This window comes from Aulostomus chinensis, chromosome 2, assembly GCF_037954235.1.
Source record: "Aulostomus chinensis isolate RoL2024-O1b breed Wild chromosome 2, RoL_Achi_v1.0, whole genome shotgun sequence".
Classification (NCBI taxonomy): Eukaryota; Metazoa; Chordata; class Actinopteri; order Syngnathiformes; family Aulostomidae; genus Aulostomus; species Aulostomus chinensis.
Window position 1 is genome coordinate 29773068 of NC_141321.1, and position 63163 is coordinate 29836230.

The 63163-nt window shown below is 43.1% G+C and overlaps 1 protein-coding gene and 1 long non-coding RNA gene across 2 annotated transcripts; both read right to left on the reverse strand.

Moving 5' to 3' along the window:
* Nucleotides 1-2380: 2380 nt before the first annotated feature.
* On the reverse strand, nt 2381-37026 carry nkd1 (NKD inhibitor of WNT signaling pathway 1). Its single transcript, XM_086195595.1, has 10 exons — nt 36858-37026; nt 36694-36726; nt 36319-36458; nt 13995-14052; nt 7731-7834; nt 7498-7593; nt 4984-5131; nt 4050-4131; nt 3537-3664; nt 2381-2972 (listed from the first exon to the last, which is right to left on the reverse strand). The coding sequence occupies exons 1-10, from the start codon at nt 36880-36882 to the stop codon at nt 2440-2442; spliced, it is 1347 nt and encodes a 448-aa protein (XP_086051721.1). The 5' UTR covers nt 36883-37026; the 3' UTR covers nt 2381-2439.
* Nucleotides 37027-53453: 16427 nt separating this feature from the next.
* Nucleotides 53454-62354, reverse strand: LOC147269688 (uncharacterized). Its single transcript, XR_015111548.1, has 3 exons — nt 62260-62354; nt 54820-54940; nt 53454-54378 (listed from the first exon to the last, which is right to left on the reverse strand). It is a non-coding gene; the product is annotated as an uncharacterized LOC147269688 (long non-coding RNA).
* Nucleotides 62355-63163: the final 809 nt, after the last annotated feature.

Consider the following 63163-nt stretch of genomic DNA (forward strand, 5'->3'; position numbering starts at 1 on the left):
TTTCCACACTATTTATATTTAGAGACATATGCTGGTATCGACGCAGTTTTGGTGGGTGGGTGGGGGCGGGCATTGACAAAGAAGTTACAGTGTCAGGACGGCTCCATTGGCAAAGACTTGACAGGGAAAGGCAGTGTGAGGTGGGGAGGCTGAGATATGGAGCGCAGCTGCGATCCCGGGAGATGGCCCGTCCGACTGGTGCCTCTGCTAAAGGACAGCCTGCAGCTGTGAGATGACACCACAGGGCTGAAGGCATACACAGCATACTTGCTCATCCGAAAAAAGAAAAAAGAAAAAAAACAACACAACTTAACGGGAGACGAACGCTACAAAAAAACAAAAACAGTCTCAACACAACTGAGCCCTGATTTACACAATCATTTCCTCTATGTGGGAGGTTGTCCATGAGCAAGGCACATAAGCACAAAAGGCAGGTCATGAATAGAGTAAATCTGATGTTTTCTTTCCAAGAATACCAGAGAGAAAACCTGTTTACAGTCCTGGAGAGGCTTGAGAGTTCCCTGCCTTTCTACTTAGACCAGATCTAACACTTTAAAACCTGCTGTTGCATCAACATGTTTATGTCACTTCCTCCTGAGCATCACAGGACAGGATGAATAAACAAGTGCGTGCTAGCAGGTGAGCAGCACTGGTGACTTATGAGTCCAGTGGAGACTACCGGCCGGGCCCAGTGTTATCCAGCACCAGAGGAATGAGACAGCTGAAAGAGCCCTCACCCTGCCAAACCACAAACAAACCCTTGTTGGCTGAGCGCTGAGGCCACATGGCGGCACGGTGAAAGACCTGCTGACAGCTGGGGAACAGGAAGATGCCATGGAAACAGAGGGAGCAGCCTTGTGACCCTGACCAGGGTGAGAGCTGGACGAAAGAGCCGCTAAGAGCCTGAGAGTCTCAGCCATTGTCTAAAAAGAAAGACCAGGGTGGGAATATGTGATACTCAGCAATACATTTCCCAGCATAACTATCTGGACGTAAAGGCCACACTTGACACTGATTAATGAGAGCAACCACCTCTGTGCCTTCAGCTCTGGAGTTAAATGAGCAAGGACTGGAGCACGCCTCCTCTGATGTCAAGGTCACACCATCTCATCTTTTTTGTCTGCTTATCATGGGACTGAGACATGTGATTCAAATGCTGACATCAGAGCGAGGGCTTGACAAGCTTTTTATCTATCAATCTCAAAAAGGTCACCGATGAAGCACAAGATAAAACGGGCCAGTGGTGTGAGCTTGTTTCTCCTGTTGTACGCTTGTTTTCTATTGATATTTATGTGCTACTGTAGGTATGTGAGGAGGAGCGACTGAACAGCACTGTTGAGAGTTGGGACTTCAGTCAGCCAGCCATGATGACAAGATCACAATGACACTTGGTGACACGTGAAAATCATGCTAATACAGTTGTAGTCAAAACGAGACTCCACGTGTTCATATAAAATGCAGTTGTGAAGGAAAACAAACATACAAGCTTTAGATAGTGAATACAAAGATATCACATTATCAATAAAGCTTATAAAATTGAGAACAGTATATACCTTATTTACAGGAAAAGTTAGTAAAAGTAAGGACATTTTTTTACACTTCACTACTGCAGATTGTGACATGATTTTTTTTCCAAAAAGGTTTCGAAGTAAGTTGAAAATAACCTCTGAATGTTTAGTCACCATAACAACAACAATTAGGATAAAATTAGAGGTAGCAGCGGATTTGGGATCTCTGTTCTTTTTTAATGTTTTCCTTCCTACATTTGCTTTTCATGTGCTTGGATCAGAATCTTCATTTTCATCTTCAAAAACCTGCCTGACAGCCTACTTTTAAGTACTCATGCACCCATGAGTGCACTTCAAGTGGTTTTCAAAAGACACCAGTGTCGTGACACTCACACACTCACACACACACACTCTTGCTAAATCTCCACATTTACACACACATGCTCACATACACACTATGCTCTCCTATTCCCTATATTCGTCCTTCATATATTTCCATCTTTACATCACAGTCTTAATTCCTCCTGTCCCTCATTCTCTTTAAGAACCTTTTGGCTTAGTGGTCTGGAAAGGTTGTTGTGCTGGTTTACAGTCATTCAGTTCATCAGGTAGAGGTCTACAGGGCCGAGGGGGGAGAGGAACCCCTGGGATGTGTATCAAATATGTCCCTCTGTGACCCCCCATAGCCACAGTCATGATCCTCAGTGCTGGACGTAGTGTGGTCCTGAATCGCTGCCCTGCTGCATACATGCACATCTGTATGTCTGACCAACATTTTTTATAATACTGATTAATAACAATCTCTCGGCACTCAGCTGCACCTCCCTGATCCCCCCACCCCCACCCCCACCCCCACCCCCCCAGGTGAGGAGGAAGCTCACTGCAGTCAGTGTCTGCTGGCCCAGAGTACTGAGCTGTCCCAGGTGATTATTCAGGATTGGTAAAAGTGATGGTAGTGGTGATGGTGTTCATGGTGGTGATGATGCTCATGCCGCTGCACCACCTGTGCTAGCCCCCCCTCATAGAGCAGCACACTGGGCAGGTCCCTCACCTGCTCCTTCTCCAACACAGGTCCTGGAGCTGACAGAGAGCCTAAGGCCCGGTAGCCCTGGCTCTCCTTGGACCGCTGCTTGTGTTTGCGGTAGGGGGCTGTGGACTGGTGAGGGGGGGTCTGGCTTGATAGTGCCGGGGGAGGAGGGACACCTCGGCTCCTCATCACCCTACCACTGATCTGTGCAGGAGGTGTGCGGCTGTGGGTCTTTGGAGAACGGAGCGCATGTTTCCCCAAGTCTTGGCCTCGCAGCCGAGCAGGAGGAAGGCTGTCTGGAGTAACAGGGTCTATAACAGTCTGCAAGCGGCGGTGGTGGGAATGGGAGTGGCCATTTTCTGGTTCGTGGGAGCGAGAACGAGTCTGGTTGGATGACCTGGTCTGAGGCTCTGCCTTTGTCGGCTCTGTAGTGGGAGCTGTGAGGCACACAAAGTCATTTATAATGAGTGACAGCTGCATCAATGGGGAATTTCAAAGTTGCAGAAAAAACAGCAGCATGAGCTGGTGTCCAGTGACACAATTTATCATGTCAGCAGTAAAAATAACCTATTACGTGCTGCGACAACAGCTCAGCAATAAAGATTCACGGGGACTCACCATGAGAAGACTCTGTCAGCATCTCTGTGCCATAACCTTGACATAGTGTGACACTGAACAGATCTGTTTGTGCATTCCTGACAGGACAAACATCCAAATGATCCCATGTCATCACTGACCATCACATCAATGCTGCTGCTTCTTAAAACTAATATTTCACTTCACAGCAGCCATGCATAGGATGGGTTTTAGCCTTGAACACTTGATGTATTGTGTTTGCCTGAGCCCAGATGTTTGTACTGGCGAGGAGCACAGTGGGCTGGTAGTTCTACCTAATGCCTCCAAGCAGGTGCCACAGTAACGAGGGCCCCTGGATTCAGCTTCAAAGGGCCACAGTCTGTATTGCTCACTCCCCTCTCCACCCCTGGCCCAGGTCCACTCACCGGCCCCAAAGCGGGATGTGTAGTTTTCAATTCCTGCCAGGTCCAAGTAGTGGTTCCTGCGTTCCAGGTTCTCATCCACACAGTGGCGCTGGCAGCCCAGTTGGGTGTGGTGGTCACTGTGGTGGCGCCTGTGGACACAAGCGGCACCTCTCATTAGGTAGCAGTTTGGGCCAGTGAGGTTGAGTATAGCAGTGCTTGGAGAAAGTAAAACAAGTGTTCTTTATGATCACGCAGCAGAAGGGTAATTGTTACAGAAGTGAGATTGTGACTGGAAAATGACAGATTTAAAAATCTGAACAGCACAGTAGGATGTCTCACTCTATATATATTTGAGTGTATTTGAGCCCAAATAAAAGCTTGAATCACTCCTCAACGACAACCAAGAAGAATGAAGACATTTGTAGCGTTCTCATTTAAAATGTGAATAATATTAATGATGAACGGGATATTCTTCTTGTGGGCAACTTTCAGTTCGAACAATAGAAACTGACATGAACAGGGAGGTGGGTTTACCTTATGAGCGCTCGAGTCTTCTTGTCTGCACTCTTGGGGTCTTCTATGCACTTGTCATTTTTCTCCCTGGGGTGGGACATGTCTGTGTATGTGTGAAAGACAGGAGGCCATTATCAAAGAGAAGCTGCACAGAGCAACCACACACACACACACGCACAAAAACACACATGCATGACAACAGTCACACAAGCCTTAGAAGAAAGCAACCTTTGTTTTGGGGTTTTACTTTGAAGATCTATAGAAAAGAAAAACAACAATGCTTCATTTATTCTATTTTCAACTCCCAGCCTCTTATAAAGCATGGAATGAAATAAAAAAAAAATGCAGACTTCAGAAATAGTTTAATAAGGATGTGAGATCTGATGCAGTTTGAAATTAGCATGAAGGCAGCCAGCAATATTTTCAAAGCTGTTTGAATCTCTTGGCGGATATTTATAGCTACAACAACAGGATGCAAAAATGCAGGAATATATATTTTTTGAGATACTTTTCCCTGACTACTTGTTTACCAAGTCGTCAGTGAGAAAAGTTAAGTTGAACGTAGCTATATTTTCCCAGCAGCTCTGAGAAGAGGAGGAAAAGATAAGTAGAAGAAGGGAAATGGGAACTTTGGAGAAAAGAAAAATGGCTGTGGTTATCAAAAGAACTCGGCACATCTCTTAAGGTTTCTTTCAGAGAATTTGAAGGCGCTTGGGGGAGGGGGCTCTCTTGGCTCTGTCACTCCCCCCATCATTAAAAATGAACCCCATTGAGTGGGAGAGATGGAGCGACGCCGAGACTGCAAGGAACAAAGCTCTGACAGGCCTGAAGCAGCCGCCTTTCTGCATGACAACAAGCACGTATCTGGGTGAGTTGACAGCAGGCAACACAGGGAGACCCCAAAACGCCCTCTCTTCTCCTCCAACCCCACCCACTGTGTTCATACTAACTTTACCTGCGCCACCCTGCGTGCAACTCCTCCACCGCTGGCTGGAGTCAGGAGCCACCGACAGCTTGACGCGTAATGTCTTGCTACTGCCTGGAGAATGGTTGACGGAGGCATCGACGACCTCGTAGATGGTATGGAGAAGGCTGGTGATGTCCTGCAGGAGAGAGGAGGGTGCGGTTTGAATGTCTGCCTTTAGAATCTGTTTTAAACTACACATTTTAACACGATCAGGAAGGGCATAAAGTTACATTATATATAAAAATATATATATAACTATAAAAATATATATATAACTATAAAAAAATATATATATATTAAAAAAAAATATATATATATACAGTTCCTATTACAGATGTCGACACTACAGTTCTACCTATTAATTTGATCTGGACAGGCATTTTTCTATCCATGTTCACATGAACCACATGTATAGGTGCACCATCAAATACAAAGCACCACCTCTTCATACAGTACATGTGGGAGCACTACCATGCAGACAGATGCTCAACCATGTGTGGACTGAGTGGATGAGCATCTGTCACGATGAAGACCTGCCTCAGGCCAGTAAAGGAGGGCAGAAACGTACAGAAACAAAGAGATACAGGAACAAAGACAATGAAATTAATAAATTAACAACTCGGTGATGAAAGTCTATAGGTCTAATTACACATGTGCACTTCTGATTCATGTATGGATTCCTGTACACTTACAAATCTCAGTATGCAGTTGGAGAATTATTTCACACATTTACCGTAAATTCTGGACTATAAGCCGCGACTTTTTTTCGACGCTCCATGCCCTGCGGCTTACACTCCGGTGCGTCTTATACGAGGATTTTACCTTCACCCTGGGGTGTGGCGGGCAGCGGCAGCGGGCAGTAATTCCCTATTGTTCCTGAAGGCAGCTCCAAGTACCGTACTTAGGGAAATTCCTGGCCAAATGTTATGGTAATTTCTCTAAGTACTGTACTTGGAGCGTCCAGTCCATGCCGCGGTGCAGTGTAAAAAGAGCATCACACGATATTTTCAGTCATTTGTACTCACCCTCAAGATGGAGAGCAGAAGAAGGAATTTTTATGATGCAGCTTTCAAGTTAAAGGCAATCAATCTGGCGGTTAAAGATGGAAATAGAGCTGCAGCACGTAAGTTTGGCATGAACGAATCGATGGTGAGACGCTGGAGGCGGCAACATGACGAACTGACCCAATGCAAAAAGACGACAAAAGCTTTCAGAGGTCATAATAGCAGATGGCCCGAACTTGAAAACGCTCTGGAAGACTGGGTCTACACGCAGAGAACGGGCGGCCGAGGTGTTTCCACCGTGCACCGCGGCTTATTTACCGGTGCGGCTTATACGTGTTCAAAGTTGATTTTTTTGCTAAAATAAGCATCTGCGGCTTACATAACAGTGCGCTCTATCGTCCGGAATTTACGGTACACATCAAATTATACACATACAGATGAAGATTAATAAACTCAACCTTCTACAGATATTTGCAAGTAATACTGCTAAAATAATAGCCTCATTAATAAATGTTTAGCCTGCTAATTTGGACAGAAATTATGTTCAGAGCACCATAATGACTTGCTCTTGGGTGTAAGCTATTGTGCTGGATCTTTTTACCTAAAACCAAATTCTAATTGCCTGTGAAAATCATTAAAAAAAGGAAAACTTCACCTGGTTAAGACATGAAATGAATGAGTCATGCAGTAACTCAAATCTCATTTTACATCAGAGGGTAACACAGATTCCACATTCGAGCTGCTTTTAAAAAACTTCTGAGCATTTAGCCCCCACAAAGACTCCAATAGTCTGATGTTCACGATTCTGACTCATAATAAAAAGGACTATTATGAATTCTTCTGGGAGCAGTTCCACATACTACTTTCAGACACTGACGCACCATAAAAAAATTATATGAAATGAAATAAAATAAAAGCTTCCAGTGTCTTTTTTTTTTTTTGGTTTCCTTCTCTTTTTTGTGTGAAGGCATAAAAAACAGTTGGAGAAGAAAGCGTTTCATTCCCGCTCCAAGCCGCCGCCTGCCATCTCATGAGCTGTGGAGCCAGAGGCAATGCCAGAAAAACTGCACAGCCAACCACACAGAGGACAGCTCCAGTCTCTTTGCGCTGTTTCAAGTTTTTCTTAAAAAACACGGCCCTTTCTGGATGTACTCTTAGATATGTACCAGGCAGACGCAAGCCACAAGGTACCTTGCAGGAATGGAAATATACACAAATTACCGGATTTGGTTCTAAGGAGTGAGAAATTCTAGCCTCACTTTCTTTCAGGGTGTGGTGATACCAGTCGGGTAAAATGTTAATCTAATTCAGAAGTTACTGATTAATTTTCAGGGGCAGACAGGATAATGTCCTGTGAATTCAGAGACCGACAAAAAGTAAACTTTGCATTCTTGATGTGACGTTTTCTCTGTGCAACAAAATTACCAACTTAATTAATCCCCACTTCTCTTCTTTGTGGGGCTGGCAGATGAAAAACCCTCTCAGGCCAGATTATTACCTCTCTGGTGACTTTCCCATTGTTATCAAAGTCATAGAGGGTGAAGGTCCATTCCTGCCTGTTGTCTTCCTCCACAGACACAGCACACTCCAACTCCTGAAACAGCAGAGCAATGAAATATCAGGATTCTATCGTGTCTGCATGTCTGTACCTGTGTGTACTTGTGCCCTGCCATTGCCCTAGTTTAATCCAGAGGGGAGGTAATAAACGACCTGTTCGTTGTTGACACTCACTTCAAACTGGAGCTGCTTCTGTGGCCCTGCAGGGGATTGGCTGTCCCTGTCCTGCATCTTCTCCTCCACACAGCAGCTGTCTGTCTTCTCCGGGGGTAAAGCCACTGCAGTGACACACACACACACACACACACACACACACACACACACACACACACACAGATAAAAGAGAGAGCCTGAGGATGGAAACTGTGGGTGCAGTAATAACCCGTGGATATGTTGTCGTCTTCAAGTGTTCCTTGTAAGCTCCTACTTCCGAGTTTGGCACCTGCTTTTTAAGATGTGTCGCCAATTCAGGTGTTCCTGGTTGGAAATAGACCTACACAGCCAAAGTCGGAAGTAGCAGCTTCCAAGGAACACTTTTTATCTCACCGACTGTATCCTGAAATCACATTAAAAAAAAAAATCATATTATCATAAACATTTTAAAAACAGCTGCTCCAAGCACTTGTAGGCTCCATTTACTGTATTTATGATAGCAAAAGCATTTATGGTAGCAAAAAAAAACAAAAACAAAAACAAAAACAAAGCACAGTCTGGCTCTCACAGTCAACGAGTGCTCTTTGAAACATTTAATGTCAAAAACATTAAGGCTAGCCATTGGGAGTAAATGGGGCGGTGTAAGTTTGGAGTTCCAGTTAAAACAGGTTTCAACAAATTCAAGGATCTGATACTTTGGAGGTGAAAAAAGCACACAGATAAGTGAAATTGTACTATATTCAAACTTTCTGGAGGAGAGGGAATTTAAAATAAGATCCATTACCACATATTTTTCTTAGACATAACTGAGCTCAATTAAAACCTCCATATGGGATTTTGAACACTTACTTATACCTTCTTAAAATTCCTGCAAAATAGGCTTCCTCTTGTCTGATCCCAGTGTAAGATTTTTTTTTTTTTAAATGTACTGATCTTTCATGTCTAAAATAACCAGCTTATGATATAACAGTATGTTAGAAAGTAGGTATCAAGATGGCAGGCGAAAACAAGGAGGAGACAAACGTCATGCTGCTTCAGCTCAAGTAGTTAAACGTCCTTAAATACATGCACGGATGTACAGAAACCACTGAGTGGAATCCCCCTTAAATGGTGCTAACTTGTTTGGTATGTCATGGAAAAGGTCAGCCAGAAGAAAGTCTTATTGCAACCAGCTGTAAACGGGTATACCGCCCCCTACTGTTCCGCAGGTGGAGATACTTCTGTCAATGAATTGATTTTTCCCTGGTTCTTCTATTCTGGGATTACAGTTGTCCAATAAAATGGAGTAGCAATCAAAACAGTGCATGGAAATCCCCTGATGAAGAAGCAAGAGAAAAATGATTGGCTTACAAATGAGCATGCATTTATCAGAGATTTATCACAGTGATCATCAAGTCTCAACTCTCGGGCAAAACATTCCAGGTTTTATTCCTATTTTTATACTGTTCTTAATTGCTTTGCTCCTCAATTCTCCTAAAGGCTGAATTGGAAAAAAAACTGTTCATGCCAGCAATGTAAGTAAGAAGTTGATTTACTGAGTGTGAGTAGCAAAACTCTCCTTTGAGAATTGAGAAATACATAATTTTTTTATTTTCTCATTTCAGGTAAGAAGTTAATCATTGCATCATTCCAGGGAAAATGAATATCTGACAGCTAGAACAACAAAACCAAGGCAGGAAATAGAATCTTAAATGACAAATGAGTGCAAAAAATATAAAGTGTTTAAAATGTGACAGCACCAATTCTCAGAAGGCAAAAGCTCTTCGGTCAGCCACTTATGTGGTAATAGTTGTTAAGCTCTGAGCTGCAGTATAGTATATATCCCAGTGGGTTCATACTGAGAGGGGATGTCAAACATGAAACTGAATGCTAAAACATTCATAAAACATGATAAAAAATTAGGTGGCATTCGAATAAAAATGGTGGAACGAGAACAGTATGTGAACATCAAAAGACCTAAAACAGACCCCTGAGTTCCAGGCTCAGTGCAGCAGAGCTCATCAGCTTATGGAATGACATTCAGCCCAACATTACCATGCAGCAGTACAGTCGCGGCAGACAGTCCAGGGGGAGGACTAATCTGTCATTTGCACTTTGCAAGTTAATGTTCGATGCACATACTGAAAGTCAGACTCACCTGCACAAGGCGAGATAAAATTTCACGATACACTGAAGAAGTCCATGATAGTTTCATTCTGCCAAACTCTTAACAGTGAAATTTTCCCAGACAAACTGAAACCGAGAACATCCTGAGGTGAGGTTAGCTGTCAGGATGTAATACTTATTTAACAGAGAAGACCTCTACGTGCCACTGGTGTGAACGCATCAGTGAGCTGAATTCATGACTCTGCTTTAAATGAAATGTGGACAAAAGGAAAACTTAAAAGAACACACCAACTTTTGCTTATTTGTCATCCTTCTCCAGAGCCTGGGAGACAGATAACCACAAGACCCACAGAAAAAGCAGAATGCTAGTTAACTTAGCATAATGAATGGTCATGGATGGGCTTTGTAAGTGAGCTCTGACAAATTTTGTGTAGTCCCCACCAACAGTAGCCATTACCTAGAGTGTTATCAAGGCATTAGGGGATCTGACTAAACTAAACTGAATATGCTTTTCTCCAAAACTCTGTAAAATATTGGATATGACATTAATTATGTGATATTGCACTTTTTTGGAATCAATAAAAGTACAACACTAGAAGTACTTTCCTGAGTTGTCGCAGTGATTTGAACTCAGCAACTCAAAATGTCTGTTGAAAAGTAACTGCTATTCCTAATAATGGCCGACTCCGTAAGAGAGGAGGCACAAACTAAGATCCTGAACTTTCTTCATTTGATCAAGAGCACACAGAGGCGGGAGAGCATGTTTTTGAGGCTGAATGGGCAAGACAGAGGTATGCTAACCTGTCCATCCACGACCATTTATTGCGCTAGGCTAACTAGCCATCAACTGGTGTGTAGATCTCAGCTCACCAACGCAAGCACAGAGGAGAGAATGGTACCCGTCTTCTTGTCTGGCTCTGGAGACGATGGCAAATGGATGTATTTAATATTATAGTACAATCCATTACAATCATGTGATTAATAGATTTGTGTTGCTCCTTTGAGTAAATATTTCTTACATCTGTGTCAGATGGGTGTTTATTCAACACTCCGTCCATGATTTTAAGGCCACGGTACTGAGTGTGCTTTTACACTAGATTACACTGAACAACTGGTTCTATGTTTTGGTTTCAGCGCTGGATGTTAGCCCAGATCTAATGCTGCTGGATATTCCTCTCTGCTTTGAAAACCAGCATTTGTTGGACACCTGAGACTGCACACAACACGTAACAGAGATTTCAGGGGGCTTTCTTGCATGCGTCAATGACAACTGTATGTCGCAGAAACCTCCCCTCTGTATCTCTTGATCCTGTTTTGTCACAGAAGCTTGTTACAGGCTTTTCCCAGCAGCAGCCAATATACGTTTCACCTCTGGTCATATAGCTCACGTACTGCACGCCAAGCATACACAACTGTAAACCCACACAGACCACACCCCTCTCTCTCTCTCACTCACTCACTCACTCGCTCTCTCTCTCTGTCTCCCCCCTACCCTCTTCTCTCCTCCCGCCACACTTTGAAGTTCCATTCTCAAACCTTTTGGAAGAAGATCAGACCGGCTGTAAAACAGAATCACTAATTAATTAAGCCAAGTCAAATCTGAAACACTGTTTGTTTGCTCGCCAATGGAGCAGACACAACAGCCCAATTTCTTTCCTCCTGATCCAAAGTAGATCAAAGCAGACCTGTCTCATCCCTGGGTAGGGGAAAATGCCAGAAATGAAAGGCATCATCCCAGGGAGCTTTTACCAACTTTTTGGAGAGGAGCAGCATTTGAGGCCCTGCTGTTTGATCATCTGAGGTGCTCAAAGGGAACATTGTGTGCGAGGGCAAATCTGTTCCGTAGCAGGCTCAATATGGTGGTGAGATGCTTATCTCAGAGCTAATGAAATGCCGGGAGGAGTAACAGTAATCTGCTATCACCCTCCTCCCCCTCTGATCCCCCTAACACCAACATAAGCCAGCTCTTTATGAGAGATGCTGCCGCCATGGGATTGGCTGCACATCAGATCTGAGGGGCATGACGAGGGCATCCCAGGCTCGCACTGTCCATGCCAAGCTCATTCCAGCAACTACACACACACACGCATGCATGCACTCGTATAAAAACACACAAGCGCATGCAGGTTGGGAAAGTTGCCCCAGACTGGAAGCAATCACAGCCAGCTTAGCTTGACTACTGTATTACACATAAGTGAGTCTGTCCACCATCCAGGCAGCTAAGTGCTGGGGACAGCAGTGATTTTAGGATGAGCAGGATGATTCTGACTTTGTGGGGAACAAAACTTTTTCTATTCCCCTGAAAGCTACTTCTGGAGCTCTTGAGATCAAGGAACTTGGACCTACAGCAGTCTAAAAGAATCTTGGGCGGCCCACTTGTAAACAAACATATAAAGAGTGTAATAATAAAAAAAAAGAAAAAAACAGTCTCAACAGAAAACTCCCCCCCCTCTTTCACGAAAGGTTAATGCAGTCTATACAACTTGCATGCTTGCAGTATCTGGACAACGCTTTCATCATGGAGCCTTTCCCTTTGCATTTTTGCTGGTGAATTCTTTCGAATCCTCAGAAATGTCCTGGAAGAAATCCCACAGGAGACAGCTTTCAACGCACTGGATGTCCCATCACCTCTGCTCTCCCTCACATTTTTACTTAAATCTACTGTTTTCGATTTATGTACAATGGATGTGATCACTGCAGTAAATGCAGTTCAGACAGGGGGCATGGAGGGGAAATCATCCACAGCTGTCTTACTGTGCCTGAGGAGGGCTTGTAACTTAAATATGAGAATGTTGCTTACATATTGTAATGCCCGATTCTATGACTGTAAGAGAAGCCGTGTAAGAGCTGTTGCTATTGAATTCATCCCTCCTGCTTGTGCAGTTCGTCGCATCCTTGTTCTCTGCCCATGCTCCTGCTCTGGTCTGCACCTGCAGCTTCTAATCATTGCGTGACCTGAGCTCTGCTCCTACAACAGCCTTTTCTTCAGTTTATGCCAGTGGAGCAGCAGGCCTGAGTTGGAATAAACACATCCATCCATCCATTGTCTTTACTGCTTATCCTGTTGAGGGATGCAGGGGACTGGAGCTTATTCCAGCGGAATGAATACATAAATAACTAAATATGACAAAATGAATAAATATGAACTAATAATGGAAATGAACATTTACATCTAAAAACTATGCACTCTGTTTCAGATTTTAAAAAATTAGGCATTGTCTCAGGGCGAATGCATTTCCAAAGATCCAACTGACATCAGAATGGCAACAAATTCAAACTGGCAGGGAATGAGTGGCCACTTTGGCGAAGATTTAGCAGTAACGCTCAAACAATGAAGCTGCTGTTGTGATGCTATGCTAGTTGACATGTGACTGACGTAAAGCCGCTGCAGTTGGACAACTTATATTATATTATAAACTCAGCAGTGATATGTTTCGCCAGTCAGCAGTGAAACATTTTGAATCAGCTATTGACTGCCTTGGAATTTTTTTTATTTTTATTGTTCCTGCAGAAAAATATCACAAAATTAGATTAAAAAAAAAAACTTGCTTACTTTTGCGAAAAAGTTTTTTTTTTAACGCTCATTTGAGGTAGTTTTTGCCTTTTATTAAAAAGAGCAAAAGAAAAAAATCTAGGGGAAACACTGCCTCAGGTTCAGCCAATGGCTTAATTTAAAAAAACAAAAAAAACAAAACTTCATCTATCAGTCACATTACCTCATGTCTCTCCGTGTTCTCTATTACCCAGAGAAGCAGAGCAACAACAAAACTATATTCCATCACAAAATTTCGGGCTGGTTTCCTTCAACTCGTTCCAAAATGGCTTACACCTCCAATCTTGTCTTTAAATGGGATGGAAAGACTTTCTCCTCCAAATCCAGGATCATACTACATTGGGGAACTGAGGCGCTCTGCTGAGCTCCACTGGGGGAGGGGCAGCTTCAGGGTGGAGAAGCAGAACGGAAGGTAAAGCGGACCTCATCACCACATTGTTTGGGCTTTGAAAGTTGGTGTAGACCAGAAGGGAAAGGATGAATCACTGCAAAAAGAACCATGCCAGGACCACATGTGGGTTTTCCCTCGTATCACACACTGGACCAGTTTTTTTTTTCAAAGGTTAACCTGAAAATGGAAGAAAATCCTGCAATCGTCTGTTGGCGATGACGAACAGAGCGCCTACCTTCTAAACGGTAATGCTCATCACCCATCCTCTCAGCACAAGCTTCATCTATGGATTCCTGGAGAGAAAGGGGGAGGGAAAAAAAAGACATTACTGGAGGTGTATCTTATTTTTGCCACATAAACACAAACATCTTTAAGGGTGCAAATCCGCAGCACAGCATTCCACTGAAGAGTGGCATGCCCAAGTGAAAATTCCTCCATTTATCTGGTGTATATATGAAAACCCTTTCAAACAATTTGAGACTATGAAAGACTAAATCAACGCTGCCAGCGCGGCGGTGAATTATGAGGAAGAGGGCAGTTAGTAGTGCTATTTCGGTGGTGTGCTATCCTTGCAACGATATGTTCAGAAGCTTGCTTTTATCCTGGGCCATTTTCACCCCGGCCCCCTCTCCTGGCAGCTCTCTCCGTTAGTGCATACCACAGAGACTGGTGGGACATGTGATCCCTTGGTTTCACTATGGAAAGGTCTGGCTCAGGTATCCATGTGGCATTACAGTCATCTGGCCAAAAAGCCATTACTCACTGGCTGACAAATGCATATACATGCATCACATCCTTACACGCATAGTCCAACACGCATACATTCAAAGACCCACCCCTGGCCTCATCTCAAACAAACAACAGCAAAGCATCTCTCTCTCAGTCACCAAATACTAAAGGCACCGCACACAGACTCTCCAGGGGAGAGAGAACATAAAAAGTCGTCAGAAGATAGAGGCACACTTTTCTTGATCCTGATAATAAATAATTAACCCTGTAAAATACCCTACCCGGATACAATGATGGCAGCAAGTGTGTCATTTAGTACAAGGATACGTTCTTGTGTGTGTGATACAGAGGCGAGGCTGTGACAGAGTGAGAGGGGATTTCTGTGTAATCCACAGAGTTAGAAGGTCAGATAGTGTGATCCTACTCTCCTCAACCTACTGCCGACCAGGCTGCAGCTCTGTGGGTGGCCCCAGGAGGAGAATAAAGCAAACTCCAGGACCAACTGACTGTTAAACTCAGAGACTCGTAGCTCAATGCAGGCACTCGGGATAAGCCTGTGTTTTTGCTGGTATGAACAGGTTGACAAATGATTCGACCTGGCCTTGTAAAACTGCTCCTGGGCTGGATTTAACGCTACTGAGCTTCGGCATGGTAAAAGTGTGTGTGTGTGTGTGTGGGGGGGGGGGGGGGGGGGGGGGCATTTTTGTACTCCCATTGTACATTTATAAGTAATTTTATTTTGACAGCCAATTAACTTATTTGTGTCACAATGCCAGTTTGGTGTGTTGTGAAGCCAGTAAGGGCAAAGAGCTCTTTGAAATGCCTCAAAGTCCATGTGCCATGGATCTGGTGAACTTTTTTATTGCTATATTTAAGTTTATGTGTTGCCACATGTGGTCCCATTGAAGGCCCAAAGTCCAGGGCCAAGGTTCACCACGAGGGTTTCTATGGTATCAGCTGGTTTATCTTACCCTGAAATATGAGTGAATGATACTACAATTATCAACATGCTGAAATGTTTTCACAAGGTCGAGAATGAGCTTTGATGCTTCATCATGTGGACTTTGTTGCTAAATGTTGAGAGATTTATCGATGTTTTATTAAATTTTCCCTGGGTTATGCATCTTAAAAGGAAGACAACTACTGCACTACTTCAAAGTTTTGAAGTCAGATTTAATTTGAGGTTTGGCTTTCCTTCGAATATAATTTTTTGTTAAAGATTTATTATCACGCCATGCAACAGACTGGCAACCCGTCCAGGGAGAACCCCGCCTCTCACCCAATATCAGCTGGGATAGGCTCCAGCCCCCCCCCCCCCCCCATGTCCCTTAATGGATAAGCAGTATCGAAAATGGATGGATGAATGGATGGATGGATGGATGATGGATGGATGATGGATGGATGGACGGGTTTATTATCACACATTTTGGTGAGCTACAAAGCAAATTTATGAAAGAACTTCATAAAATTCATTCAACATTATACACATATTTGCACTTAATTTTAAGATATGTTTAGGTACACATGGCCTTGATTACTAGATAGGAAATAAATGACCTTCATCCTTAGATTCATGCTGGTGGACCTGAGGATACTTGTTGCAATGACGGATGGGTCGAAGGGCTGAATGAAGAGGATGTGCAGGTTGTGACAGCAGTCTAGCAGATGAATAAAATAAATGGGGTTTTTTGTCAGTGGGAGAAATAATCTAAAGATAAAGTTATTTGTGAAATTATTGTAACCAAACTGAAGATGCCTGTTCTCAAAAACAGCAGGAATCTGCACTAAAAACATTTCGGAGGGATGGTCGTTCTCGATAACACCTCGTCGCACTGAAGTAGACCCATGTTACGTAGTTGTTGTGAACTCGGTACTCGTCTGAGACTGTGGTAACACTGGCGTCCGTTTCTAAAGAGCCCCACGGAAAAATACAACTACTCCACAGCCAAAATTCCTTTAACACATGCACGTACACACCCAGATACAGCTCTTTGAATGTATTTCTTTCTTCTTCTTTTTTTGATGAATGATCCGAAATTATTGAGGGGTTAGCCAAGAACATGAGAAACGGGGGAGAGGAATGTACTAATTGGTTGTTGTCTATGGTGATGGATGGGAGTCGTATTATTAGTATGCTGGGGTTGCTCTGGGATTTGCTCTGGTCAGTGTTAAAACAATATTGCATGCTTTTGTTTGTCACACATGCACACACACACACACACACAAACGCGCGTGCACGCACACACACACACACAAACACACAGCAATAGGTAAATGAGGAACTGGGGGAAGAAGTAAAGACAGGTATTATGTCTTGGTCTGTTTCATAAAACATACATTTTTCTACAGCAAATGTAAGCTACAGACTGCATCCCTGGATCTGTTCCTAAATGCTTTAAGGCTGAAACACTCCTGCAAAACATAGCGTGTAAAAATAGCCACCTATTTTGTTTTTACAAACTCAAAACGAGCAATGGTTTGTTGATGTACCACAATACTTGACGCAATTGTAACCACCCCTTTCACATTTATTTACACAGAAAAGGCTGTTCTGTACACCCTGGCTCATAAAGCAAGAGAGAAGAGTAGAGAATAGTTTTTGAGCCTTTTATCAATGGTGTAATGTTGGTGGCTACAACAAACAATGAGGAAAGATTAGCTGTGTAAGTAGAGAAATATCCAGAGTTCCATAACTTACTGGGAACACAAAAAAAGTATTGTATGACAATTAGTGAGGCTGCCTTTCTCTTCAGTCGAGGAAACAAGTTGAAGTACAACAGTGGCTACCCACACGTGAGCTCATGTCGGAAATTTGTTAAAAACACTTTTGAGGTTCAGTAACAGCAGCAGTACGCTTCCTATTGGTGCTATGTAAGTGAAATGGCAACCACAAAAGAGCCATCCAAGCCGTTGGGTCCCGTGATGAACAAAAGACACACCTCTCTGGGGACCCTTTCTAATTCCAGGGTCAGAGGCCAGTGAGGTAGAGCATTTCAGGCCACAAAAGACGCCTCCCCACCCTGGCATCCCTTGTGGCTCAACCACTGAATCTATATAATGAAATATCTGAGGAGCAAGTGGGGCTATAAAATCACCAGTATATGATTGGAATGCTCTGCTACTCTACATTGAGAGATGCGCATTGTTCTTGCATTTCTTTATGGTTTGTGGTCCAGACAAAGCTACAGCAAGTTGTCGCTTCCTTGAGACTCTGCAGGATCCAGTCAGGGGTGCAGGCTTGAGGGCATGAACAAGCATCTCTGCACTACACATGGGACCAGCTAAAACAATTTTCCAGACATGATGTTAAATGTTCTGTGGAAACCAAAGCATAAAAGCGTTTGACTTTCAACAGCAGCCAGGTCCTTCAGAGCTTCTTCGGGGCCTCCACAACAAGGGCTTGTATGGCCCTTGTGTGTTTGAAAGGTTTTCAAGCCCCTTGACCAAAAGTGATTTACTGCTGGACTAACACACAGAACACAGTGTGTCTGCCCCATTACAACATCCCATCTCCATGACTTGCAGGTCCGATGGGTTGTTTGGTTTGGCCTTTAGAAATACTTGGCAGACCTCATCAATTGCACTCGTAATGAATATGGATTTGAATGTGCCAAAGACAGACTGACATATGTAATAATTCTAATAATACTTTGTATAGAGCTGACTCTATATTACTTAGTGGTGCTTATTTCCAAAAGTCCTATGACCATGCGCATGTTTCATTGCACCAAAATAATGAGCAGTTGAAAAAGCTGAGAAATTTACAGTGCTTACTATTATTGTGCATCCATTTTTTTTTCATTTGCAATCCATTTATCATTTTTGAATAGTCAGTCCTTGCTCCATTGTCTATAGGTAGTGGCACTGTAGTGTGTTGATTAGCCTGAGATAGATTGTCAGGTCTTGCCTTATACACAGAGAGACGTTCTCCAGTCTTTAGAAGACGTGGATTCCTCATCACAACATTTCAAGCCAAGGATGGAGGCAGCAGGGTTTCCATCAGTGTACAGCATCAACAAGAATACAGCAAAGAGGGCAAGTGTGAGAAGCTGGTGAGTATGTCTGATATTTATGTGCTGAAGTCAGAAATTAGACTACTTGCGATCGATGAGGGATGGCACAGTCATGCATGGATTTATATGTGTTCAGCTGAAGCTATTTGTAGTTGAATACACCCTCAAACTCCTCAAGAATCAAGCTAAGCTCCAGACTTTTGTTTGCCAACTTCGAAAAGTGAAGACGAGAAACTAGTGACAACTTCAGCCCAGACTCACTTAAGGTGCTGCTGTAGAGCAGCCTGCTCAGCTTCACATGATTTATAGCAGCTTTTTCCGTTGCATTTAGCATTTCAATCTGTATTTTACGATGGGGTTTTTGTCTAACTCCCCTGGATAGAGAAGGAGTGAGTTACAGAAAGTGACAGTGAGTGCGTGCTGGCACAGATCCGACTCGGTGAGTTAAGACCAGAAAGTTGCCTCTAGCGTCATCCTTGCTCTGGCACTGCAGACATGGGCCCACTGGGCCAATTTTTTTTCTGCGAGTCTGTTTGAAAGCAAAAGGGAACGTTAAAGTGCAAGTAATATGTACTTGCATGTGATTGTGGGAAAGTCCCACAAGGCCTCTTGGTCTCTATGCTGTCTGCCTCCACGACCCACCACACAGGCTGACAATTTATGCGGCTGACGACAGCTTCCCCTGATCGCACGCCAGAGCTCAGTGGAGGCAGGCCTCTAGAGCAATGGCAGCACTACTGGCACTCCATCAAACCCAGGAAAAATCTCATTAGGACTGCGGCTGGGTGCCTCCTCCTCTGTCCCTCACCAAGCACAAGGGAACACCTTCAGGACTGCGACATTCGGTGCCATCGTGCCAACGCGATGTGGAGAACAGTACACATGAAAGGCCATTTAGCCAAGTGGGTGAGACAGGCAGAGTGACAGAGACAAGAGAGAACATGTGGATGTGGTGGTGCTTCTCTAAGTACATGTGTGTTCCTTCTGGCCCAGCAAACAGGAGACAGCCGAGGACAGTGAGATTCAAATAAAAGCTTCCCTGTGCTGAAAAAACAGAGCAGCACAGGAAACACAACGTTTTTTTTATCTCACATGTTTCTCACACGTACATCGTGTCCAATATCAGGTCACAGGTTGATTTGTGATGCTTCACTGTCCTCGTACCAGCTGTAAAGCTACACTTGCCTTTCCCTCTTGTCTTCTTACTTAATCCAATAAAATTAAGTGCTTTTGAAGAATAAAATGATTTTGACTGATTCTGTATGACCTGGACAGCAGCCATCAGCTAACGTGTATGAATTACCAATGGAGAAAGCATCTGCATAACATGGGAATTTTCAAAAGCCCTAATGCAGATGCAGCCCTGATGTTGAAAAATAAGGAGTAAAACAACAAAAAAGTATTTGTTTTAGAGCTGCAAATTAGCTTATAGGTGTAATGTTACTCACAGAGGACCTCAAGAGAGGAAATACCTATCCCCTCCACCATCCCAGAGAGTAAACTGAGATACACAGGAGGCGGTTTCAAAGGACTGGGCAGCAATACTCCTGGAATCTGAAGCACTGCCCATCCTCCCAACATAAGTTAAGTGTGACGGTGCTGTAAGAGGTAAAAAGCAATTACAAAGGACCACCATCAGTCATCATCGCACACAAGTTTTCAGTTTAAATCTGGCTCCAGTCTTGTATTTGCGATTCTTTACGCTGGAGTGCTCCTAACCTTCCAGCAACATTTAACAGGCTCATTCAGAGCACCCTGTAGCAGTAAAACATGACGCCCTGAGATGGAGCCAAGATAGAGGGTGTTGATGTGAGGAAGTGAGCCGCTCCACTGCCTCTGAGAGTGGCTTCAAAGGGGATCGGTTTTCACACATGAAATAAAGATCTCAGATATTCATATAGCAAAGCAAAGCTGATGCAATCCATCTATGGAGGGAGAGAGGCGAGATGAGGCCAATTTTGATACAACACCGTTGACTGATTGCTGTGGCTAATGAATGTTTTCTTCAAGCCTGCAATAAGATGCCTCTGTTTTGCTCAAAAACACATTATTCATCACATGATGCACTCAGGTTGTTTGCTGAATTCACTGGCAAAATATCAGACCTTTACAACAAATATGGGTTAATGCATAAGACTGATGTCATGAGCAGCCAGAGCAGTGCCAAGAGGAAGTCACAACTGCTGGGTTTTACAATGCAAAGCTCAATGCACTTCAAGAGGTCAGACTACCTACTGGAGGCCTTACCATGCATTTTGTGCCCAAGTTTTTTTCTACACTTCAAGAGCTTTATTACCAGTTTACAATGCAAAGATTCACCAAGTAGGGATTTGATCAGAAAACTTTCAATATACTGTATACTGTCAATATCAAATGATTATTAACACCCGTATTTGAGATCACATCGGGAGTTTGATAGTTAGTTAGACTAAAATTAGTCTTTTAAAATACCAGTAAACACATCAACCTGACTGAAATTAGACTGAATCAGTCTTTTTGAAATCCGACAAACATACCTAGACAGTGCATCTGAGGAAGAGTTTACTTCAGCTGACCTTGACATTCTACATGTCCCCTTAAAAGGTCCCACCAGAAAGTCTAACAGCGCACAATCAAGTACTCTGGGTGCACGGGTGAAAATGTCCTGTTTTAAGATAAAAAGATGAGGAGAAATGTACAACGCTTTAAAACTGTGAATTTTTCTTTAACATTCATTGAATTTGAGGTAGCCATTTGACTGTTGTTGTATACTGGGACAATAAAAGGTGTCCAATTAAAAGACCTAATGGAGCTCTAGCTGGATTGCAACTGTGCACATCTCCTGTGTCTTACCGCCTTGCTTTGTCACCTTGCCGAAAGAAAGAGCACTAGATAGGAAACTGGATAAATTAAAGTAAGCCCTTAAACTCTGCCCACTAAAGAGAACTAATGTGCCATTTGAGGTCTCACAGGGAGCATCAAAGACAGACACCTCCTCTGTAGACTTTTCGGCCCCATGCCCGACACCCTTCAGTCACGGCACACCCACTTCTCTTCCTGCACCCCAGGAAGCAAATTATAGCCACAGAGTTGGGATCCATCACCAGGCAGGTTGGAGGAAGCTGCTCTATGATTAAAGTGTGCATGGTCAGCAACACTGGGGGGGTTTGAAGAGGCTGCACATGCCAAAGGGCTTACCATGTTAACTCTAGCTCATGGCACAGGTCATTGAGAAATTCTCCACAGCTTTCTTACACACACACACACACACACACACACACACACACACACACACACACACAGAAAGGAGACGTTTAAAAAAAGACGGTGCTGGTTTGGCTCAATAGAATTGTGGTTTATGAAATCAAATAATATGCCACGGTCAAGATTATTTAACCCTCTAACACTGCCTGACAAGAGATCTCAAAGATAATGATGTCTGTGGTGAGCGAGAGCATGAGCGTTTCACATTCATGAGGATGTGTGAATATTTGTGCACAGGTTCTTTGTCTTTTCTTTTTTTTTTACCGGAGTCGCATGCACAGTAATTGGATGCCTTCTTTATACAGAGCGATAGTGCACAGCCACCAGTCATTTCTACACGTCAGATTAACATTGCAAACACTGTTGGTCACATTACCTCACCCACATCAAAGGCTGCCTCCTGAAAGGCTCAGTGGAATATTAGCTGAGATTTACAGCCCTCATCGCTGTGCTTCAGAAACATGCTGATCTGAAGTAATCTCCCTCCCCCTCTCTCTTTTTCTGTTTAATGTGTGAAGTTGGCCAACACTTTAATGACCCATTTACAAAACTTTTACACCTGCAAAGATAAGCTTTTACAGCTCAGCCAGCCCCTTGGGCAAAAACCCTACCTGTTACTCAAGGTAAAGGCCTTTATTAGTTTATGAAAAAAAAATATAACCACTGCAATTAACATTTAGCACACTGCTTATCAAAGCTTTATCTCAGCAGAAAGGAGGAAAGGGAGAGAATGTTATACGTCAGGATCATGAGTCTAACTGCATGATCACCCCTGCAGCAATATAAAGAACCATCTCAGTGCTGGGAGTGATCTCATTTACAACAACAACCCCTTTAACACAGCCTGCTCAAGGTGGAAATGTTGTCCCATTATTCTCACTATTGTGCAAAATAATGCACAAAGGCAGAATGGGGAGCATTGTTGTTCCCACTGTCAGCAGAGGTGGTCTCAGAGTCGAATCGATGAGAGCCAGCACAGCAGGAAAGCGTCACACCAGCTCAGGAAATCACACACCAGGGCTGCATTACGCCTGCTTTGTTTGGTTCAGTGTAACTAATACCCCCTCTCCCACTGCACACACCCGCGTACACGTGGGTTGTCAAACCTGAGTAAACCCGCTTTTCAAAAGATGATTGATCCTGTTCCCACTGCGGGGGACGAGAAGCTACCATTCTATTTTGTCTTTGTTTTTTTTTGGTATGTTATGTTCAAAGTCACAGACCCAATCATGGCACCAAAAAGAAGTGGAAGGTGTTGTCAAAACAGCACCAGAGTGTGGTATCGCAGACTAGTACACAATCTTTGTAGCTATACTAAAGCAGCTTGGAGGACAGTGACAGCGTTTCTGTTGTATTTCTACCTCCAGCTGCTGCTGCTTGAACACAGAGGGGATGAATCTGTGCTGTGAGATGACCAAATGTAGCAGAGGCGACCTGCAGAAGGGACAAGCTTTCATTGCCTCTGTGTATATTGTAGATATTGGTTAGGGCAGGGGTGGGCAACCATGTGCCATGGAGAGCCGTGTGTATGCAGGTTTTCCTTCCAACCAAACACTTCAAGAGGTGATTCCACTGATTAACACACCTTCAGCCACAGAAGAGTGTTAATCAGTGGAATCACCTCTTGAAGTGTTTGGTTGGAAGGAAAACCTGCATACACACGGCTCTCCATGGCACATGGTTGCCCACCCCTGGGTTAGGGGGTTTTGGCATGTTTTTTTGAGGCTCATAGGAAAGGGGCTCAAGCAAAGCATACAGCATGCTCATCTTCTCTGGAGAAGTATTGCAGAATCTCTTGATTTAAAAAAAGGGTGATGGTGGGTCCTCACTACGTCTTTTAAATTTTTGACAAGACAATAAAAACAACAACTTTGTGAGTGCCATCAATTCCCAATAATTTGATATTACTGCATGATTCGTCACAACTTTTGCAATACCACCAGTGATACTTCATGTCTCATAGGAAAGGGGCTCAAGCAAAGCATACAGCATGCTCATCTTCTCTGGAGAAGTATTGCAGAATCTCTTGATTTAAAAAAAGGGTGATGGTGGGTCCTCACTACGTCTTTTAAATTTTTGACAAGACAATAAAAACAACAACTTTGTGAGTGCCATCAATTCCCAATAATTTGATATTACTGCATGATTCGTCACAACTTTTGCAATACCACCAGTGATACTTCATGTCTCATAGGAAAGGGGCTCAAGCAAAGCATACAGCATGCTCATCTTCTCTGGAGAAGTATTGCAGAATCTCTTGATTTAAAAAAAGGGTGATGGTGGGTCCTCACTACGTCTTTTAAATTTTTGACAAGACAATAAAAACAACAACTTTGTGAGTGCCATCAATTCCCAATAATTTGATATTACTGCATGATTCGTCACAACTTTTGCAATACCACCAGTGATACTTCATGTCAATTCTTGTGAATTTCACTGTTCTTGTGCTAATTTTGTTGTAGCTAAAGTTTTAGGTAATAACTACTCATGCAAGCAGCTGCTCACACACTGCACGAAGGTAATGTTTGTGCAGACAGCGTGAGCCTTGCCTCTTTTGTATTCATCCAAAAGTTTCCACAGAAGTCAGAAGGTCAACAGGGACTGTAAGTCAGAGGTGGAACCTTAAATCACATTCTCCAGCAGCCTGTTTTGGGACCTTGCCTTCCCAAGAGGAAGTTATATTTTGAAAGGGAGAGGAGACAGCCTGTCCCTTAGCTTTGATTTACAGGTGGTATCCGCCTGCCAGGAGTAACACATGCAGTAACAACATTGTGGGAGTTCCAAACAATAAGAGAAAGAGGAGGGAAAAGTGAAAAATTATACATCTCATCTCTAAAATCTGGTGTGGTTAGAAATGCATTTGGTATCTCGCCGACCCTGAAGGATGTTAGTCATCTCAGGAATTTTACCTTTCTCTGCAAAAAAGGTGGAACAGTTCTGCAGAGGTGATATGGTTTACAAAGTGTGTACACGTGTGTCAATCATTAATGAAAACATAGTATGGATTACGCAGCCCAGACAAATCAGTGGCAGCTTGACTGCCTCCAGGCTTAAGTGTCTGAGTGTTGTGTTTTATCAGTGTGTTAGACAGTTTCTAGAGAGTCTTAACAATTAGTCAAAGCGCTCTTTGTGGAGAGACAGTCCTTCAGTTGTCTGTGCGACTTCAGACGCCAGACTCAAGTGTAGCAAAGTGGGAGAGGAAGTCTACCTTGAGGGCAGCAGGAAAGTGACGGGCACTTCAACCTTTCAGCACAGCCGAATGACAAGGAAAACACACTGACTTGTCAGTGTCAATGTCCATGTATACAGCTTCAAGGTTTTCCTCCAAATTCATGTACATTCATCTGGAGGTAGTTGATTCTATCGGTCTTTAAAAATTCAAAACATTTAGAATGATAATTGTTTGTCGGCTGCATATGCAATTAGACATTAAACTTACACAACAATTCATAGGATTATAAAAAAGAACTTCAAAATCTAGAAACAAAATATGCATCTATGATGTGTTTTTCCATCATCTAATTGAAGGTCATGTTTGATCGACAGACAAAAAGGCACAGAGAACATTATCACAGTTTTATTTTAATAAAAAAAAAGTTTTTATTAGTCTTGTTTCAAACTGTGAAAATGTTCTCTGTGGAGTCAAACCCTGTGCAAACAGTCATTGTGCTTGTAAATGTATCTGCATTATTAGATTAACAAAACATTCTTTTCAATCTATTAGTGCCAGTGAAAGTTCTCCAGCTTTGACACAGGAGTTCTACTTTAGGAGAAAACTAACTTTTCACCCTCTGAGGTTTATAACTTACCAACCAAAGCAGCCCAGCAAGTTGTCATAAGAAATGGATAATATAGTAGATGAGGAGCTATCAAATCGGACCTTTAACCCCTAGTATTGTTAAATTGCCTCCACATGGTTATCAACACCCCTATTACACCACCTGCTCCAGAAAAGAATGAGGGGACAGGACGTTCCTCCACTGAGCCTGCAGTGGAGGTGGTCACAGCGGCAAAGAGACACATGGTAAAGGGACGCTCAGAGCGGCTCCTTCCAGAACCAACACTGTTGTGTTACTCTTGAGTGCTAAATAAAAATCACATGCTGGGATACTATTACACCAGCTTTGTTTAGTTCTGTGTAAACAACCACAGTGTCATAATGGCAGGTCATTTTATAGCATATTGTTGAATTTGTGTGTAAAAGGGGGCTAGCAGCATCTCCAACCAGACCATCTTATTTCACTCAAAGGGATGCTGGATCCCAGACCCACTCTCCACAAACACCAGTAAAGCTGCATGTGGCTTTGTGGAAAACTTGTGATGTGTGCGTGCTGAGCAGAAGGAAGCCATATCATCACCAAGGTGGCCATTCTTCCTCTTTGACAGTGCACACACACACACACACACACACACACACACACACACACACACACACACACACACACAAACACACGCAGACACATGGACACAGCATGTTTGGAGCAGACATCCTGCCAGCCACAAGCCACTACCTCTAAACATCCCTCACATCTGACCTTTTAACTGCGGACCTAAAATTTCTGTAATTACAGAGAGTGTTTCAACTTAGCAAGTAAACACAACAGCAGAAATAGACACTTCAACTACGATATACAAGTGCGCTGGTGCCAGAGGCGCGTTACTATTCATAGCTGACTGGAATTAGTGGCTTGTGTCACTGCTCACCATAATGAACTTGCAGCGCAGTAGGTTACTCCGTTGCAACCTGCTATTAAATTCCATGCACACACTTAACTCACATACAGACATACAAAACTCCAATACACAAAAACACAAGATGCAATGATGAAAAAGTTGTAACAAACCCATGATCTCTCCATGTAAACTCTGAATGCTGTCAACACAGGAGTGCGCTTACTCTGGGTCTTGATCATAAGTGAAAGAATGGCAGCAAGAGTAAAAAGTAGCTGAGATTGTGAGCTTCACAATAAAACACAAGCTCAGGAAAGCTTAAAATGGCTACAATGTCAGGCCAAACTGTGCTACACAGTGATATTTTTCACTAAAAATGCACAACCAAAACACAAGCTGAGTCTAATTGAATCCAAACGTGCTCAGATTTAATGAGGTAACTACATAGAAAGGTTTAGGAGGATTACAGTTACTTTGCATTTTCTTAAAGACTTGAAATCAAAGTCCAACCAGTTTAATACTCTGTGCCCTTTAAAGCTGCTATTTTTGCAGACTTGAGGAAGAGTAAGAGACTGGGTGGGAGAGTGGTGGGTTTGACAGACAGGGCAAATGGCCCTTTTGGGAGCACAGGGTTGGTCCGTCTCATTATCTCTTTTTACACAGCCTGTTTGAGAGTGAAGTAGTAGGCTGCCTTTACACCTCACAGCTCTGTATAAAATGCATGTAATGGGGGAGGATGCAGGGGTAGTCACAGTTCTGAAGACATGCTGGTGTAAAAGTGATAGGCAGACAGACTGAATAGCATCAACACACTGATATGCTGTTGTGTTACACACGCCTACTATAGGATTGCAAACTGGCATCTAAAAACATATGCTAAGGCGACATTAGGACAGATTTGTTTGGCTCTGTGTAAACAAGCAAAGTGGCGCCATTTTTATGGTGTTTTTGCAGAATCTCAGAGTAAAAGTGGCTATTGAGGATTGACGGTGTAGACAGAGTGAGGTCCTCTCTGGGTTGTGGCACCTTTGATGTATAAACACAACAGGGGGAGAAGAGCTTTCCTTTCAGCAGGACCGCTCCTCTGTTTAGCTTTCTTTCCACCAAAAACATCCCTAACAGACAATCCAGAGCTCCTCCAGGCCTGGCGCCACAGGAAGAACTGAAGAGCCCTGAAACCTCTGTCTGTGGGAGGCACAATGCTCTCCCAGCTCTGTTTACCTTAATCCACTTCCTTGATTCCCTCTACCTCAGGTGGCCTGAGGGCCCCGGTCACAAAAGCTCTCAAACACAAGAAGAATAAACACAAAAGCAGGGCTCAGAGAAGCTGCAGAGTCCATCACTGGAGTTTCCCTGCGTCCAGCTTGTAAGAAAAACAAGAGGAAGGGAATCACACTGGGACTGTGTGTCTGTTAGTAATGATAAATGGATTCCCATATTAGGGTAAACAAATGACTTTTGTGTGTGTGTGTATATATTTGTGAGTGCTTGTGTGCTTCATGGCACGAGTATACATGCACGCTCACGTGCGTGTGCACAATCTCATGAGATTCTGATTGCAGTTTTATGCAGATGTTGATCTCGTCCTATTTGAGAGCCATTTTGAGTGCTCAGTCAAATTATTCAGCACTTACTGCACGGGCCAGAGCGCAACCCGCAGGGGAACCTGATAAACAAACAAGAGAGAATTATTCAGGGTTTAAACACTTAAACACCCTCTTCAGCAGAGCCTTTTAAGTGGGTGATTAAAATGTGCACTGAGCTTCCATGGAAAGCTCAGAGGAGCTCAGCGCCACCACAGGAGCCCCAGTCACCTACAGTTTCCCCCATACCCACAACATTCAGAAAACAACAATCGCAACCCTACAACTGGCACAACCATGCTGATCATCGTCATCACCACTATCCTCACTAGTTGAGCACCCATAAATAAACCATGATCACTGCCTTCTTCCCTCCCAGCACCTCTACCAGGGTCTTGATATTTCGCATTCTGGCCCAGTGGAGTTGAGCTATTAGCTGTGTTTTCATCTCTAAACTCCAAAACTATTTGCTCACTTTCAGTCATCGTTGTTTAAAATGAACAAAGAAACAAATACGGTGAAATACAAACCTCAGATGACAACCATCAGCGGTTTAATTACAGTGCAACAAAGCCACAAAAGCGCACAAGTGTGCTCACAACAAACTAGGAGACTTATTAGCCTTCACTCGCATACTCTCAAATAAGTATTTGAGCTCCCACATAATTCTTTCTCACTGCAGAATATGGAAAGAGCTGCTCACATTTATTTAGCTCGAAGCTAATGGCGGCTGAAAGCTAAGAACAGCTACAGCAACATCTTTTTATGAGTACCTGACCGGCAAAGACATTTTTTGAGACTTGCATTAATCAAATTAAATATATGGAAGGTCTGATGTAAAAATGGACAAACATTTTGGAAACTGGTTGCATGACAGTGTCCCCTGTGGATCAATTACTGTATTGATCTGTTACATGTTCTCCTTTAGTAAATCAATTCAGAAAGGACGGAACATTTCCAAAGACATCAGCTTGTCTGACATATACAGGAAGGGCAAAAAAATGAAAATTAGTCATCATTTAATGAATATATAAGATAAGCTGCATACGGTGATACATCATCTATCTCCCACTGTTATAGGATATACAGGTTTATCAATTGCTAGCCATTTCAGTCTGGGAAAACTAAAAAAAAACTGAACATCTGAGAACTCAGACAATTCCTTTGAATTTTTAAATAAATGCCCTCAAGGATGGAACAAAACCCTCCAGCCTAGATGTAAGTGTGGAAGGGGTGGTGAGAGACACTTTGATTAACAGCTATCCGTTGCTCCGATCTAAGAGTATATTTGGGGAAACAAAGCACAATCTCAGCTGCTAATCCCCTGAGATTCAGAGCACATTCCCGCAGAAGCCTTTGATCTCCGGAGTGCATCCGGACAGCTGACTCCAGACACAAGGCACACTTCCATGCACATGCGTGAACAGATTTGCACATACATGAGCAGCATTTCACCCCAACATGCTGCATACTGTTTTATTTCGACAACCGCAAGTAGATGTTACTTTCAGTCATTACAAATACAAACTTTAAATAAATCAGGCTTGAACTGTTCGTGAACAGTCTGGAACTCCTCGACTAGACAGAGCATGTAAATAGACAACTTTCAATTAAAATCAGACAAAGGTTTGCATAGTATTAGTGTGAGAAACGTAGCGAGAACAAGGTCACATCTGCAAGGCTTGGCTAACTTCACATGGTGCTTCTATTATTTCTTGTTAAAAATATAGGTGTAAATCAAAAGTGTGGATCTCCTATACATGTTCTGTCACTGTATGTCCTATCAATGTTAAAATGATTCAACACTCAGCTGTCTTTGCTTTAATATGCATTTGTGGCTGCAGCTGATGTGGAGATAGAGTCTGTGTTTTGGTGACGTTTTCCTCTTCTGCACTTATTTCACTTTTGTAGCTTAGTTCTGCTTTTTGCACTTGCCGCAGCATCCCTGCTCTTACTGTCCGTCATCTGTGTTACAGCAAACGGAGCTTTTCCTCTTGATTCACTGACATTTTTTTCCCACTTTGCTTTGTTTCACAGGAAAAAGTCCTTCAGCTTCTTGTTATCTATGTGACATGCGATGCCGGATGCAACACTAAAGCCACCTGCATGTCCTCGAACCTCCCAGTCCCCCAGCTACGTTGACATCAGCCAAAGTCTTCCACCACATCTTCTCATGGGAACATTTTTTTTTTTTTAACCACAGAGCTCCTCTATGGCCAGGTGCTACCCCTCCTCCCAGAAGGCTAAGGCTTTTCTTCTCTTTAGAGTGTGGCTCAAAACTTTTCTCCCAGCCTCTTCAAAGAGCAACAACAGCCCCTCAGTCCCATGGGATCACAGAGGGGGTAGAGCCCGGTGGGAGAGGGGCATACGTCACACAGCACGCACAAGGGGCCAGCCGGTGGGAAAAGAAAACGCACAGGGAGAAGACAGAAAGAAGGAGAGGAAGACGAGTCTGCATTTGAAAGGTGCTTTCAGCTTCTAGGCAAGGGCCCTTGCTTTGTGAAAATGACAAGGAGAGAAAAACACAACAGCAGAAGCGAAAGACGAAGGGGGTGCAAACCTGCCATGTCTTTTATCAGACTTGGAGGCTGAGGGAATGCGTTTGAAAGCTTTAGGCCTACGTACTCGACTCACTAAAAAAAGATAGAGCTGGCAACCAACTGCGAGACTAGGGGGTTGGGGGTAGAAGTTCCACCGTTATTCACTTTTGAGTTGCATTCTGTCATCAGATGCGCGTTTCGTTTTTCTTTTTTTTTTTTGCTTTGGATCTATACAACTTTCTGGAAGCTCAGTTGAGAGAGAGAAGAATATAAGCTTTGGAAAGAGCAGTGGCTTAGGAAGGCTGGAGGTGGAGGGGGTCCGTTTACTACACAGAGGGTATGGCTTCGCGATGGAGGCGGAGCCATCAGTGTCACTACAAACACCTCCCTGCATGGCCCGTTTCAAATGCAGTCTCAGTTCATCAGACACAACCAACACTAGGCCACAGGGTAAACGCAAGAAACAGATGGAGTCTAGGAGCGGAGAGGGGAGCACCGGTGGAGGGGGAGGGGGATTTTAAGAATGGAATAATTATAATGCTTCAGCAAACCATGATTTTTTCAATAAATACAAAAATATAGGAATTTTAGCACCTCAGAGCAAACCTTGTGAAACATTAAGCCCTATCAGTGTCCATGTCAGAATGCTGTTACCTTGAATTTACAGCGTGGGGTGGACAACACGCCGTACACGAAGGAGAACGTGCCACCAGGCTCACTTGACCTAGAGATCATATGTTGAGACACGCAGGTCCACCTGCCCACAGCACTCAGTCAACGTCTCCCAAATCAACTGTGCATCTAAGTCTAAAATAAGGTGGGAAAATTATAGATACTGCAGTATTTTGCTATCCAGAACTGTCTTTTGAAATATCTGTTTTTTTCATACTTTTTGCCTCTATGGGTATCTAGATTATCCTGATACTATCGGTACGTGAGCAAAGTATTGCGCCAGTGTCATGGGTTATTCTCACTCAAGTTTGACTTATAATTCTACCTTAAACCAACGCCACCTAGCCACATATCTGCAGAGCACTTCCACACCATCTTCAAGTCTATCTCAGTAAATCTCTACAGAAGGGAAGAGAGGAGGAGTGCGGACCAGTATCAGTAAAAGAAAAAATTAATTTCTTTGCATTAAGACAAGCAGTGTGATGTGGAACATTTGTTCTTCAAGTTTGTATCTCAGTAAATGTAACTGTTGTTCAATATTTATTGGCTTAAACTCCACAAGTATTTGCTCCATTTCCTCAACCTTTGTTTAAAGTGCACAAAGAAACTAGGCAGTCGAAGCCCCACCGCCTACTAGCATTTCATGGGTGTAACTGCAGCGTGACCAAGCCAGACCAGACCAGGGTTCTGAATGCTTGCATACGGTTCCCTGACTGTAGATCAGCAAAGACCCAACACACAACTATAAATCAAGCTTTTTTTTCCAGAAGTCATACATGAGTCTGCAAGCTCACATTAGACGCTAACTTGACCAGCGCAGGAAAAGGTTCTCCTGGACCCTGGTTTAGAACCAAACTATGTTGCCAAAGTGTCAGAAAGGTGGTTCCCTCTTCAGCGGGGCCGTACTTGCACGTTAAGTCACGCTGCACATCAAACTTGCTCCAAAGCAAATCACATACACGTTGACAGATTAAAACACACCACTGTTGGTCTTGCAAAAAGGAAACAACTTTCTTGGAAGATGCTGTGTGTGGATAATGAAGAGGTCTCTAAGGTAGGTCAGGGCTAACAGAGAGCCTCAAGCTTTTCACCCAGGAGCAGATGAAAGCCAAAACATTTACACACATGTTCATTAGTAGGTGCTAAACTAATGCGGTGTCATTTCACTGCTTTTGCAGTAAATCCTAAATCCTGGTTCACTCTGCACTGACTGCATGTGTGAGACGTGTTCATGTATTTTCAAGGTTATTTCAGAGGCTGTTATTTATGGTGTTGAACTCTGCTGGGTGACACTAATGTTATTGTTTGGGTTTTTTTTTCACATTAAGCATTGATTGATTAAGGCATGAAAGCCTTGCTGACCTTAAAAGATTTGCATGAAGGCTTATTTACTGCTGTGAATTAATTTTTGCAACTTACTCTTCTCTTTCTCCCAAGACTGTGAAACAGAGCCTGAGTTACAGCTGAAAGACTGATGCTCTAAATGATTTGCAAGGCGCGGCCATGAGAATGGAATCAGACAACCCATCCCTTTCATGGAATTGTGATTATTAGCAGATTTACTCGTTCCTTAATGATGAAGCGGGGATTTTTCCATCTATCTTCCCTGGCTTTTTGTGTTTTCAGCCTGAATTATGAATTTATATTGCTTTTGATCTTTTATTCATCATAGTTTGTTGTTCCTTAGTAAAGTAGGTTTAAGACTGGTCATAATCTCAGGGACCTATCTCAGCTGACACTGGGTGAGAGGCGGTGTTCACCCTGGACGGGTCGCCGGTCCATCGCAGACCCATCATGAGCAATTAGGGGTTCAGTATCTTGCTCAAGGACACTTGGACATGGTCACCAGGGGAAGCGAGGATCGAACTAGCGACCCTTCAGTTGCTTGACGGCCACTCTACCGCGTCTACGCGATGCCCCCCCCCCCCCCCGCGCCAGGTTACAATAAGATATGGTGCAACCTGAGCTGACTTAAAGAGTCAATAACCAACATCATTAGAACTCGAGTGCACAATTGGGTTTTACTTGTTTGTCAAACCAGCTAACGACAAGATGATCCAGGTCTGAAGAGATTCATAGTTTAGGTCCCAGGTAATCTGCTTGTAATACTCATTTTCAACTTCCAATAATCTATCAAGACGACTTTTACTGTTAACTCTTTTTGTTTTTTTTTTACAGAGGTTTTCTGATTCAGTTCAGAGAACAATTCATCATTAAGGACTTTCGAGATCCTTGTAGAGGATTATTTTTTGTTAACATTTGTATTCATATAAATCAAAATGACATAGCAAATCCAATTGCAGTCCATGTAACTGATGTCTAAATGCTGTTGAAACTCCAAGCATTTTTACAAGAAGGTAAATGAGTCTAATTCTCAAGTAGCCAGAAAGCCACTGACAAGTTTCTGATGACGAGAGAGATATCTGGACCCGTCTTCTGCTCTCAGTACATCTGGTTGATATTCAGATTAATGAGAGCATTAAATGAGGTGCGGCTGTTGGTACAGTCAAACCTCGAGATGCTGCAAGAGAAATCCTCCACTCAGCAGTACAAATAGTTGGTAATCCCACTCGCACCATAAACCTCCAACCATGCTGCATCAGACGCGGCACCACCAGGATGAGAGATTCAGAATGCTCACATGGATTTGTTCCCCTTCAGAATTCCATGAACACGGAAATTCTTGATACTCAACTAATGCAATGTCAATAAATCATCAAACAAGTTCTGCTTCCCCTTCTCGGAAGCATATTTGTAGATGAAATACACAGAGCAAAATTCTGGAAAACTACATCGAGAAGCAAGCAAATTGTTTGAAAATTCTAACTTAAACATTAAAGATTTAGCTTCCAATGTATTATTTCCACACAAAAAAAAGAAAGAAAGACACCCAAATAAATACTGATGCCAGCTAGAAAGGATATTTAGTCACCCAGATCTGAACACACCAAAATAACTCTAATTAGTTTTAAAATACGCTCTCTCAGCTTTCTTTCCTGGGCCCAAACTTCATACGCCAAGAAGGGCAGGCAAGCAATAAAGTCACAAATTTGTTGTTGGTGGTTTTTTTAATGGTACTAATATTATAGAAATCACAGAGCTTAACATGTCTAGTTTTTTTTTTTAAGGACAGATTTACAAACATTGTAATTTTACAATCTAACACATACAAAGAACTACTTTCCTGACTGGGAGTAGTGATTTGATGCAGCACCGAATAAATTTGGCCGACGAAACAAATCATTTGTCAACAAGCATGAAGAGGGACTGTCACTTCTAATCAGCCGATCCTGTTCAAAGAGGTGTAGCTGGATCGCGTCTGAGCAAACCCAGATCCTGAACCGGATCGATCTGAACCAGAACACACAGGAGGAGTGACAAGTTTTGGAAGCTGAGCAGGCAAGTTGGAGTTTTGCTAACCTCTCTACTCACGACCATTCATTGTGCTAAGCTAACTAGCACTCACCCGGTCGATGCACATGCACACAGCAGACAAGAGCACCTGTCTCATCTGGATCGTGAGGAAACGGCAAACAAGTGTAGTTCCCAAAAAGTTAATGTGTTCCTTTCACAACGGAGAAGCTGCGTGAATTCCTCGCGGCAGCAGCACGTTCTACAAAACAATTTTATGTGTGAAAACTTCAAAAACATCACACTGCCCTTCTGGTAATGTGACAAACATCTCGGGGCAGAAGACAAATTTCCAATTTTAATTTAACTTAATTTGCAAAGCACATGTGTGCCCTTTCCTCACCAGCTTTCCAAAAAACATATGACTAAAGACTAGAGGAAGCCATTGTTTGCAGTTACGTCTGTCTTGCATGATAATCAGTTTAAAATGTGTAGCATAACATGACTTTCACCCTCCTGCAGGCTCGTAAAAGCAGCTACTGTTTATGACACAAAGCAGCTATACATCCCACTGCTGACTGGAATCTTGCTTCCCAACACTTTGAAGTATTTGAAAGGAAAATCATCATCACAACAGAACAAAAACAAGAGTTGCTGATCTGGAGCTGAAAAGGCAGAAGATGCAGCATTCAACAGCCTTTCTACTCAAACTGTCCAAATCGTGGGTGGAGAAGCTGTTCTGTTTTTTTTGTTTTGTTTTGTTTTTTCTTTTTACTTGATGGGCTCCAATTCCTCAAACATGCCGCATTTGAGGACAGCATCACTAACCAAAGAGGCTTAAGGATCCTCTGAAGCAATTCCAAAGGATTTCCCTACTTGACAACAACAACAACAACAACAACAGTGTTTTACGGCAATGCCAAAAATACGGAACAGGCACGACCTGCAACGTTTCTCCCTCATGTCACCACACTGTCTCACTTACTCAAGCTTGATCTGCAGTTACGTCCACAATCGTGGCCCCTGTCCCTAACACATTCCCACCAAGGCAATTCCAAGACGTTTTCACGCCTTTAAGGGGGGGGGGGGGGGGTGTCATGACCATATAGTCTCTGGAACGTCTGTTCACATTTGATCACACATCAAAAGTCTTATATTTATTTAAAACAGATGAAAGTAACAAAATTATTCAATCAAAATTCACCCCCGCCCCCCCAAAAAAAGATTTTTCATGACTGAATCGAACACAAAGCCTAATTATGTGAAGCGCATTTCAATGACTTTCCTACATTTTCTGCTTAGAAACGTCTATTTTGTTCAAATTCCCAAATTCCGACTTTTCGGGGTTTTGGGGTTTGTTGTTGGGTTTTTTAGTTGCTGTTTTTTTTTTACATGGCGGTATGAACCTCGTCGTGGGGCTGATCCCGGTATTAGATCCTGACAAAAGCGGATAAAACTGAAGTCTCCATCGGGTATTAATGACTTCTACACTTAATAAGTCACCACACAAACTTGGCAAGTATGTGACATCATCCAATCATCGACACGTCACAACAGACACGCAACAACCGATGATTGAGGAAAGTTTGTCACAGACTTTCAAGCAATATCACGCGTTAAATAATGGGGGGGGGGTGACACGGTGTGAAACTTCGCGGCGCGTAAAAACAAACAACAACAACAAAACTCCAAATATTTAACTATGAGAGGAACAGGAAGCTGCTCGCCATCAACATGAGAGGTGAGTCTCCACTCACCCGTGTCGTCAAACCGCAGCTATTCTTGTGGTGACAGTCCTGTGGCTCGAGGCGCGAGCTCGTGCAGTAGTATTTCTGCTTCACGAGCCAGTCGTCGATCCCCTTCCTCGCCAAACAAGCATTGACTACAAAACTGTCACCTGAAAGAAAGAAAGAAAGAAAGAAAGAAAGGAGAGCGTTATTTCAGCTACTACATAAACTAATTGTTTCCAAATATAGGGTTTTTTGTGTGTGTGTGGGGGGGGGGGGGTGTTAGTGAGCGACTAACAGTCGCGGCGCGCGGCTGTTCACTAACGAGACAAAATACTAATACTAATACTAATACAACTACTAATAATAAAATACTCGGAGATATAAAAAAAAGAGTTCGCTTACCTTCCGGACTCTCCCTCGGTTTACAAATAGCCGCTTAGGAGGAGAGAAAGAAAGAAGATTGTTACTGGAAAGTATCACAACAGCAGTAGAGGCAGTAGTAGTAATAGTAGTAGTAGTAGTAGTAGTACAGCTGTGATTTCTCTCCGGAATAAAAGACACCTTACCATGTTTCGAGTGCAGTTTACCCATTTCTTTGCATCGAGTTCGGGTCGAAAATCATCAGATGAATATAGTCCGAATGGGAAGGAGGCTGGAAAGGTCCTGCGGTATCCAGACGGACGCGTCCGCGGAGACTGAGGGCAGACCGCGCTCAGCACACGACCGTACGGCTGGAGAGCTCAACGAGCCTTTGATCCGAAGCCCCGCCGCCGACAAGACGCACGCAGGGAAACATGCCACTTCCTGCCAGCGCTTTCAGGATAAAAGTATGACGCGATGAAACGTGTTGGCTTTACTAAATCTTGAAAGACGTCAGAATGGCTGCAGGAAGAAACGAGATATTGTTGAATGCATGTTTTTTTAACTGAGGTCAAAGGTCAGATTGGACAAAAAAATCATATTCTCCATTTGTACAAACCCCAGAAAACTTCACTTTTAATGTAGAAAAAATTTCAAATTACCATTTCTGAAAAATATCTGTAATACTATTCACTCAATTATTATTACTGTTATTATTATTATTATTATTATTAACATGAGTGTGGATTTTGTCCAGCCCTAAATTGTGGCTAACTATGTAATTTTTGTTAAAAGGAATAAAAATGCTTGTGTGAGAGGAAATCATTTCTCTTTTTTTTTACTGTGTTATATTTCTTGTTTGATTGTTTCCCCAACAATCATTATTGGGTTTTTTTTTTGGGGGGGGGGTAGTTGCTTTTAATTAAGTACTCTATGACCCGTTTTTGAAAAGTACATTAAAAATGTAACTTGTAACTTCAGATTAAAGAAACTAAATCTTGGAACTGCCAAGCACTTCCACCGCAGCACAGTTTGTGTCGATTACCCTTTTCTTTTATTATGAAAATCCCAAGTTCCGGTATTCACTCGCTGGGTGAACTGATGCACTCTGCCAAGTTTTCTTCATCTTGTCCCCCTTCAAAGTGTTGAGAGGCCACAAAGAAAACCTTAATTTCAACTGTGGACAGATCCGGATTGACACTTCACCCCCACCGGAGGTTTTGGCAACAGTTTGTTTGGGGACGTTTAGGGGCCCTGCGCTCCTGAGTCCCAGCAGGACTTGAGTAACTATAGTTGACACTTCCACTTCTCTAAATGGCTCCTGTTTTTTTTTGTATTAATCTTATTTGAGAACCAATCAACACAACTCCAAGAAGATTTTTGAAAAAGTCTGCATCGGTGCTGCAGGACTGACGCTGCCTCTGAGATGATTAATTAAACGACTCACATCAAAAAGATTCAGATCCGTGCCATCATTTAGGGAAAAGTGAATTAACGGAGCACGCCGGCATTCAAATAAACGACGGCTTGAATCGGTCTTATTTTTCTCTTTCCTTGACCTATTAATTTGTTCTCTTAAAATAAACCATATCAGCAATAATCCGGTCAGATGGGTTTCCTGGGGACAAAATCCTGTCACATGGGGCTCTGTGGTTGGTGTGCATCTGTCTGTTTGGGGTCTTTGACTTGCGGTTTTGAAATCTACAGTCTTATTGGACTGAGGCAGCAGATGAAAGCGGGCGCAAGATTCTTTTGAAGTCTTCAAATATATAATAAAAGACAGAAGCCACTGTGCCATTTCATGTCAAGCTGCCAGCAGCTCAACGTGACAGATATGAACACACTGTGAGCAATATCTCGCGAGAAGGCAATGAAAACGTCCAGAAATTATTAACTTTTAAGAGCCAACACAACGACCTGCCAATACTTCTTGATGTACAATCTGTACTTTAATGTTCATCAAGAAATTCTGAGATTCCAGATTACCATGTTTTGTTTCGTATTTTTTTTATAAATCGCCATATGTTATCATGTGGGAAATCTGCACGCATGAGCAAAGCAACTTTTTTGCACATCAAACAAAAAAAAAAAAACACAAAATCTTTCATCTGCCCTGCTGATGGAGAATCAACATCTAATTTTCCATTGTGTTTATCGTGTGTGTGTGTGTGTGTGTGTGTGTGAGAGAGAGAGAGAGAGAGAGAGACAACTCGTGTTACGTCATGAATTAGACATTAATTGAAGGATTTCCCTAACAAGACTGAAACGACCCACTGGAATGACATAATCAACAACTTTTAAGGATAAACTTGGTTTGATTAATCATCGATTTGCAAATCTGTGTTTCATTCTGAATAAGACACCGTATTCACGAACACATTTCAGAAAGACTGACCTGAGAGACCATCGTATACTTGTCAGATAAGTCATGCTGCAAAAATAAATGTCACGTTCCATGTAATGGTTCATTGTTCCATTTGCACTTCCACATAGATTAAATGATTATTTTTAATTACTTTATGTCAGTCTAATGTTTAATAGCCATACCTGGGTTGTTGCCAGTTGTTTTGTTCCATGACTCTAGCGCCTGGGGAGGTGGTTCACCACCAGTCTTGGACCCAGTTATTAAACATGATATTGTAATGAGAATATTGACATGTGAGCCTCTTTATTCATGCAGAGGGAACCAACGATTCCCCTGTGAGCAAGCCCTTGGCGACAGTGTCAAGAAATAAAAACAGAAACGTCCTTTTAACAGGAAGAACCCTGGAGAACCAGACTCAGGGCGGGTAGCCATCTGCCTCATTTTAGGCAATACTTAATTTGGAACCTGCCAGTTCTGTTAGCATACGGTCGATATCTACACTGGTATCTGATCAATACACCACTACAACAACTGACTTGGATTTCTGCCATTCATTTGCTGTATTATGTCCATCATTAACTGCGGTTGAGGGGGTGGTAATCACGATGAGCAGCCGGCAGCGGGGACGTCAGTGTTGATTTGTGAAAAAACATCTTCTTCAACCTTGTAGATGAAAAGCAGCTCGAGTCAGTTCCGACTGTTTGCGCATGGTACCTCAGTAGATGCAATTTCCTTTCAAAGACACTTCATAGGCTACACAAACCCTTAACAGCAGCTCCAAGCGTCAGACGCCCTGCTAAGCGCCGGCATTAATGTGCGTCATGAGTGATTCTGCTAACGAACTTGTACATAAACATGTGCAAAGACCAAATGTGTCGATGTTTTTAACCAGTGGGGGGGGCAAAAATCTGATCTAGTCTGCTGGAACGAGAGCAACAAATCAAAATATCACAGATTATCCGTGGGGGGTGTTTCAGGCACGCACAAAATCAAGATCTTTTACACAATAGAAATGTGTTCTCTAAGGGTTTATCTGATGCCGTCTCAAGCCGATCATAAAGCGGACAGCTTTAAGTACATGTGTGACGATCACACCCAGGATGCACAAGAACCCATCACTGTGACTACAATCTGAGGTGGTCTGGTCCACACGTGGCCACATCCTCTTAGCCGTGTGAACATAAAAGTGTCCAGGCAACAGTGACGGACCGCCGACTCAATTAACGTTCCCTTGTCTAAGCTGACATGCATTCAAAAGCCTCCGTTTTATTATTACGCAACATGTAATCATTTTCCCATACGGACATTTTACAAGTGGGTGGTTTGGTTTGCCAGGAACACAACAAGAAATGGAACCAGCCTGTGTTGTTTTTATTTCTTTCCTCTAATGCTTATAATTTCCGACTGACAGACACTGGAAGTTTCATTTTGCACTCACTCCCTTGTTAAAAGTCAGTCGGCTCATCCAGCAGCTGGTTTCTCCGTCTCGCTGCAATCAACTTGAACAAGCAATAAACAGACAGATCATCCAAAACAAGATGTTATCGCCTTGGAAACAAGTAAAATATCAGCGATGTGTATGAATGGATGTGTTGGTCCACAACATCCTCAGCAAAAGCAAACGCGCGATTCGACCCACGATCCGCTCGTGATCAGATCACTCAGGATGCTTCTTAATCGCAAGTCTGATCATTGAGCCTAAATGTTCAGTCCTGGTGCATTCACACATTTTCTTTGAGTTCTCCTCTTTTCATCCAAAATTGCACGCTCCGATCTGAAGAGGGCCATATGGGAGCCAGCCAGTGGGAAAATTTTGTCCACCAACCACACGCATGAGAGGCCCATAAAGTGGGCTGAGTTGGTTTGATTACAGTCAAAATAATCTGACCCTGATTTTAAGGGCACGATTTTCACATCTTCACATGAGGATGTGACAACACACTGGACACATGTCTCTCATGCAGCCCCCCCCCCCAGTTGCTACTAAACAGCAGTTTCCGCATCCTGACTCTATCATCACATGTTGTACCAAGAGGAATCAGGCTCCCCTTTGAACTAGTCTGCCACAGACATACAGATGAGATTGTTATTATAGCAACTCGTCTGAATTTTCTGGGAAAGAAGGCCTGTCCCTCTGATACACTTCCTGTCCTTTGAAGAGGCCAACGGAGAGATGGCTTTGCGGGCGCTATTTCCAAGCTTCGCCTTTGATGCCTGTGAGAAAGGAGGTGGCGGGGGTTTAAAGCCAGAGTTCCATCTTATATACATGAACCCCCCAAACACCCCTTCCCCCGCCCCCAATCAATCCCCATTATCACACAATGTGCTTATTTTAGCTTGACGCATCTTCAAATTGGAGAATAATATCTGATGCTCATTTGAAGCATTTGTCAAATCCAGTGGAAATCATCCTCTTGATTTCTGCTGAGTTTACCTTTTGTTCGAGTGGAAAAGCTTCACGGAACAAAGGTTAAATTCTTCAGACACCTGCCTGATTGATGTTGGTATTTATTGACCTGGGAGAGCTCCTACCTTGGTGGCCAGCACTGGCTCATTCCACCATAAAACACAGCATTCTCCCTGGAAACAGGCATAATGGGGGGCACTCCGAATGCCAGATTCAGCGAGATCTAATGGTTTGTCTGTGTTTATGTCCTTGTAACAATGTTAGCGGCCTGATGCCTGGGGAGCCCACCAGAGGGAATGCTGCCTGGTGGTGAGGAGGGGGATGTGAAGGAGAGAGGCAGTGAAGAGCAGCTGCTGGGCGCTTAAAGCTCAAACATGTGACTGTTGCCTTTATCTTGAGGAACAAAAGGGCATAGATGTTGCAAAGGGCAGGAGACAATCGTGACTGAAGTACAGTGTTGATTCCTGCCGCGGCGGTGACTCAGGCCTTTGTGGTGGCCCAGCGTGTGATGTGTCAGACCAAGAATCTGCAGGGAGAGAAAGACAACCTGCCATGCGTTTGCCATTCTGAAAACTGGAAGTTGTGAAAATAACCTAGATTTAGAATATTGCAGACACTTTTTTAAACAGTAATAAGCCTATTTCACATGCATCAACAGTTAGTTGCTAAGTTGAGTAAAAACTACTCAAAGCAAGTGCAGCCTTTTACTGCTAATAATACTTTTGATGTATTAAGTATCGGTGCCACTACATTAACTTCACTGGAAAGCAGCAGCTGCTTAGGAAATGATGCATAGCAGTATAACAAGAACAAAGGGTTTAGTTTATACAAATTGCATTCCCCATAAAAATGTAAAAAAAATACTTTAAATATTAAAGACTATTTCATTGTTTGCATTTGTGCTAAATTGTGCGGTTTCAGTAATTTAGCGTTCAAGAACGGTATTTGCAGTTCAAAGGGTTTCTCACCCCGTTAAGCAGTTTGGGTCTTAATTTGTTTTTTGTTTTTTTCACATTTGCACAAAGTCATTAAACCGCACCAAATGACACAGAAAATGTTGAGATTTTAATTCACGCAAACTTCAAAAAGTACAGAAAAATATGTACGTCTGGGATTACTGTGGATTAACAATATTGCTTGATTTTTTTTTGCGCTGCTTACATTTGTGGCGTGTGGTGTAAAAAGAGGGATCCTTATATATCACGTTCAAAATCCTTTTCATCTCAACAGTGGCTCTAAAACACAACTCAATGTGTCTGCAATACTGAATAGAACAAGTGATGTGTGGTAAATAAACACACACTTGTGCAGACTTTTCAGCACACAGCTGAATGAGTGGTAATTGTTCCAATGTCAAAATCTCTCCACATTTAAGCCAGTATAATCAATACTTTCTGCCTCTGTACTTCTCTTTACTATCTGCACTCGGCACTGACTGCCTTTTTGAAGTGGCGGGGGTGTAGCCCCATCCAGAACGAGGACACAATTAGTGTATTCAGCCGAAAACAGTGGGGTTCCCCCTTTGATGTGGGGATCAAATGAAGGAGCTGTGTGTTTTTGTCCAAAATGACAGGCTTGCCAGGTTTACTAATGGGTAGCTAATAGAAAGAGAGGTTTATGATGCTCATTAATTACACAGTCTGTCATGTGTTGGAAGGGTAGAATAGAGGAGATAGGAGGAAAGAAAGAGAAACTGGAGAGTAAAAGAAGGAAGTGGGGTGCTTAAAAGAGGGATGGATGTGCTGAAAGGGGGAAACTGGAAATGAGTAGAGTGAAAGAGCAAGGGCAAGGAGATTTCCTAAGAGATTTGCACAAAATCTGAGTTGATGGAAAGTGAGAGAGAAGACGTGAAAGAAAGTGAGGAGATGAAATAAGCGTTGTGCAAGATAAGAGCAGCCACCAAGACAGGAGCTTCAAAGAGCAGGAGACACTCTCGTGGGGGCGTGCCATAAACCTTTTCCTCATCTTCAGAGGAAAATTTAGTCCCTGATCCAAACAAACCCGAGCTCTCAGCACCCACCACTCTGCAGGTGTCCACGGCCCAGCGACTCCTGGGGTGGCATGCACACTTCCAAGCAACCACGTCTTTGAACTGCTGGACTCACATTGAGTGGCGATGGTGATCTTCACATAAGGTGAAAATGTGAATAGTTAATGAAGAGAGAATAAAGAAAAAAAAATCAGAGCCTGTCACTCCCACCGCGGGGAGGACTAGTGATCTCTGCTATCAGCTTCAACCAGCACAACTCCTACGAGCCCTCTGTAGATGCAGTTTGTCATTTCAAGCTGAGTCAATAACAATGCCCTTGCCAACAGTAGCCTATCCTTTGTGACAGAGCAGAGGTGTGACTTGTTGGATGTTGCTAGTGGATGTCATGGTGAGTTTAGGGTAAATGAGGCTGTCATTAACACTGAGCCCGTCCAGTGACCTGTGAAAGACCTGGCTGCTCTCGTCCCTGCAGAGCTGGGCACCAGTGGGGCCACTCAGCCAGACAAGGTTTATTTAGCTAAGCTCTGAGTCTCCCACACATAGAGGCACAGACGGCCATGGAATTCATTACCCTGGGCCGTTAACAGGCCGCTGGTGTTTTGTATAGTTTCAGCGAGCTTTGAAATTGCACAAAGGCCACGTTGAAATTGCACATGAATTTAGTGTTATATCATCTTTAGAACTTTCAGCTCGAGGTGAAAAAAAAGAGAAGGCTAACACCTGACTATTGAGCAGGGCTCTCCATAGTGAACAGACCTGCTTCAGAATAATATGGCTATGGTTTATAGCAAATTTAGCCTCTGGAGTGAGATGGGCTTTTTGCCCACAGCCCTGTGACCTCTCACCTACCACGATCCACAGGAAAAAATGTGAGACAGTGGGGAATCCTGACCGGAATGACCTGGAACATTGTAGGAGGCAAACTCATCATGTGTGCCCATCAACGCCGGGTCCTGTTCTCTCCATCTGGAGAGCCAGTTTATACTTGCGTGGTGAATCCTTGTCATAGGTATGTGCACCGCATACTTTACACCGTAGCGTGTGACACAGCTTGCATGCACCTCCCTCAAAATGTAACTGTATATCACGGCAATGCAGGCCACAACAACTGTGACTGGTCTGCTTCGAAGCATCACGTTTTCTTCTTTGCATTTCATTTCCAAACCATCTCCTCCTCTGGTCTGTGCTCCCTTCAGCATTGCAATGATTTTAGTGATTGCAACTCTACTCCAAAACCATCTGCTCATGATGCAGCCACACCAGCACACAAGTATAATGTTTATAGAGGCATACAGGCGCTTGTATCGGCCACAGCGTGTGAATCAGCCTTAAAAATGTGGGGTTTTCTGGCTAAGAGGATTTTTCAGTACAGCTTCTAAAACACTACTTGACGCTATGTAATATGATTTAGATCTTCCAGGTGTCTCCTATCAGAAGGAGGGTGTGCAGAACTTCAACACAAACCCCTCAACAGGTATGATTAATGATTTAAGGGTAATTTCAGGATTTTCTTAGAGATAACTTCATGATGAGAAGACCAGCTGTGATGTTTATGAAAGGAAATTAATTGCACGGTGCCAACAACAACCTTGTACAACGAACCAAAAAAATCTGACAAGACAATCAAAAGCATTCCAATCTAAATTCTATGTATAAAGGAATATAAGTTGCTGCACTTTGGGCTGAAATGTTAGATTTCAACTGCGTGAAGCACTTTTCTGAAGAGATTAAAAGAGCATTTCACAATAGTGTCTTGGCATTGTTCTTTTAATGTATTTCCTTAAAAAAAAAAAAAAAAAAATCTTGCAAAGCATATGATTTAACCAGGCAAAAGCTACAGAGTGCTGTCAGCACAAACAGGCATGCCTCAAGCAGCATTGTAAAGCAAGAACTTAAAATATTTTTTTCCACAACAAAAAACATTTCTGTATTGGCTCATGGCCACCCCCACATAATTCTGCCTGTAGCTGTTTGGCAAGAAATCAGCAAGAACAATTCCAAAGAACAGCAATAAAGGCAAGATTAATGCTCCGCTGGCTGATATTTTTTACTTCTAATAATGTTGAATCACTTGTTTGTTACAATGAACAAATAAATAATAAAATGTAGTGGTTCTTCTTTATAGCAATATTTCTGGCACAAGGGGAATGCCAGCATCAACACCATATATGGCCCCATAACAACAGAAGAAGGACTTCGACAGCTCCCTTCTTCCAGCAGGGGTCTTTCCTTCAGAACAACCAATGTGCTTTTAGGTGGCTTTGTTAGAAGGGAAAGGAATGAAATAGCAATAATTAGCATTACCAGATTCCCACGAAATGGATCCATGGTATGACTATCTGCATGAGTGTATATACGACACGGGATTATACTTTGGAAACAATACATTTATCATGTCTTCACCTGTAAAACAAATAAACAAACATTCAACAAGAGTGAAGATCTGCAGACCTGCTAGCAGAGATTACAAGCTAAAATTTAATGTAGCCTGCTAACATGCTCGTGATGGCAGTATAATTGCAATCCATCGCAAAGTTTTTGAAACATCTAACAGAGCACAAAAGGAAAGATAACAGTTTCTTTCTCTGGTAATCATATATCCATCCATCCATTTTCTACTGCTTATCCTGTTAATAGTCGCGGGGGGGCTGGAGCCTATCCCAGCAGCCTTCAGGCTTGGGGTTCTCCCTGGACAGGTCGCCAATCTATCGCAGGGCCACAACACTTATAGACTGACAACCATTCACACTCACACTCACACCTACGGTCAACTTAGAGTATCAATCAGCCTCGTCCCCTCTTGATGTCTTTGAACTGTGGGAGGAAGCTGGAGTACCGGAGAGAACCCACACAGGAACAGGGAGAACGTGGAGACTCCACACAGAAAGATCCTGTGCTCAAGCTGGGGTTCGAACCTGGAACCTTCTTGCTGTGTGAGGCAACAGTGCTAACCACTGCACCATTGCACCGCCAACCTTTCTACATAAGAATTGAAAAGTTTGATGGTGCATGTGCAGATTTGGCAGCCACTCTTCATTCGCATCACCAGGTTCCTTTAATGGCTGAAATACACCAGGTATGTCTGCCACATGTAGCGATGGTTGCTGCAGTCAATCATCACATAGCAGGAGCAGCTAGACTGACCACTGCTTTATTTTTGGCTACAGGTGGGGGTTTTTTTGTTGTTGGTTTTTTTTAGCCTCATCATGCAATAATGGTCATTTAGGTGTATATGTTGAAGAAACTCCGCAGATCTGTACAAAAACAAAAGTAATTGAAATTATTATTATTTGAGAGGCAATGTGAGGCAGCAGAACATGGTTGTAGGGATGTAAACAGCAGAACAACAAGTACCCCAATGCAATCAGAGCCATCAGATTTCAATGCAACCACTGGAGAGGCGTGCGATTCCAGGCGTAAACGGACTCATTCCTATCCTGACACGATCTACAAATGAGACACACATTGATAAAAGCTTTAAACTGCCTCCATGCTTGTATCTTTGTGTACAGTAATGTATATGGATTGTGTCCCCCGAGGGGGGAAACTGCTGCTGCCTCCAGGAGCTGATCAAACACTCCCACCACCCCGACCCTCTTCAACCCACACCACAGAAGTGAAAGGTTTCCATGTCTATCGTCTGCCTACTTTGCAAAAATGACCGATACACAATTGTTAAAGCTGGCTCTACCTGAAGGACTACCGCATACCCCTCGGGAAGAAATTGTCCTCTTAACTACATAATAGTGGCCAAGGTCAAATGCTAGTCCTCAAATAAACCACCATCAAAGATAAGAACACCCGCCTGTGCCAGTAAATGACCATCCACAAACTCCTTTCATCATGGGGATAGAGAATATCTGTACGGTCACATGTGAGAGTGGAAAATATGTCAGGGAATGAGTGGAATTAAAGCACTTGAATCCCTCCGATTGGATAGTCACAGGAAAAAGTCCTGAAAATATCATTCCCTTAAAGCTATCAGAGTGCACAGCTGCAAAATTAAACTAAAGACAATGAAGATGTTAATGTCGTTGGGGTTACCTGTTTCAAAGTAGTTGCAAAGACAAACAAGGTAAAAGTTTTGGTTTATAAAAATGTCCTCTCGGTTTAGTAAAGGCTGCACACTGTTCAGGGCACTGATGATTGGAGTGGCTGTTAGAGGGTCCGCGCCTGAGAAGAGGGGGCAGTCACCCAGTGATGCGTTACGTGAGATGCTTTTCAAACAGTGGGTGAACTGACCCCTGAAGCCGGGTCACCGCATGATGCCCCAGTGTCCAGCAAGGCTCCACCCTCTCCTGCAAGAGGGGGCAGTTGGGTTTCCACAATAACACAATTCATCTCCATAATGAAGTTGCGTTCCCAGAGAGAGGAAGGCTGGTCCGTTGGTCCAGCGACAGGCTCTGAAGATGGGGGTTGGGGCGAAGGTGGGAAGAGAGGGGGTGGAGGGTCCATGGAGACCAGTGATGTAATCCTGCTGGATATTTCCAGCAATACAGGAAAATAGGAATAGGAAATGGAGTCTGCCGCATCCATTAAAATGCATACATATCTGGAATACGAGCAGTACTGGAGTATGCAAACACACAAAAACCCAAAATCCAGGGTTTTTTTTTTAGCCAACCAAAAGGATATTTTAAAACATTTCCATTAATTATGAAGCACTGAATACATTTATGATTATGTTCCCTGGGGCCCAGCCCAGAAGGAGACCCAGGAAAGAGTCCTAGAAATTAATAAATGTTGGCCATTAAATGGCAGTGTCTGTATTCATATTCAGCCTAAATATATCCTCATAATCACCATCACAATCAACCTCGGCTTAAGGGTAAACTTAAGCGTCCATACCAGCCCAACCAAATCAAAATACTCACAAATCTGGAATTCAAATGTAAAAAGGTAAAGAGAATATAAGAAGACTCGAGGCAAAGGAAAACATTTCTTGCTTTTTTTGTTAAGAAAGAATGATGCAAGCATGTTTAGGGCTTCGCTGTTGTTCCATCTGCCAATTTAGTTTGGCTTAAACTATTTCGACATGTGGTGCTTGTTAGGCACACCGTGACAGAAGGACCGCATACTTTGCATGTATAGGAAAGCGTATTCAAGAAGAAATACGAGTCACCATGATCAAACCATCCTACAACTTTGCGGTCAAAAAATGATCCAGATGGAACAACACCATTATGTCCATTGGTACAGCAAATGTTTAAACTGTTAAGATGTGGCCCACATTTGGAAGTGGGACAAAATTGGCTCAAGGGAATGATTTCGCTTTACCTTTGATTCACCATACCCTAAAAATCATTACCTCGGGACAGATTTGGACCCGTCTTTCCTTTCCAGATGAGTTGTGATGAAGGCGGGAAGAGAGGGGGTGGTGGGTCCATGGAGACTGGTGATGTCACCCTACTGGAGGTTTCCAGCAATGCAGTAAGTGGAATAGGAAATGGAGTTTGTTTGTTTATCTGGCCCACATACATGCCAAAGGACACTATCCACTCAGATCAGAGCCAGATGACACTCGTGCCCCTGAGTTTTAGCCTCCTTGCTTGGAGTCCACCTCCCATTCTAAGCACAGGGTTCGACAAGGTTTGTGCAGTGCAGGTTACACAGAGGCAGGGACCCCTTAGAATTCTTTTGGCCAAGCCCAGGCTTCATACTCTTCAGCCTTGGTCACTTTTTCAAAAAAAATTGAGTATTTCGTTGGATTCTTGAGCATAAAGAGAGAATATTTGGTATCAGCGAACTCGCTCACACGATTCCGCTTGTTCAAAATTGGTGAAACGCCTGTTGCATTCTGCTAAATCTTTACTTAGAATGGATGTGCAGGTTGTTTTTGTCTCAAAGCAGTGTTAAAATGTCAGAAATATACAATGTATCAAACACATTTCCATAACTGGTTTGGAAACAAGTTACCCATCATTTTCCCCTCAATTAGCAGTATGAGCGTATATGGCAATGTTACAAAAATAACTGTGACCAAAGCTTTTGTTTTACAGAGAGGCTTCAAGGGTATCTGTATTGTTTCTTCTCTACTGTATCTGACTTTGATGCACGATAACTTCTAATAGACCTCTGACCTTAAAATAGTGGTGCGGGTTTTCCAAGATTAGACATGTTTTCTCAGAACACAGTACAAATCTCCCTCTATCTGTCAAATCTGAAATGCTTTTGAAAAATTTAGAAATGGCTCAGGATAAATCTCGGAGGATAAAAAGATGTTGACACTGAACCAAAAACCGCAACAAATATGTAAAGGCCGATGTACTTGGCAGAGGACGGCCCCAGGGTTCAAATACAAGTCAGTGAGAAAGACCTGTTTTTTCTCACACGATTGAGTGGGAAAAGGAGGATCCCATCCTTTCTTATGGGGCTGCTGTTCATCCAGACCTGTCTGAGTATGTTCGAGCATCTCAGCGTTATTCTGCCTCTCTTAGCCCCTGCCTGATGCCCTAATGTGTGATGAGGCCATCGGATGAACACACACATCCACACCTCACCAGAGCCGCTGGTGTTGGGTGTTGCCACTGGTTTGTTTTCTGGAGGTCTCAGGTTGTTCTACACAGTTTCATAACAGTTTGAAGTCTTTTCCGCGGAGGAGTTTGTGGAGCTCTAATTGGGAGCAGATGAGGAGGCCCCTGCGTGCCTCCATGGTGATGTCAACCCTGGTGGAGGGAAAAGCATGATGGGAAGAAGGAGGGGGCATGCGGTTAGCCGCAGTGTCTGAGAGGCGGCTAATTCTCCACACGTTCACAGGTGGGCTGACTGGTTGCAAGTCCAATCCAAAATAGTGACAAAGAGCTCACGCAGATATCAAACGTGGATAATATCTTTTTGAAAATCAATGAAAATGAAATTACTGCCTCGTTATCCAGTTGTGGAAAATGAAGAAAAGGCTTCTTTGTAATTCAAGATGTATTAATATGCTGCACAATTTGTTCACCATCCACTGTCGAATCAAAGAGAGACTGGTGAGGCCATTTTTTTTTTTATTTTAAGCTGTTGTGCCCCGCTTGTTGAGATTCTGTGATGTAAAATGTAAATTCGTTAAGCACTTTGCTCTTATCCCGATACACATTAACTATGCCCACCGAGTGCTGCCCTGACCCATTTCGCTGCATGCAGGACATTTGCATGAACGGAATGAAACTCAATGCCAAAATAAACATCAATTAAAGCTGTCAAACACCACCAAAAACAGCTGCAGCTTTGAACAGCTCGACCAGCAGGCTTCAAAAGCGAGCCGTCTTTAAAGGGCTGCCTCACATATACCAAAGGCCACGCTGGAATTAGCATGGCCTCAGCTAAAACAAAAATTACCTCTGCTAATGAACTGTGGCAAGATGAATTAAGCCAGCCCTCTATTGAAGTAAAAGAGCTTCCCTCTGTCATTTATCATTTATTACAATGTACACAAAAAAGAGGGGAGGAGGAAAGACGGGGGGAAGCAACACAAAAAAACCTAAATCAGACAAGATCGGATCTAAAGAATATCCAACACGGATACACGTGAAAGAGAGAAGCTTATTTTTCATGTCATGTATGGCTTTGTTTGCGTTTTTGCAGCTGTACAGTTAAAAGAAAGCACTGCGGCTTGAGTGCTGTTAAAGGTGCTGTAAACTGAGCAGACGTGTACTCAGGAGGAGCGGAAAGCAAACAAGTATTTGTTCTCTCCTAGTGATTTTGCTGAAAGCTCAGGAAGAGCTGCAGTGATTTGTCAATACAAGTTTTTGTCTGATTTTAATCCATTATGGCTCTTCTCCTCTTGTCCATTTGCTCATACAGAGCTCCCATTGAGTAACTGTCATGGCTCATTACTGCTTCAATACCAAACAAATGTTTCCCGGACAGCCTGGATTAAATTTTGCCCTCGGATCTCACATCTCCTCCACAAAACTCACACTAGCAGTGAGAGAGAGAGAGAGAGAGAGAGAGAGAGAGAGAGAGAGAGAGAGAGAGAGAGAGAGAGAGAGAGAGAGAGAGAGAGAGAGAGAGAAGGGCAGCTCTTGACCATATTGAAAAGTAAGGTGAGATGAAAAGGAGGATTAAATGACATCAGAGGATGAGATCAGTATCTCAAACCAGCAAGACACAGAAAGGCGGTGATGTTACTTTCCGTTTTAAAAAGAAATCTTGAAATTCAAGTGGGAAATGATGAAACAGATACGCATACAAATCGCTCCCCTTGTCCAGAATATCCTGATGGCTACAATAACTCCACTGGTTGGAATATATGGGTTACCTCCTAATACTTTCAATTACACCATCACACACTTGAGGAGATACTGAGACAATGCATTCACATTCTTAACCAGCAGCAATGATGCGACAGCTAGGTTCTGCACATTTGCCTCAAACCTGGACCCTCCGACCACAGAGTCTGCAGAGTTTGGCGTTTTGGTCGAAAAGTGCTGGATCAAGAGTGACACTTGTGGTGACGGGTAAGAACAGGCTGACGAAATTAATATTCCTAAAGACAAAGATGTACACTGGCTTTCATATGAAAGCGAGCGGAGGACCCCTGAGACACGTCTGAGATCAATCAAAGTGTTTTTCCTTGCCTCGCTATATGCAGAATTAAACACCAGCCGAATTACCAAATTAACACTGAGTCAGTGGAACGTCGGACGGGAAGAAATAAAAGCTTCGCTCCTCTTTGATCTGACGACTTTGGGTGGAATCTTCTTGGCAAAATGTTAATCTACCCTCTACATTGCAGATTACCCCCGCCCCTCTTCAAAATGTGACTGTTCTCAGATGGTCAAGGTAATTCTGACCCACTTAGACTGCTTTGATCCGAATCCCCTTTTAACAGATCCTCCACACAAGAGTTCAAACTGATTTTGTCATCAGCGACCACAACCTCTTTGCTAAGATTCAGAGAAAAAGCTAAAGCTCTTCCAAGCTGCCAGAGTTGCTGACGGCCAGCAGAGTTGAAAGCACTTTCTAATGCTGACGATCAGAGCCAGTGACTTGCTGCTAATGGGTTGCTCTCCCACTTTTCTTTTCTTTTCTTTTTTTTTTGTGCGCAATGGGAGGGTGTTCTTGTCTCTCAATCTGAGGCAGGAACTGTTCTTTATTTCCTTACATGAAAATTATGAAGTTTGCAAATTATCATGTTTGCTCTTGTATTCCTCAGCTTTTGTTGAGACAGAATGACAGTCTGCTTTCTGCGGCGCAGCTCTTAATAAAGTCTCTCTTACTGTGATTCTAGCTTCTCTGTTCCGAGGCAGTGAATTGGCTTGGATTCGTAACGGTACCCCAGCTGTGAGGCGACGGCAGCAAAGCACTGTCACAGCAGCATCACAAAGAAACAGAAATGTGATTAAAGAATCTCGTAACGAGACAGAAACACAAGAGAGTGCTGGGAGACGTGTTCACCGAGTCTTCAGAAGTGATCTCAAAGCCTCTTTACTCGGAGACCTGTTCCCTGTCAGCACTGCTCACTTCTTCAACTTCTCTTCAGGTACATGTGAGCAGCTCTCTGTCTGACTTTACTTAACCGAGACACCAGCTCACGCTCCCAAAGAGCAGAAAAAGGTTTACATTTCAGCTTCGACCTGCAGACGTTGGTGACTTTCTCCTACTTAGCTGCTTATCACTCAGGTGCCCCGTTTTAGCATGTGGGCCTGTTTCTTGGCGGTGAACTGTTTGGATTTGGAACTGGTCTCTATCAAGAGATGGCAATTAACAAAGCACAAATATTGTAAATAAGATTTTCTGACTTATTTATTTTTTTACCTTTACTCCCTACACATTAACACAGACATCTTTTCTTTCTACTCGTTAGATTTCAACCACAGGATTGTTACTTTAGTTTTGATGCACAACAGACAAAAACTACGTGAAAGCCATCATAAGAGAAACAGACGAGTTTGGATTTTTGGGAATCAGCTCCAGCACGGGAAGCAGTGATGCACGTAAACGTTGGATGCCACTGACATAAAGGACGGAGAGGACGTTGTTAAGGAGTTTGACGAGGAATCAGCCGACACTGCAGGTGGAGCAGATTCAGAGCCATTACCTGAGTAGTCCCTCCTCCTGGTCCTGGGTCTGCGGCGGGGCACCTTGTAGATGCCTGATCCACTTCGACTTGCTTCGACATGAAGTAGCAGCAACTCTATTCCGGGTCCATCAGGGAAGACTGAACTTCTCACCTTAGCGATAAGGGAGACGCCAGCTACCCTCCTGTGGAAATCACTTTCCAATGCTTGTATTCGCGTTCTGTCGGTCATGACCACAGGTGAGAGTAGGATGGAAGGCCCACCAGTAGATAGGATTTAAAAATCAAGTGCAAATTTTAAAAAAAAATAGTCAATACTTTTACTTTTGAGTACATGTAAGAGCCTGTACTTCTTACTTGAGTAAGTAGGTTGAATCAATACTTCTGTTACCAGTCCCAAGCATCTGTACTTGCGCCACAGTAATGAAGTCTCAGCCTGTCCATCTATCTCTATCACACACTGGCTCCCAGTGAAAGACTTTATCAACTGTTCTAACGTGTTTCTGAGGCTTGGCTTGCTGGGCTTGTTACAGGATATCAATACTTCATGATCAAACCCTCAGTGTGGTAGTGGGTAATAGAAAAGCAGCAAGAGCAAAATACACAGCAGGCACACTTAGGGGGCAGCTTACTTTGTCAACATCAGCCATAACGATGGTCAATAACAGCCGAGCAGGGAGGATCAGCAGGTAGATTTCCAGCAGGTTTTTCAGAACAGAGTCTTCATTGTGGTGGCTGAGCCCAGAACCTCAGATGGGACCACCAACATTCACAGTTAAAGGCCGAGCAACCGAGCAGCGCTGGATGTAATCGAAACTGCATTTCTTTGAGGACTTTTGAAAGGGAGACAAACCATTTATATATCAATAACATCTTTTGAGGTCAAAGTTTGTTAGGGTGGCCCATGAAAATATATTCTTTGGGAAGGAATATAAAAACAGGCCGGTGAGGTTAGCAGGTCACTGTAATGCAGGAGAGAGAGAGAGAGAGAAGACATCAAGGTGGATCATTGGAGCGACAAAACCTTGAGGAGACTGATGTTTGTTTCCTGTTTCCTCCCAGCATGTCTACATTCGTCTCTTAGCCAGGATGACAATGGTTCCCGAACAACAAAGAACCCTTAGGCAAATTGTGCACGTGCAAAAAGTAAAAATATATTAAAAAAACAACTATGTCACAGCAGTAATTTCCTGGCACACTTGGAACAGACAAATAAACGAAGTCATCCTGGCGGTGGTGTTGTTAGACAAAATGACGTAACACTTTGTCATTGCATTGTAGCTTTTGGTCCAGTTTGTAAGAGATGGCTTCATTAAACATCCACAACGGCAGATGAAACAGAAATCACTCAGACGGAGTAATTATTCAAATAATATCCACAGTGTTTAGTCGTGGTGGTTCACCTTCAGACATTTCGTCCAGAGGAAATAGCAGCAGGTATCATTCGCTGATCAGTTCACCGTTGAAGCAGGAATTTTATGCAGTGAATTCCATCGTTGTGCTGATTTTGTTGTTTGAGGACACCTAAAAATAAATCAGGAGCAAGTTGAACATTGTTGCCAAATACATTAGATGATATGATCCAGTTATGTCAAAGTACAGTTAACCTGGTAGACATAGAAGTGCCTCTTCAATAAGTGATGTGTCTTCTGGGTAACTGTGTTGCAAAATAGCATGTTAACAATGAAAAATGATGCTGTGTGGCAGAAAAAATGCTGTATTATAGCAGCTAGAGTGTAAATGGGTTGTTATCATTGACAGGCCAGCCAATGAAACACAGTGGAAACATCTGAGATAATGTAAGCATGCGTCATTCTCATCGTATGAATGCAGAAACGTGACATGTGACGCCTGCAACTGGCACAAGGTGAACAGCGGATTCATTCTTTCACATGATTGCAAAACTAAAAAATTAATTCCCTTCACTGATCTTCCCTCGGTGGGATCTGCAGTCTGTCTGTGGTGGTGGAACGTGTCCCGAAGCGTTTAACTTCCACTGAAAATAATTTGCTAAGAATTTATGTTTCTCCTCTGGGTCACATTTGCACATTTGTGCAAAAAAAAAAAACACCCCCCCCCCCCTCAAAAAAACAATTTGCTGTATGTTTCAGTGTTTCCTTGGAATGAAGCCCTAATGGTAATTAATTGATTCCTAGCACTCCATGGCAATTACCACAGTTCTTGGGAGAAATGAAAGCTACCGCCAGCATATTTTGCTTTAATAGCATAACCTTCATTTGGACATAAAGCAGAAATTTGATGCTGCACCACAGGGGACTGCTAATTTGCACAAAAAAAATGTTGCTTTATTACTAAGGAAATTTCTGGTCTTCCTATTTGCTGTACAACAGAGACAAAGACAGGGGGCTTGAAACTACTGATGTTGATCAATGTTGAAACTCCAAAGACAGACGATTGGAGTGTAAATAAGAGTCCATTTAACATCACTCTTTCATTCAGAGTGAAAAAAAAAACTTTGAAAACTGTTTTATGCTAATGTCAAGCTTAATTGGCATTAGAAAAATTGCTCTGGCATACTGAGGGGCTCCAAGATTAGCCAGAAGAGAAAGAACAAGATAAAGCCTTCAAAAGGCCTATTTCAGAGGAATTATAGCGTCCTTTGAACCTCATCCAAGTTTTAAATACATTAAAAGCCTGTTGGCATACATGTAAATTAAGCGGTACCGAAGTGTTCCAAAGAATTCACGGTGGATCAAACTGCGGGTGTGAGGATGAAATGCAGGGGAAACGTGTCCCGAGAGCAAGACGGGGAGGAATCCTGCCATCTCCCACAAGCCTCTCTGCTCGTCCTTTCTTCTCCATGTCCATTCTGTTGCGGGCCAAGTGGCTTAACTTAGATGAAAAGAACAACAGCTAGGAGCTCGCTTGGCAGCAGAGCCCTCACGCTGTCCAAAGTGCCAGTGATGGAGCATTGTGTATAGCACGTACAAAAGCCTGTTCAGAAACACCGAGCACAGAGCCCCGGGGATTCCTCTTTTCCTCTGGTCGGGATGGGCCCGATGCAGGGGTGTACTCCGTGTTCTGTAAACCGTGCATGATAAACAAAGCCATCCTGCGCTTCTCAGCACTACACGCATGCGCAGTTACATGGCACAAGTCCTATCATGACTTTGCTCTTGCGGATAAGTGTGGAGAGTAAAGCAAGTTGCACTTCAGGAAAAACGAACAGACTTGGTAGATAGTACATTCATCACACTGTACATGCTTTTGCCCAACCGCTCATTTATGTTGCCCAATGAAATCGGGATTTCCAGCAGCATTCAGTTGTCGCAGTGGAAGTGAAGCATGCATTCATTCCTTTGGATATTATTTTTATGTTTGCCAGCAGGTACTCAGCTACGTGTGCCAGCTGAGAACAACTCAGAGGGACGATTTGTCCTTTATGTGAGTTTACTGTGTGATAAATCCTGAAAGTCACTCCAAGTGAGCCGAAGCATGGACTGAAGCTGTGCTAACTTTGAGGCTAACCGGCCGCAGATGAGATATTTTGTCATCGTAACAAATGTTAAAAAAAAAACAAAAAAAACAAAACTCATTTGGAGCCAGCCAAGGAAAAATAAAAGTTAGTGCCATTCTGGCTTTAACAACATAACACGCATGCAAATTAGGCTCGAGTCATTCACTGATGGAAGTCGCTGCTTGTTTGTCTTGCACATTTTACTTGGAAGAAAAAGGAAAAGAAACACAAAAACATCCTTTAAAAAAATACTGTTTAAATCCCATCCCAATCACCTTCAGCAGACTGGACCTGAACTACCCAAGCAGAAACCCTGCCTTCAGTGATGAATAACCCGAAATCTGTTGCGGCCGTCGCACCTCCTGAGCTTGTACTCATCATTATGTTGGTACTGTCAGGTACAGCTCACTAAGATTCACAAGTCGCATCACAGCCTTCATTTTCCACTGAAGAACTCAGCGCTGTCAGTTACACGGTTGATCAAAAACATGATTGTGTACAAATTAGCGGGAATCATAGACACAGGTCTCCCAGCTTCTGCATCCTGTCACACTCAAGAGTCTGCTCTGATTTCTTAACTGGGTTTTTCCCCCCTGTGTACAATTCTTTGGCTCTTTTAACCTCGATGCAGTTCGTTTGTTCGTGCGTTCATCAGAAGGGTTATAAAAATAAACCTACCACTTCTAAGGAGTTATTTCAGGGATCTTCAGTCACATTCATTATACTTATGAAATTATTTACAGGCATGAAATGGTTTCAGTTGTAGAATTGCAGACAACGGAAGGCAGAGCTGCTGGCCTGAGCGGACGTCTGTGCTCTTTGAGAGCATTTGTAGTCTATCGGGGCACATCTAACACATTGTACAAGTCAGTCACAGACGTTTGCAGTAGTAGTCGTAGTAATACCTCTCACGGTGATTTGATCTCAACTTCATCTGCATGCTAACCTTAGCAGGACTGCATCAAGTAGGTGAGTAAAGAAGGACGACGTTTCCTTCTGCGGCTGAGGTGTCGTTACATTCCGCTAAATACAGGGTTGTTTGTATAGAACATTAATCACACCCAGAATGCATCATGTTACATTAGCTCATGTGAAGTGAGTTAATTGAAAGGGAACTGGTTTAGCTGGTAAAGAAAGAAATACAATATCAGATCAACCCTACACAGTCCAAGTGGCATTTAACAGAAGTAACAGGATTATGAGCTTAAATTTACTCTTTGGGCTACAAAGCTCCAAGACGTATTCACTGGAACTTCAGATCAAATAACAACGTCTAACAAATGTCAGATATTGAAATGTGATCCTCAGTTTAAAAGTAGCGTCTTATTCTCTTTGTTAAAACAAGTTACTTGACGGCCTGGAAGACTAAGATTGAATGTACATATTAAAGCCCTGACAGCATTTGATCAACATGGTCAAGTCATGACGTCTCTTAGAGGATTTACGTCTCAAGACCAACAGTGACATGAAAGCAGTGAATCTTCAAGAGGCTGAAGTACTTCATTTAAAGTTAAGAAGATTTAGATCAAAAGGTTAGAAAGAGAAAAAGAAGGGGGGGGGGGGAAACACTCTCAAAGGACGACCATCTGAAAAAAAAAAAATCATGGCCCTCACAGTGCTAAGCTGTACAAGTTCACAGCCATGGCAGGACGCAGTCCATTCCCTCACAGCCTCAGAGAGATGAAAGGGAAGACTGTCCGCTCACTTTGATTCAGACTCAGCCAAACAAAGTCCAAAGAATGCCAGGCAAAGTTTGTTTTCTGAGAACCTCAAAGTTTCTCGGTACCTCAGCCCACCCTCACTCCTCCTTCCTTCGTAGTCCGAGTAAGAACAAGCGTGCAGACAGAGAGTGAGAGAGAGAGAGTTTGTGCAATGTTAATCAATTACTTTGGTTATGAAATACTTCTTATCCTGTTTTGTTGGAATAACCAGTCACCAAGTCCCCAGAGGACTGCTGACATCAAGTGTGCTGCAGTTCCACGGCGGATGGAGGGTAAGAAATTAAAAGCGTAACGCAGCTGAGGCAGGTTGCACTCGGAGTATCTAGTTTAGGTTTGTGTCTAAAGCTCAAGTTTGACTCCAGTAAGAATCCTTGCAGGTAATTGTGATTTATCCTTACACACAAAAAAAATGTTACATTCCAGCTCTTTTTATTAAATTGCTACCTTGTTACATTTTGACAGTAGAAGAAGAACTTTCTCCTGGAAATGTCTTGAGGTGATAATTTAATAAACGCTCTCACCTGTGGGAATGTTTTATCACCGGTGTGTGTGTACCTTATTTTCCTGTTCCTCATATGTATCAAATTTGACAAATTTTTTTTCGGAACACCTCTCAGCACAGCCAAATCCACTTCTGCAGCACCCTAAATTATAGCCTTCGCAAGGACCATTAAACTCCTCTCAGGCAGGTTCCAGCCAGCAGTAACATGGATCATTACATAGATAGCAGGCTCACTGGGTCTAATCTTGGAAACGTTTGGCACTTCCAGTACTTCCGGCATTGGGGAGGGCTGCGTGGGCCAGATGTGGCTCAAATGAACCGCGCTCAACTCGGCACAGACGCAGCCCTATAAGCTGGACCTGTGGCTCGGTTTAGGCTGCTACTCCAACCTTTAGTCAGCGCTGTCATTCAAGGCCAAGTACGAACCAGGAGAACTGAACTGACAACATATTTGGGACAAACATTCATTGCTATCAGGGTATAATCCTTCTGAAGGGAGGGTTTAATTCAGTTCTTCAGACAATGGCGGTATTTTGGTTTCCCCTTCTGACTGAAAGTCTGTCCAAGCAGTATGAATGTGCACTTGAGTAACAAAAGGTATCAGATCATTTCAAACAAGTGGAAGTCATATTACTTCATGAGAATCAAGCCTTAAATAAAAGCACAGCCAGAACTGCGGTGTTACTATTGATCGTCTGCACAAGACTGCATCATGCTAGCAGATGTCACTGCAACAGAGCAATCAGCCACAAACAACAGCCTCCCTGATGATGCGAGGAGCTGCTGAGAAACTTAAAAACCCTCTGCTCCACTCTGTTCCCTGTGATACTGGTTAATAATCTATCTTACGCGTGTGAGACCCGTGTGCTCCTTCTTTTGTAACTCTGTGTTGTTCTGCCTCTGTTCCGGTGACATTGTAGACTGGAGGATTTCTCATTTTCTGGTTGTTTACCGCTCCATCCGAGTCTCACTGATGCAATATCTCCAGAACGCCTTGAGGAAACCGACTCAAATTTGGCTGAAATGTCCACTGAGACTCAGGGAGGAACTGATACATTTTTGGAGGTCAAAGGTTAAGGTCACTTGAGAGGCGCACACACACCACGATGCAGTATTTGTTGTTTTATGCAGTATTTGTTATTTGCTGTCACCTGTGCTAGTTATTATGCCGCTGCTTCCTTGCTTTGACGTGCCGAGAGACATCAGGTGAAAATTAGCTTGCAGCTATTATCTGATGTGGTGCATCAAAAGACAACTTTTATGTTTGAACTGTCTCCCGTTGAAATAAAACTAGATTAAAATGCAGGTTTTGTGATTGGAGACTGTGACAAGACGCAGCCTGTACCTGCTGCAGACGGGGTGAATACGTCAGAGACCTCCAGTGAGGGTGAATGCAAGTTCAGAGTCAAATTCAGAGACATGTTGTGATATTAAATGAAGTGTCAGCGCAACAACAGCAACACTATAGAAGCACATGTCCACTCCAGGAGGAATCTGAAGACGCCAACATGTGTTTGACTGAAAACATGTTGTGGAAAGTTTGAGTTCAGTCTGGTTTGATGACGGCTCTGGAGAGAATCACACATTTCTGAAATTCCAAAGCTTTAGATCAGCTTGACAAGAGTAACTGTTTGAAATAAATCTCTCAGATAACTTTCCATGACAAAGCCGAAAACTAAAAGCATTTGATTTGAAGCTCTTCCTCTGATGTACAGCTCAAAGTAATTCAGTGTGAAAGACTTTCTGAATTAACTTCAGAGAAATCTCCAAGTAAACAATAATAGGAAACAATATTAAATCACATGCATTTGCTTGTATTCATGCCTGCACATCAGAGAAGCTGCTTCCTCTGTAGTGGTGGATGATGCAGACTTCAAATGCAGATCACTTTAATTGACATAGTGCTTCATCTTCACAGTGTTGACAATCCGCAATTCATGAGCATAATAATTACATAAATAATACATATGAAAGACCCGTGTGAGCCCACAGAGGGTCTGGAACAGCATTATCAGAGAGTACACAGCTCACTGTGATCAGAGTCTCTCCCGATTCGGGCCGTTTGATGGCGATGCATGGGTAAGATTACAGCACAATGTTAGTTTTATTTTTATCTTTTTTTTTTTTTTTGGTTCGGTGCCTGCAGCTCTCAGATGCACACATACATATTTTCACAGCACCAATTAGCCGGGCAATCACTTTCACCATGTCAGCTTTGTAGACGGGTGGCGTTACCGCTCAGCCACTCCCAGGGGACTTCAGTACCACCATCCAACCACTAAGCGAGCCCCGTCTTTTGGTGCACGGATCCCACATGTCTGTTTTCCCCCCGCAAAATAAAACAGAATCTCACCCTCCCCCACCCCCCACCCCCCCAAAAAAAAGAGAAAGAAACCAGCAGTGGAGAGTTAAAACTATGAGAATCTACAGAGTCTTCAGCCACTGATGTTTGTGCACAGCCTGTTTTTCTGCCAAATATGGACGTGTTGAAAACGTGGGAGTATTTTAGAAAAGCACATCAGAGTTGGGTGTGTCCATAATAGCAGAAAACACCCTTCCACTCCAGCTTTGGATCAAACCCTCACGCACCTCTTACGTCTACTCAAGCAGACAGGAGGGAACCAAAAAAGGCAAGCTGAGCAACACGCCGACTGGACAGGGATCAACTCGTATGTCAACCAATACATTTTACTCCCTAAAGTCCCTGAAGTATGTGTTCACCCCCCACCCTCAAAAGAAACCACCTATTGAAATGTTTGAGCTGCCGCTGAAAAATGTCTGTATATATTGAGACAAGAACAGTTCTGCACTTACAGGTACACGTTTGAAGAAAGGTCCCTCAAAGGTATTTGAGGTGATATTTCCAAAGTACAATATTGGTCTTCAAGGGACAAGAAGTGCATCTTTTGACTCATATTTTCAGTTAGGTTCCATTCACATCATTACCACGAGCTGAAGACACCTAATTATGAGTGCTTGGATGGCAAAGTACACTTTTTAGATTACATAAATAAATAAATAAAATACAGGTTACTACGCGAACCCAACAATGGAGCTTTCATTTTAAAAACCTCAGAATTTCTAAATGTTGTATTTTCAGTGACTACAGTATAAATGCATGTAAATGAGAGAAAACCCTCACTGTGGAAGTGTCCTCAAGGTGCCTCGGCAATAACCTCCCCTTGCCCCAGCAGTCTGTCCCGTCGTGAGCCACGCCCCTCCTGGCAGCCTCTCGCCGTCTGTTTTGACAGGACAGACAAGAGTCAGTGTTGTCCGTTCAGGGCGACTGCCCAGCACTTGCTGTTGACGGGGTTGTGACTCTTCAGTTCTCTGCTGGGCCTCACCGTTCCGCTCTGTTACGCTCCGATGTCACATTCAGGACAGCGTCAGAGCCAGACAGGAACAGTCACCCTGGTTATTACAGATATACGCTTCCTAGATTCCTCAATTATTTAAAAAAAAAAATGTTTTTTTTTTTTTAATTTGTTAAAAAGCAGAGTCCAATATTTGTGTCCGGTGTGTGACATCTTACCTTTGCTGGGAGAAGAGGAAAAGTTCCATTTGTTTGATAAACAACCTGGGACAACAATTGGGAACATTTACTTTTGTGCCAAGGTTCATTAAAGTTAATCAGAGTTAAATTTAACGGATTCCATCTGCAGGTGTGGTTTAAACAATTAAAGAACGGGCTTCACGATGTGACCCTGATGCAATCGCACGCTGAACACACTGAATGTGAACAGATCCACGCAGGGAGGACAATCATCAGCTCAGAGGAAACTGAGACGACGTGATGAGAGCTTGAACCAGAAATTTCAGAAAGTGTTTTCATCTTTCTGTGAGCTGCTTTACTGTTTTCAGTCAGTTGGGGGACTGTGAATGTTTCATCCTCTCACCAGACAGCTCGGTCTTCACGTGTGATGAAATATTGTCACGTTCTGCTGACAGCGGGGGACCGAAACAATAATTTGGGGTGGGACGGTTCTGACTCCATCTCAGGTCACCACGTCCACACCAAGAACTATTTCCTCAACTCCTCTGTTCAT

Coding starts and splice junctions, on each gene's coding strand:
- nkd1 (XM_086195595.1), bottom strand. CDS start 36,882: ATGGGTAAACTGCACTCGAAACATG. Junction 4,132..4,983: donor TTGCACGCAGGGTGGCGCAG/GTAAAGTTAGTA, acceptor ACACATACACAG/ACATGTCCCACCCCAGGGAG. Junction 2,973..3,536: donor CACATCCCGCTTTGGGGCCG/GTGAGTGGACCT, acceptor TGTGCCTCACAG/CTCCCACTACAGAGCCGACA.